This window comes from Triturus cristatus, chromosome 7 (genome assembly GCF_964204655.1).
Source record: "Triturus cristatus chromosome 7, aTriCri1.1, whole genome shotgun sequence".
In the NCBI taxonomy this organism is placed as follows: Eukaryota; Metazoa; Chordata; class Amphibia; order Caudata; family Salamandridae; genus Triturus; species Triturus cristatus.
Genome location: NC_140590.1, coordinates 1,843,928,164 through 1,844,000,252, shown reverse-complemented (window position 1 = coordinate 1,844,000,252; position 72,089 = coordinate 1,843,928,164). Strand labels below are relative to the sequence as shown.

The 72,089-nt window shown below is 44.2% G+C and overlaps 1 protein-coding gene across 1 annotated transcript; it reads left to right on the top strand.

The window, feature by feature from the left end:
• The first annotated feature begins 26,166 nt into the window (after positions 1 to 26,166).
• On the top strand, positions 26,167 to 35,989 carry LOC146813401 (olfactory receptor 1F1-like). The gene is made up of 2 exons (XM_085615418.1): positions 26,167 to 26,358; positions 35,030 to 35,989. Exons 1-2 carry the CDS (start codon positions 26,167 to 26,169, stop codon positions 35,987 to 35,989), a joined length of 1,152 nt encoding a protein of 383 aa, XP_085471544.1.
• The last annotated feature ends 36,100 nt before the right edge of the window (positions 35,990 to 72,089 follow it).

The window sequence follows — 72,089 nt, the reverse complement described above, 5'->3', positions numbered from 1 at the left end:
TCTGTTCGGCTCCCCTCATCGGCGGTCTCCTCGCTCTCAACGGCTTCCCAGTTGCTGCACCTGGACGTTAGGAGGAGTATTTGGTATGACTTCCAAAGCGGCGCCACGTTCAGTGAGGCCAAGGGCGGCCGTGCATCAGGCCGGGACACCGGTGAAGACGCGTTTGGCTGCTAATGCTGCTGGACTGTGTAACAAGGTACTGCAGGGCGCTGAAGGAGGCCAGAGGGGTACTCGCCCTCCCTCGGTTTCAGCGACGGTGGCAACGGAGGCGCAGGCTCGTACTTTGGGTGCTGGTACCGGGGGGCTGCATGAGACGGCTCCTGTTCAGGCTATCCCGGCGATGTTTAAACAGAAGGCTAAAGGGAAGAAATGCCTGGAGGAGTCTCCTGTTCGGATGACCCAGGGCAGCGCTTTGGAAATGCAGGTGTGTACTGATATTGTAATTACTCCAGAGAATGCAGTGAATGCAGGGGGCGAATACACAGTTGGAAAGTATGTGGTTATGCCTAATGCTGAGGTATTGGGGACTGTTGAATCCGTCGAATCTGATCCTGCATATCTGTCTCAGTCCAAGTGCATTCTGGGAGCCGAAGTTTTCTGTGAGACTATAAATGAACTGCTTGTTGGTCGCTCTAATAATGGCTCTGCTGTTACAGCCTTATCTGAGGGAGAGAAGGTACGTGTCTCTATTGCTCATGCGCCGGATGAAGATCAAGATCATTTAGAGCCTGAAGAACTACCAGATAAACTCTCTAATGCTGACGACTTTTTTTCCTTGTCTGACCATTCTTCAGCCGGAAGTATCGAGAAAGATTGGCCAGAGGGGTCGAATCCTGAGGGAGGTATAGAGGGTACGAGTCCAGCCGGGTCAGATATCTCACTTTCGTGGGATTATCAGAGCTCCCCTAATACACTGGTCCCCTCGGTCTCTCCACCAACTAGATCTGCTGGTGACGCTAAAGGTGATAATGGAGAGATAACGCTGGCTACAATTCACAATCTCATTGTTGCGCATAGAGCAGAAACCCAGGCTGAGAGTATCCGCACGCGGAACACTTCTAAGAAGCTGCAGAATTCTATACGGAAGGTGGTTAAGACGTGTGCGGATATGGCTAATAGAATCAATGAGGCCGAGAATCGGATATCTGCTCTGGAGGACGATCTCACTGCACAGAAACAAAGTGTAGCTGCTTTAAAAGCTCATAGGGACGACCTGCAGTGGAAATTGTCCGACTTAGAAAATTGCTCTAGGCGTAACAATCTCAGAATTCTGGGGGTCCCCGAAGGCAAGGAGGGTACGGATCCACGTCAATTTGTAGTTGAGCTGCTGGGGGAGGCCTTCCCCGGGCTCTCTCACTGGGACTGGCAGTCGGAGGTGCAGAGGGCTCATCGCTTCCCAGCTATACAGAGGAAGAAGGCAGACCAGACCACTACTCTTCCACGGGCAATACTTATTTCTTTAAATAATTTTCTGGCCCGGGAGGCCTTATATGACTTGGCCCGACCTAACAGGAAAGCCCACGCGAAGGATTGGGACTTTTTTGTAAGACCTGACTTTTGTCAATCTACTGTAGACCTTCGCTGGAGGCTTCGTCAGCTGATTCCTCTGTTCCAGGCGAAGGGAATGCAGGTCTTTCTCCAGAATCCGGCTAAGCTAAAGATAATCGCTAAAGGACGGACACAGATGTTCTTTGATGATTTATCTGCTAAAGAATTTCTGCAAACATATAAGCAGTAAAATTGTCATAGACCGCTAAAGGTGGATATGTAGAATCACCAGGATATTTTCAATACAAAATCCAGCCTTCATGCTGACTACTGATATGGATACCCTGGTGGAAAGAGCAATTAAGATAGTGTAATATGTTGCATGAGTGCCACAGTTAGAAAGCTAAGGACACCACCAGTGACATCCTGCGAAAGTCCCAAAAGCCTGTTGGAAAAAATAGTATGGGAAATTTTTGGTCCTATCCATGGTGATAGGACCAATTGTACATTGTAGCTCTGATTGACATATTTTCGCTTTGGCCAAGGGTAACATGATGTGGAAACTAAATCTGTAGCTAGTCTTTTGACTAAAGGTTCTCGCAGAGAAAGATTACTGGGAGCTTACTTACAGAGCATGGGCCTCAATTAATGTTAATCAAGATGGATAGATTTTTACTGGACAAAAGAAGGTCAGTGAAGGTCAGTGGGCTCATAGACATAGTCAACAGACCATTAAACAAGCAATTAAAGTAGCCAAAAGAAGTGGTGGTTCTTGGAGAGAAGGGGTGAGGTTAGTCATGTGGATGGTTACCCCACAGGTCACTACCGAAAAGTCTCCCCTTGCATTGCTGAGAAGCAGGTACACCACATACATTTGTGGAATGCAAGAAGCTTCTGTGTGATGCATTCAAGGTTGTTGAGCTGCCACGAATAGGTGTGGGGCATGCGGTGGTGGTGACCACATTGAACAACAGCTCCAGGGCTGTAGCTCTCAGGAGTGTTTCAGAGTGCTGTTAATGCCAAAGATGGACACATTTGGAAGATGAATCAAGAATCCTTGTTAAAGACATCTGTAACGCTCACATTATCCATACCACCTTCCAGCTTTGGAAGTCTACCTTTCTGTTCATTTACTCGATTGTTCATTTATGAGACATTGTTGCCTTTTTTATTGTTTGTTGTGAATTGTTGGGGGTTATGTGTGGTATCCTGTCTCACCTCCAGCAGGGGACCCCATCCCATCCACTGAAGGAGCTCTCAGCTGGTACTTGGGGTGGTAAGTGCTGTGGTTTGAAAGTGCCCAGGTGCCCTGGTGACTTTGGATGACGCGTTTAATGAAGCAGATCTTGGACCCTGCTTCGACTTTCTTGCGGTGTCTCCTTGGATTTCCATGAAAACACCTTTTGCACCGCATGGGAAATACCTTGAGAGACTTTGCACCGCTTTGAACCACTTTGCTCCAGCCCAAGGCCTTTTATACATCTGGGCCATGTGTGTGACTGCCACATGTGCAACAGACTGCGTACGTTTAGTGGTCACTTGGAGGTCGGCCGAATAAATGCCTCTTTCCGCATGACTCACGTGGGTATTTTTTTTTTTATTTTTTTATTTTTTGAAAAAGTTTTTATTGAACAGTAAAAAGGATACAAGCATGGGCCTACAACCACCGGGGCCGGCCGCTAAAATCAAAAAAGGATCACACAGTGTTAAAGTCATTAACCGGCCCATGGGGCCCAGCCCATTACAGAAGCTCCGGTTACACATAAGGGAATCAGGATACATACATTTAACATAAATAACAACTAAAAAAAAAATAAAAAAAAAAAAAAAAAAAAGGCGAGGCGTAGTGACATGAAGTGGGCGTCAGACTACAGCAGGGGGACTTCACATCCGACCACCAGATGGCGGTCAAGGGGAAGGAGGACTAAGAGGTCAGGGGGGGTTCACGGGTGAGCGAGGTCTACACTCGGATATTCCAAATACGCAAGGAACCATCATGGGTCAGGGGGACAAGGCAACCTCGGAAGTGTCCACCAGGGGGGGAGCGCAGATATTCCCCCGATACTCATTCCATTGCCCCCAGATTCTGCCCCATGCCCCCGGTTTACCACGAGCCACATACACAGTCTTCTCCCTGAACATGCACCAGTCCATGTTCTCCATCCATACAGACACGGTGGGAGGCCGCTGGGAACCCCAAAGCTGCGCTATATCTCTCTTGGCAATCATGTTCCCCAGGGCCGCCCACCGAGTCTGGGCCGCGTTATAATCATTGGGCTCCCACACATTCAGAACACAGCGACGCACCTCCGGCAACAGAGCAACCCCGGTGACTCGTCCCATAACCTCGTGCACCCGGCGCCAGTATTCCGCCACCTCGCGGCACTCCCATAGGATGTGGAGAAAGGTGGCACTAAGCCCACAGCCCCGCTTACAGAGCCCGTCGTCAGAAAATCCCATCGAAACCAAACGGGGACCCGTCACGTAAACCCGGTGGAGAATCTTAAGCTGGACCAGACGGAGACGGGCCGGGATGGCCACCTCCTTAGGGGACGACGGTGCGGATTGCCAGTCCTCGTCGTCCAACTCCACCCCATCTCCCGTCCATGCCTCCCGAAGACGCACCAAGAGGTCAGCCCGATTATTAATCAGTTTCTTATAAATTAGAGAAATAGTACTGTCGGGCACGTGACCATCGAGTATGCGGTCCTCGAGGGGCGAAGAAGCCGGGACCTTGGTCCCTTCCCCAAAGACAGAGAGCAGGGCATGCCGAACCTGGGCATAACGGAAGAACTCCCTTTCAGTAAGTTCGTATTCGCTCTGGAGCGCCGCGAAGGTTTTAACCGCGCCCTTAACCCATAAGTCTCCCACTCTGCTAATACCGATCGTGTCCCAGTGCTCAAAGCCTTTCGTTGTCCAGAGGCTACCCAATCGGTCGGAGGCGAATAAAGGAGTAGCACACGTTAAACGCTCACTCCAGCCCGTGGCTACATTAGCTGCCTTCCAGATCCTTACCGCAATCTTAGTAGGGCCCGTAAGGGTCCTTCCAGCCAAGCGGGAGTAAAGCGCCCTATTATAGTTACCGCCGGGAAGCAGAAATTTATCCATCTCATACGCCGGGTTCAGGCCGGGCGCATACGTGGCATGGTTAATGGCCGATAGTTGGGAGGCCCAATAGTACCTTCTAATGTCGGGAAGCGCGATGCCCCCGTCGTACCAGGGGAGAGTGAGCTTTGCCAGAGCGATACGCGCCCGCCCGTCCCACACCAGTCTCCTCTGCAGGCTCTCCACCTCCCGAAAGTAGGCAACCGGAATGACATCGAAGGAGTTCTGAAGTGCATAAAGGAATCTGGGAAGGGACATCATTTTAAACAGAGCTGCGCGACCAAGCGGGGACAAGGGCAGTTTACACCACCGAGCCGTATCCTCCCTCAAACGCCGAAGTGGAAGCAGGAGGTTCTGCTCATAGCGAACCGCCGGGTCCAACGAAATGTACACCCCCAGGTATTTAAAACCGGACAAAGATAGTTGGATCGGAAGCCGAGGCGGCAAGAGAGGAGGGCCACCAGAGATAGGATACACGCAAGATTTAGACCAGTTAATCGTCAGACCCGAATTTCTCCCAAAGGAAGTAAGGACATCAAAGAGAACATTAAGCGACTGCCGCGGCGAGGTGAGATACAAAAGAATGTCATCCGCATACAACGAGACCCGGTCCTCGAAGCCCGGGGCCCACCGGATCCCTCTGATCAAGGGCTCCCAGCGGAGCCAGGCAGCGAGCGGTTCCAAAGCGAGAGCAAAGAGCAGAGGGGACAACGGGCACCCCTGCCTCGTACCCCTACCGAGAGCGAAAGGCTGAGAGACCCGCCCATTGACGACCACCTGAGCCATTGGTCCAGCGTAAAGAAGCTTCACCCAGCCAAGAAATCCCTCCCCAAAGCCGAATTTGGTCAGGACAGCCCAGAGGAATGGCCACTCGATGGTATCAAAGGCCATCGTGGCATCTAAAGAAACCAGTACGGCTGGTTCGGAGAGGTACTCCGCCCTAGCGAGGGCGCCGTGGAGACGCCGCAGGTTAAGAGCGGTATTACGATGAGGGATGAAGCCGCATTGATCCGGATGGATCAGATCACAGATAACGCTCAGCAAGCGAGTGGCGAGGACTTTAGCCAGTATCTTAGGCTCGGCGTTTAATAGAGAAATAGGCCTGTAGGAGGCACAGTGGTCTCGTGGCTTACCATCCTTGGGGATCACGACTATAGTAGCCAGACGCTGGTCGGCGGGAAGGGAACCCGTTTCGAGGGACTCCTGGAACATACGACGGAGGAAAGGCGCGATTTTATCCGGGCGCAATTTATACAACTCAAAAGGCAGGCCGTTGGGACCCATAGCCTTGCCAGAGCGGAGGGAGCGAATCGCAGTTGCAATTTCGTCAACAGACAAGGGGGCGTCCAGCTGTTCACGGTCCTCGACGGACAAGCCGGGCAGAGCAATATCCCGCAGCAGAAGGCGAGAGTCTTCCTCATCCCTATCAGTCACCGGGGAGTACACAGCCCGGAGGTGGTCGGCAAAACACTCCACAATCTCACCAGGCTCAGTCACACACGCTCCATCCGAAACCCGAAGCTCCGGGACCACACGATTCACTCTCTCCTTCCTGTCCAGCCAAGCAATCAATTTACCCGCCTTGTCCCCGGCGTCATACAATCTACCCTGCTGCTCCCTATACATAGTCTTGGCAGCATCTGTAACAAGAGACCTGTATTCAAACTGCTTCAAGCTGAGGGCATGGAGCCCATCCGGAGTGACACCCGCCTCCAAGGCCGACTCCAGCCCCGATATGTCAGTCTCCAGCTTCACCACTGCCTCATTCTTGAGCTTCTTAGCCACAACTATCTGGGAGAGGGCTTGTCCGCGGAGCACGGTTTTAAAAGCTTCCCACAGGGACATTGCGGATGACACCGACCCCTCGTTTTCAAGGAAATATTGGTCAATCGACTTGACCAGGCTGTCGCGAGTCGTGGGGTCTCGCAGGTACCAAGGGTTAATGGGAGCGATCCGCCCTGCAGACCGCGACCCGGTGTCAAAGAGCAGCCACAGCGGGGAATGATCAGAGATACCCCACGCCAGGTGCCTAACCTCTCGAATCCGGGCAGTCTGGGCCGCGGGCATAAGAAAATAGTCTAATCTGGAAAGACTCCCATGCGCCCCAGAGTGAAAGGTGAACTGACATTGTGCCGGATGCATTAATCTCCAACTATCTACCAGACCAAAGGTCTCCAAGAGTCCGCCGAGCCATGCCTGGGCAGCGGGGAGGGCCCTGGGCGGGTGACGATCCAGGTCACCCGAAACCACTGAATTGAAGTCCCCGCCCATAAGCAAAAGACTGTCCGGAAGTTCAAGCAGCATTCGACCCAAGTCCGAGAAGGTGGAATTCTGGAGGCCCGGGGGAACGTAAACTGAGACCAAGGAAAGTGACTGCCCCTCCCATCTCCCAGTCAAAGCCACATAGCGCCCTCTATCATCCGGGACTACCCTGGTGATCTCTAACGGAAGTGAGGATCGCAGGAGAATGCCCACCCCTCTAGAACCAGTGGTGAAACAAGAATGGGCCACGAGGCGGTATCCCCCCCTGTTCATTGCATGACAAACATTACCAACCAGATGCGTCTCCTGTAAAAACACCACATCAGGAGCCAGACGACGCAAATACTGAAGCACAACACCCCGCTTGATACGGTCCCCCAACCCATTGACGTTCCATGACATCAATCTCAACCCGTCCCCCCCCATCCCCTCCAGTAGATCAAAGGTCCCCCAGCCAATAGCGCAGCACCCGAAACTGGACAGAAATCAGTACCTCGCCCTGAAAACAAAAAACACACATCAAAACAACCCCTCCCACCCCCCAACCCCCCCCCAACTCCAACTCCCCCCACCCTGCACCCCTGCGGGCCAAAAAACCACCCCAACTTGCAGTGTGCCTGTCGCCCTACAAACCCCATTCTACGAAAAGACCCCGAAGGAGGAAAGGGACCCGTCCCCGCCCGCCCCCCACACAGGTCATAGTGAGACAAAATGAACAAAAGAAGTAAAACCCAGCCGAACAGTGCAAAATGGCAAAGTCAAGGACCAAAAGTCACTCCAAAGGGGACCCGTCACCTTCGGTACCGGCAGAGGGCCCCGGCCGGTCACCCCTGTCCGGCAGCGAGTCCAGCCAGTCACTCACAGTCGCGGGAGAGTCAAAAAAGACAGTCCGATCCTCGTGTTCCACTCGGAGTTTTGCGGGATAGAGCATAGAGTACTTAAGGCCCAGGTCACGGAGACGACGCTTCACCCCCTGGAAACCCATCCGCTGTTTCTGGACAAGTTGGGTGAAGTCCGGATAAAAGTTAATTGACGAGTTCTCATGACGAACCGGGCCGTGGACCCGTGAGGCCTGCAGAATCGCATCTCGGTCTCTGTAGTGGAAAAGTTTGGCTACGATAGGCCTCGGGGGGGCCCCCGGCCGCGGCCGACCGCCCGGAACTCGATGGGCCTGCTCCACGGCAAAGAACTTGCTTAGGCCAGCGGGGGCCAGCTGTTGGAGGATGAGTTCCTCGACCAGGAGGTCAACCGGGCGGCTGTCGGAGGACTCCGGTACGCCTATGACACGGATGTTATTGCGTCGGGCTCGTCCCTCGAAGTCCTCCAGCCGCCGGGCCATCTGATCGTTGGCCATCTTGATGTCGCCAAGAGTGGTCCGCAGGTCCGACACATCCGCACCGAGGGTGGAAGTCCGCACATCGAGCGCTTGAACCCTCTCGTTGGTTTTAGAGAGATCCGCCCGAATTAATGTGACATCGATAGCCACCGTGTCGATTTTACGGGCCAAGGCCTCGTACTGCGTGGCGATGGTCTTCCTGATGCCGTTAATGGCGCCCATGATGTCCTGCAGGGACAGCTCCGGAGAGACGGACGTGCCACCACCGGCGTCATCTGGGGGGGCACCGGCCGCTCCAGGGGACCCTCTGCCATGAGTGTAGCGGTCCATGTTGTTCGCCTGGACCGGTCCCCCGCGGAGGGAAGCCTTAGTCTTACGCCCCTCGGGGCCCCCTTTGCCCCCCATGTGGGCCGCGCTCACCGAAGGGGACCGTCGATCAAGGGTCGAATGGGCACCGGCACCGCAGACGGGCGCCTCACCAGAGTCCGCAGTATAGCGGTGCGAGGGGACCAAAGGCAATGGGTACCCTAGTAGCAGGCGGAGACAAAGGCCTCACGCAGAGGCCAAGGAAACACCCAGCCACTCCAAGCGATTCCGCCGTCCAGCCCCTTTGAAGTCCAAAAGTGAAACCGAAAGTGTTGGAGCGGCCACTGGCACAGCTCTGCAGCCGCTGTTGTTCGATTACGCCCGGCTCCACAGTTCACCCTCGCACCGGGCACCGCCGTCGGGTGGGTCTCAAAAGTTCAGACCACGATAAATCAGGATTCCCAGGTCCGATTCGATTTCTGAAAGGAGATCCGTGTTCAGCCAGCCTTCATCTTCCAGCTTCCGTAAACCATATCAGGATAAAATCAGGATAAATTCCGAGGAGCAGCGAGGGTCCGGGGAGCCCTGTGCTCACGCGACCATCTTGGATGCGCGCTAGGCTCCTCCCCCTCACGTGGGTATTTTTGAACAACGGTTGGGTTTGCCAGCTCTGTAGAATTGGACTATTTGTAGCTATATTTTTCCGAATTGCACATTGTGTGCATTTTGCACAGAAGACGGATGTGCAAACTTATGAATTTGCGCACTTGTCATAAATCTATGTTTCATGAAAATTACGGGTAGAAAAATAACAGTACTGAAATATACAGTTATGCATCTGGCTAGACAAACACAGCAGCCTATGCTTTATGTTATATTGCTGAGGCCAGGGAAATCAAAAGAAAATGAGTTCGTGAATAGGGCTGGAAGGAAGAATGGTATAGATTATATAGTTTAAATGTGTGGGTCTGGCTAGAATCATTAGCTGTTCCCGAGAGCTCTTGTAGGCGCAATAAACATAAACAACTTAAAAAATAATAAATATTATACACTGAAAGGGTCTTTGGGTCGGCCATGTACAGACATTGGCTGGATTGAAGTGTCTGTCAAATTTGGCACAACCCACAGGAAAGCCACTGGAAAGTGAAATACCCCGTCGAGTGCAGAGAGACACAAGGTTTGCGCCTGTGTGAGTTACAATATCTGCCCGTCATGGTACACTCTGGAGGGTTTGTGCTGATGGTACATACATTCTCTCTCTTCCTTCAAATCATTTCCATACAACCTAGTCTGGCAATGGCGCATTCATCCACATAGGGAATCTGTGTCTCTTGGAAGTGAGTTCCCCCCCATTGCTGAGTGGGCGACACCACTGACTGTGAAACGCAGGGGTCCTGACGTCTGCGGCTGAAGTTAAATAAACACGTTAGGGTGAGCTCCATGTACGGTTGACTGAGCACTGTCAAATGAAGAGAAGATATTTTAAAAAACACGTAGGGAAGGACCCTACACAGTCTGGTTGCACGTATTGAATATGATACACCTAGGGTTAGATGTACAAACATTTACGCTGGGTTAGCGTCACAAAAGTAACGCTAACCAGAACAAGGTTGGGCTTGTCGCGGATGCATCACTTTAACTATGGGGGAAAAGTGGCGTACCAGCGGTACAAGTGGCTTGTAAATAGGTCCCAGTGCTTTTTTCCCAACTTACTTTCTGGTTTTGCAATGGAAGTACCCTAAAAGTAACGCAGAGCAGCAAAAAGCACTGCTTAAGGAGCGCCAAGGGGGGTTTCCATGGGTGGACATGACCTTTACCATGCAGCCACCCATGGCTTATGATTTAAAACCCTATCTACAAACTGTAGTGGGCAGGGCTAACGCCATTTGAAAGGAGGCATTAAAATGAGAAATGTTTTTATTTCCCCTTTCTTTTCTGACCTGGCATGCATGCTGCACCGTGCAGCACACATGCAAAGTAAGGAAAGTTTAAAAGTGTGTCTAAGCGTAGTATTTTGTACAGAAAGAGTACCCTTCCTGTACAAAACCTATGGTAGACTGACACACACACCCTAGCACAGTGGCGCAAAGGTGTGTGCCTGGCGCACGGCAGCTGAAATCTGCACTGGTGCCAGGGAGAGGGGGAGAGAGTCTTATCTCTGCAGATATGGCCCTTTCCTGCTCCCTACCTGTCACTCAACCAAGTGCAGCATTTTGGGCCGCAGCACTGTGTTCTGTGACTGATCCAAAAATCTGGCCCCTAGTGTCTGATACAATAATGCTTTTCTAGCGTTTCTTGCCTCACTGGTCTTGTTCGGGGTTGTCATCCATGCTCAGGAGATTGGGGGAAACATCATCTCCACCGTGCTCTCTCCACCAGTAATTCTCTCTCCGTTCGCTATACTGTGCCCCCCTTTTACCATTGTTTCTCCATGCACCAATGATTCACTGTACATTCACCATCCATACTCAATCACTATCCCTCATTCCCGCTCTGATATTCATCATTCCACAGCTGGTGGTAAAGTCACTATCTGCCCGTCCACCAATCTCCATCTATCCACCCACCATTCCTCTTCCACCGACCTTTCCTTATCCACCGACCATCCCTCATCCACACACAGTTCCTTGTCCACCCAATCAGTCATCCCTGCCCTTAGTCACTGCCCCATTCATCCATGCACTTACTAATGTTCCCATTCATCCATCCAGTCTTTGATTCATTTTTATATTTACACACTTATTAATCCACTCAACCACTGGTGAAATTGTGAATCAATGCAGTGTTGTTGAGAACCCGGACCCTTTAGCTTTGCTAATGCTTATTGAAATGGAAACTGACCTTCAGGATTTACTGTTCTAAACAGACTGAGAAGTCTTTAATGGCACAAAGGACACGGTGCTCCCTTAAATTGTCTGGGAGAAGCTGACCTACAATCATTTTACATAAAAGTCTGTGCTAGTGCTTAATTTGTGCAGGTGCTTGACAGTACTTGGCATCAGCACTTATTTCTAAACACCGGCACTTATTTATGATTGTCCACTACATGGTGGAACTCTGTGTGCTATTGATCAAACCTCATCAACAAAGCACTCGACATGTTAAAAAATACTGAAACCAGCGGCTCATCCTTGCAGCTTGAGGTGGCCTGGAATAGTCCAAACTGTGACCCTGTGTGATGGTCAGTCCATGGCAGGGCTGCCAGGGACAGTGGGCAGTGCCAGCCACGGTGGCCTCCTGAAAAGTACCTTGGGCCCTGGTCATTATATTTTTACAAGATAAGCAGTGGGCTCTGTTCAGCAGAAGGCATTGCAGACGTCCACCGAATCAGAGGTCAGTGATAGGAACTTTGGAAGTTAAATCCTGAGTCAAAGGTGAGTGAAGTAATTTTACAAACTTAGCTTCAATCTTTAATTTTCAGGATGGAATGTCAAATTTTATTGCATGCCCATATTGCAATGTGATCTGTGCAATATCCTTATTAGCTACAGTAAAAATCATTTCCAATGTGGCTAAATGAAAGATAGAACAGGTAATTCTTGGCACCAGAGTGCTGATCACCGTGGGATGTGAAAGCACAGTTGTGCCTTGGGGTCCTTTGGGAACCGCCCATCAGCAGGGAGTTAAGAGAAGCTTTACACCCAGAGGTCTGAGAGAGTGTTTATATATCACTCTCCAGCCTGCATGAAGGCACACTTCTGAAGACACTGGGTCAGTCCATAAGGCAAGTACCTTCTCACAGCTTCAGGCGACTCAAAAGGCCTTCCATGAGGGGGACACGCCCATGATGAATGTATTGTTGTCCAATAAAACCTGTATGCACCTTTGTCTAGGAAGTCTAAAAGGAGATTGTTGACTCCCACGTTTTTAGACATGTGCTACATAACATATAGAACAGTTTAATTGTTGTCCGTCTTTAGCATCAAATTTGTTAAATTTCAGAAATCTCTGTTGCTGTGATGCACGGCAGGCATGGCATCTGCTGACTTCCAAATTATAACATGGTGTAGACAATTTACTTTTGACCTAGAATTATAAAATGTTGCGGCGCTGCCAGGAATGGAAGGCAAAAGCACGTTGATGCTTGCCACTGTGTCCACGGTACTTGGGGGGCTGGGAGGGGGGCATGGGGACCGCGTCCACCAACTGGATGCAGGAAATGCATATATTTGTTTTAAAACTGAGGGCCACATTCATCAAGGTTTTGCGTCACCCTTGCCCTAAGGATGCAAGGGTGCCCGTTTCCCTAAGGATGCAAGGGTGCCAGTTCCCCTAAGGATGCAAAGATGCCAGTTTCCCTAAGAATGCAAGGGTGCCAGTTTCCCTAAAGATGCAAAGATGCCAGTTTCCCTAAGAATGCAAGGGTGTCAGTTCCCCTTAGGATGCAAGGGTGTCAGTTTCCCTAAGGATGCAAGGGTGTCAGTTTCCCTAAGGATGCAAGGGTGCCAGTTAGGATGCAAGGGTGCCAGTTTCCCTAAGGATGCAAGGGTGCCAGTTAGGATGCAAGGGTGCCAGTTTCCCTAAGGATGCAAGGGTGCCAGTTAGGATGCAAGGGTGCCAGTTTCCTTAAGGATGCAAGGGTGCCAGTTTCCTTAAGGATGCAAGGGTGCCAGTTTCCCTTAGGATGCAAGGGTGCCAGTTTCCCTTAGGATGCAAAGGTGCCAGTTTCCCTAAGGTTGCAAAGGTGCCAGTTTCCCTAAGGATGCAAGGGTGCCAGTTTCCCTAAGGTTGCAAAGGTGCCAGTTTCCCTAAGGATGCAAGGGTGCCAGTTTCCCTAAGGATGCCAGGGTGCACAGGGGCAACGCAAAACCTAGGTGAGATGTATCAAGCCACGCATGACCACCTTGCGTGGCCCTGCATGGCTTGAAAAGATCTGGAGCAACGCAAGGCTTTGCACCTCCCCTGCCTTGCGCTACTGTGCCCCAGGAAGGCATTCCATGGGTGGAGCTTGGGTATTTCCACGCCTCCACCCATGGATTTTGGTGCATTTTCTGATCTACCATTAGTGTTAGACCTGGCAATGCGTCAAAATGCTACACCTCGCCTGAGGCGTAACGAGTATTAATATATTTCTCCTATTTTTTTCCTCTTTCTACGATGCTGAATTCTGCAGCTCACACTGAAAGTGGAAAATGCTTCTGAGGAATATTTTTGTGCAGGAAGGCGCCCCTTCCTGAATAAAAAACAACCCTGCCTACAATGCAGGCACCCTTTTACCATGATGCAGGGGTGCCTACATTGGCGCTAGGCAGCCCAAAGTGTGCCAGTGCTAGGAAAGGGCAGTAATTTGCCCTATAATGTAAATACAGGACATGACTGCACTTTCCATTTCATGCAGCGCAGTGCAGCAAGGTGGCTTTCTGTGTTGCGCAGTGTGAAAGAATGATAAATATGGGCCTGTAGATTTTGATCCAAGTCCTTGGTTGCACTGGAAGCCTCTACAGCGCCACTGGTACATCCGTGCCCAGCCTTAAGACTAACCTAACACCTGCTCAGAGCTGCCAGCCCTCATCTGGGGCCAGACTCTGTCCAGCTGCTCTTGAACCAGACCACTGCGGTGGCGCCAGACTCTTGAAGCACCAAAGAGCAAATGAGGAGTCTTTTCTGCACACTTTACCTCGACCTCCTCTCCTCCCATGAGTGGAGTAAAACAGGGTGGGGATCAGGCATTGACCGTTCAGGAAGTGATATAAAACCTATGTGGAAGCAGCGACCACCACCCGGCCGCCCTAGTATCTGAGTGATATACATGGGACATCTTCCACGCAAAGGTAGGTGGTATCGCAGCAAATGTGGGACGAGTATTCAATGGCAGAGAGACAGAAAGAAAGACTCAGCTGTCCATAGCATCAGTCTATTTCAGAAGAACCTTTCCATGATTCTTAACAATTTACGTTTCGAAAATCACACACTGACCCCCGCCCCTCAAGAGCCAACGCTCTGTCGAAGTTTAAAGACATCCCAATATTTGGAGGATGCTGAGCATGTGGGATGGTGTGTTCCTTCCTGCAAGAGGACCAGCCTCATTTGAGCTCATAGAGAACACATTGCAGTAGCTAAACTGTCCAACATAAGTGAGCCGGCTGACGTCACTGAAGGGCTTCTATAAAGCTGTGGTAGAACTTTGCACCAGAGACACGGTTGAAAGCTTTTTCCTGAGTAGTGTCTTTATTTGGAGATAAGTATGAAACTGAATCAAAGTACACACACACACTCACTTGTTGGGATTCTGGCTGCCCTGATGAATGCAGTTGAAGAAGTCAATCTAAGCTTTGTGCCTTCAAGATCCATAACTCCACTTGGTGCCAGTGAAGCTCGGGAACTTCTCCCTCAACCAGACAGATGTGTGCAGAGGTACATGTGTGTGTCCTTCACTTACATGTGGGTTTATGGCTGATATTGTTGGATTTCACAGTTAATTCCATGCAATTGTTGAAGAGCATTGAGATGATTGCAATGGGCCCCGACAGGACCCATGAGTCCTATCCGGCTGCGGCAGTGTGAGCAGGATAGTGCGGGAGCCAGTCCTTCCCTCGCCCCTGGAAGTGAACTCACCCTCTTGTGCCAGGTTAAGAATGATAACAAAGACCCAGGCTAAAGGGAAAAGGGGGTGAGCATAGGCCGCGGTGGCTGACGCTGCAGCAACCCAGAATACCCATTCTGGGGTTCAGAAGGTAAAGGAGCACTCAACATGACGTTACATTTCGTTTTTATCTTGCCACCTTGGCTGTGCATTCCAAGACAGAGGTCAAAGGTCAGGCCAGTCTTCTGGTAAATTGCTGCCTGTCCCTTTAACACGGAGATCTGTATTTTCTTTCTCTTACTGCAAAGTGGGAGAAGTTTGTAAATGGGACTATGAGCAATCTTGCTGGACAGAAAAGAAAGGCTGCTGGATGGCGTTTTCCTCTAACAAACAACAACATTTAAATACCTATAGATGACTGTACAAATATTTCAAAATAAAAAAACAGTCAGGGAAGCACAAATGATGCATTTTTTGTCTAATTCTGAAGTCTCATGAACGAAAGAATTTAATAGGATGGAAACAAATCAAGGTGATTTGCAAATGACAAATACTCACTGAAACCCATTTACCACACATTACCGTTTGGCGCTGTGTAGTTTTATCAGTAAAACTGTGAGCCTGTGGAAATGTAGTGAAAATTTCAATGGAAATGTGCTGTCTGTAAATGAAAGTGTGCTACAACACCGTGCTTTAGTAATATATCTGTGACAGTGTGCTCCTAAATGCACAGCAGCTCTCCTGCTGAATGGTCATGGCTCATTTGCCATGTGTGTGGCATCTGCTTGGATTTTTCAGAATCCCTATGAGTTCACAGATGTAACATTGAGGGCTCCACCCCCGCTCTAAACCTTGTGTCAGCATTGCTGGGGGTGGGGGACGGAGAAAGAGAGACACATGGGCAGGTTGGTAGTTGGAAGATCCAGACTGGATCCCTGCGCACAGCGCCTCGAGTCAGACTTATGAGGTTCAGGGTCCACCTACAGGTGAGAAAACTCTAATTACAAGGAGGTCAACACTCAGAAGGGAAGGAGGAGGCACACATACCACAGACTGGGGCTTACCCAGCGCAAGCAGATGGTAAGCTGTAGCCAGCCCCAGTGAACCAAGAAACCAGTACAAGAGCCAAAGACAATGACCACTGAATGCCGGGAAGGAAGAGTACTGGATGGGAAATGCAAACTTGACAAAAGGGTCAAGGAAGGATAGCAAGGGACAACATGAGAGGGAACAAGGGAACTGAATGGGGGGAAACAATTAATGTGAAGTAATGAGTCAAGCTGGGCACAAACTAATCCGAGTATGGATGAGTCACAACAAACTCAAGACGAGTGAGTCCATCAGGGTCATACCTAAATGCCCCAACTGCTTTTACTGACCTGGAAGCGTGTCGAAACGTGTCTGCATGTGCTTGGCCTCTAGTGGCTCGGGCTGCAACTCTGCCTCTGGAAAATGTAGTCATACGTGCCAAACTCTGCCATTTCCATTGTCCTGTGTACAACATGTTACATATTTGACTTATCATGTATGGTGCCCCATCACCTGACACTATCTCTCAGAGGATTTAGAAAATCCTCTATTTTTCCACCAGATTTAACAGATGAGGATCGGTTAGATCCAATCCCAGATTCTGCTAGAGAGTCCTCCGCAATCACTGATTCAGTCAGTCAGTCAATTCACCTTTTGCCATAAAAGCACAAACATGTTTCGAGTGCAGATGCAATTAAAGCATACGTAAAAAACATTTCCAAACAATATAAAAACAAAGCGGGCAAAACTGACCACATAAAAGATTACGACATTTACATGCAGACAGTTGCCCTGTACCTCTTCCTCATGGACAATGAACATCTAATGTAATTATCTACCACCAGAAATGTATGCAATGAGTCCAATAGTTGCAGCAAAACTAGAGCTCACTTCTGTTGTCTAATATTGTCATCCTACAAAATCGCGGCCAAAAAAACTTTCAGGTGAGCGATACATAATGTGCAAAAAATCAATAAGTACACAGTGCTTTGCTTCGAAACATTGATACATGGGCGATTAGGAAGGTCTGACAACCAAGAGCCCTGCTAAGGAAACGCCACTAAAAATAAATGATATTAAATCATAATCAGGTAAGATAAAATCTATGCTCATGTTTAAAATAGTAGTAAATAAAACCCTGGACCTCATGATAATGTAATAAGCCCATAGTTATTACCTTACTGCAAATTCTGTGTCTCCCTCAAACAGGTCTTATGTCCTAAGTTATTAAATACATTTATAGCCAGATGTTTGCGCTAGCTGCTATACTTTCCGGGTTAGAGAAAAACTCTGGAATCCTCAGAGTATTAAAAACTGATTTCACATATGCTAGCAATGGTATGTCGGATGTATCATTTTGGGATAAATAATCTGCTATAATCTCCCTTGAAAAGCTTGCTTCTGGGGTACCCTAGGTCCTCAACCTTAGAAGCAAAGGGATACTTTAAATTGTACCTTTCAAGTTACCCACTCACATTCCTGAGTGACAGATGAAAGTGGATGGGATTGGTGAACAGCTAAGACACTACATAGGAATTTGTTTTGTCATGTGGCCCATAGGGACATTGTCATTTTTCACTAACTTATCATGAGTACGTTGCAGCCTGCCTGCTGCTTTGTACACGTTACTACACGTCTTTATTTTTGCAGTATTTTCTATGGCTGCTTTCACTTGAGAACTCCTCGCTGGGCTCACTCTCTGCATGGCCCTCTGATTTAATCTGATCATTATGTGCAAGCTCGAACAGCAATGCCCCTTGTTATTTTGTTCTGGCCAGACCTTAGCCCTGAGACAAAACATACCGATGCAGCTGTTGCTTGGACAGCGTACTTGGGTTTTTAGTGGGATGTACAAATAGGTGAAACGCACATGGAGAGGAACCTTTCCAGGTAGAGGAGCAGCTATGATGTAGATCTGCCATCTATAGGCTAAGGTATGGGGTCTGCTGACAACGCCCAGAGATCTTCTATTATATAATAATATTCCTTCTTAGCAAGGAGAGGGAGGTTAGGCACTATAGTCCTTTCTCCATTGTCTTTCCCTGATGACATCTCCCTTCATGATTTATGGACTAGCTCCTATGCTGAAAATATTTGTACTATGCATTTTCCTGCTTGTTGTGACACATATACTGCATGTTAGGGCACGTTAGTTAAAATAAATATTTATACCGTTTTGTGTCTCTGTCAGATCTTATTGTGGACAAGTACAAGAGAGTGAGCGAAAGGGCGTGTCTTGTTACCGTGATTCCTGAGAGATCTAGGAGTGTAGTATTCTGGGGTGTCTAATCATTTGCTTCTCTGTGAGTGAGTAGGAGAGCAAGCGAGACACTACAGCCCGTCAGTCCTGGGTTCGTGGGCACTAAGGTGGTTAGAAGACTCAGTCCCTGTACACCAAGGTCCCATTTCCTGTGCATCGTTCTGTATTTGTGCAGAATCCCTGCAACAGTTTTCCAACCTTTGCAAATGTTCGATACGTACATACTCTGAGACCCCAGCACCATAGCTCCTCATTGCAAAACACTTACTCTTATGGACATAAATAATCTCCTCCACCGATTTACGGCCCAGTCATCTTGCAAAGAAAAAGACAGAGTCAATTGATCTTTGGAGTTGATGTGCCGTTAATTTAAGCAAAAAATCCCAGTTTATTGTGGAATCAAAAGGGATGCCCCGGTAGGCAACATTTTGTACTTTAGTAATCTCAACACCTCCCATTTTAAAGGTCTTTGTTTTAGTATTTTTTGTCCCACATTTCTTAATGAATGATTTAGTTAGCTTGGTTTTAAAACCCGAATCATTCATAAAATTGCTGAAAGCATCTAAAAGAATTTGCTGCCTATTTGCAGTTCTTGTGCGTCTTCCACATATAAGATAAGAGGACCAGTACTGGCTGATTCCCCAACTGTGGCATGTCTTTTCCTTCTAAACACAGATGCCTTTACAAACCACTAATATAAACAAGCATTTACAATGCAATGGTCTCGGCAATATTATAGGTAGAGCTATTGGTATTGCTCATTATTTTTTTATCATTTTTGTATCCCTAAATAAATGGCATTGTCATTTCTATTGGCATTAGTTTTTTTTGTGCATATGTGATACCTATTGCATTAGCAGAGAGAGAGTGAGGTAGTGAGATAGAGAGAGAGTGAGGTATTGAAAGAGAGAGTGAGGTAGTGAGAGAGTGAGGTAGATAGAGAGTGAGGTAGTGAAAGAGTGAGTTAGTGAGTGAGGTATTTTCTGACGTAGTGAGATCGAGAAACAGTGAGTGATGTGAGATAGCGAAAGATTGAGGTAGTGAAAGAGAGAATGAGGTTGTAAGGGATGTTGTGAGGTATTAAGATAGAAACAGAGTGATGTAGTGAAGTAGTGAGATAGAGTGATGTAGTGAAAGAGTGAGTGTAGGTGGCCACACCACTTTTATCCATGGCCTCTTGTGCGCCCCCTAAAAATCTCTCCTCGAGATGCCACTGCAGAAAGTGTCTGGGGGTGGATGAAAGAGGCATGAGGTGGATTCAAGACTACGCGATGTGGGCAGTCCTTACTCCGAGCTTTGATAGCAACACTTGGGCACCTGCGGTTATTATTTTACAAATTAAGCACTAGAGTACGTCCCATGACGCAGTCTCTTGCGGCTCCCTCACTCGAGCACTGCACCGTGACCGCACGTTTTGTGCCATTGCACAATTTTACAATATTTACGTTCCCAGCGTTCGTCAGATATATGTCATTATGTGTAAGGAGTTAATCTGTTTTAATGACAAACGCATTTCTCGTGTGTTTTGCTATGTGCTGCAACTGCGACAGAAGTCATTATGTATGGTGATATTGCCCTTAGCCCCGCCCACTTGCCACACCTCTATTTTAGTGAGTACCTGCACTTATTTGTTCCCATTTAAAGCACTGGTGGTACGGTTCATAGGTTCATAGGGTGGTACAGGAGCATGCTAACTGAAAAACAAAACAGCACACGCCTTTAAAGCTCGTTGCACTCAGTGGTTTAAAAAACACTCATAGGTTCTAAGCTAACAATTACCATCTAACTAACTCAGACTTCTATCCTTCTGAGGACAATAACCTGAGTGCCATCAAATTGGGTAACATCAACATTTGTTATGTATAGCGCCTGGAAAGTGTAATATCAAGCACAGCGCACTATGTTAAAACGGGTTCGTATTGCGCTCAGCTCTTCTGGCATCAGTTTCCCCAGTGGCAGAGATTCTACAAGGGTCCGTTTTTACATCTCACCTCCTTTGGACAGCGAGGCCCTCACCACGCCCACTGAGGGACGCGTGCATTTTCCCAGTTGGGACCTCAGACTCTCCCCTGGGATCGGCGATTTCAGGCCCTCGGAGGCTCTTCGCTGTTCTCAAACCCTCATTGCCTGCTTATATCGGCGGACCCTCACCTTCCCATAAAATTGGAGTCCTCAGACCAGAAAACGGAAAGCGGCGAGAAACACTAGTGAGCGGGCGAGGGGGAGCTGAAGGAAGAGAACGAAGGAGAGATGGAAAGATCGGGATACGACGACAGCGTGAAAGGAGGGGGAAAGACAACTAGAGGGGCATGAAGAAAGTAAAGACATGAAAGGAAAGAAGGTAAAGGCATGAAAGGGAACGGCGAGAAGGAAGTGTCCTGGGGTGAGACTAGAGGGGGAAAGAAAAAGAGGTGAATGGAGGCAGGGCGAGGAGTGCGCGCTTGGACACTGAAGGACTGGTAATGAATGGCCAGAGGCGGAAAGTGAAGAGGCGGTCAAAAAAGGGACGGAGAGAGGTGAACAGGGATGGCAGGGCTGAACAAGGCAGAGCAAAAGGCAAGCACACCACTGCCTTTCTCCGAGGCAAAGCAGAAATGCCTCGGAGAAACGCAGCGGTGGTTTCAGATTCGGGGGCGTGTTTCTTTTTCTCTCCTCTTGCCATTGGCTGGAGGAGAGAAAAACACGCCTAAAAAAGGGCGTTGCTAAAAAGTGGAAAGAACAGCAAGAAACACGCCCCCGAATCTGAAAAAGACGGAGCCTATTTGGAGGGACGGCTCTCTCCTCCAATGGCTGGCCTCCGTTTAGGAAGCCAGCCAATGGAGGAGAAGCAAAAAGAGAGGCGGGCTAAATAGCCACTCTAGGAAACATTAAATCTCCGACTTCCGGTTCTGCCTTCGGCAGTCCTCGACCTAACAAGGAAACGTGGGGGGGCTATCACACAACCCTGCCAAACGTCCGGAGGGGATCTATTTTTGGGAGAAAGATCACCATTTAACCCTGAAGCGAATCCTAGCCAAAGTATCCCAGTGCATTTTGGGATAGTAGCTCTGTCAGAACTTTATCGATGCCCATGCTCTTCATAATATCCCAAAGTTTGGAACAGTGTAAACATTTGGACTGCATTACCCAGCATGCATTCTGTCGTTTTACATTTCTTTGTCCCAGTGCATTTCAGCCATGGTGGCCTTCATCCAAGGACAATCTATAAGTCATATTGAATACATTTCACTTTACCACAATAAGAAAATGATCACTATATATACGTGTTTCATCACGTGGATGGGTGGGGGTGCTCGTGGGTTGAATGGTGACAAAGGTTCTCTTATCGGTGTGAGCCGTGTGGGGGCCCTGGGGGGCGCCCGTGGCTGTGGAGCAGGTTTTCGATCTAAGCAAGCATCTTGGTGCCGCGTTTAAAGCTACCTGGAGCCTATCTTTTAATACGTGAATTGTTTAACCAAGAAGGGTTGATGTTGTGAAACAACAATACAATGAACTTCTGGGGAAAAAAAGGAGTTGCTTTATTATTTCTTCTGAAAAAACTCAAAATAACTGTTGAAACCCTATTTGGGGATTCAAGAGCCAGAGCCTAAGGGACACACCCCACTGAAGGGGGATGCAGCTAGGTTGATTCAATACACACTCACGTGCAGAGAGAGATACCTTGGAGCACGGCACACCTTTCACAAATTCTACACAGACCTATAGCTGTGCGCGCTCTATCAAGCTTCGTATAATTATTTGTGATCTCATCAGGGTTCAGGTCATGTGACATGACTCCCTAGAAAAAAATCAGGCTCAAGGGTCATCTGACGTAACTTCCTGTGATATCATTAAGGATAAAGGATGTGTGATGTCACTTCTGCTACCCCTGGAATTTTGCTAAATGAACGCCCATGTACTGGTCTATGATTTTCTATATATAACCAGTAAGCTGCCAATTTCTTCAAGATTGGTGTAATGATTTCCGGCTTCAAGTAATCAGGAACTGGTCCCTTGTGGACCAGAGACGTCATGTCAAGTTGGGGGCAAGTCCTTGCAGGAATTTCTTGATTCAGGACGCTGGATACTGATTCACCAGAAGACCAGATGCTTGGAATTTATTTGCTGGTTATATTTCTTTCGCATTTTTAATGAGCTTGAACACTCAGAATGAAATTTGCATACCAGGTAGGGGAACTGTGTCTAAAGTGATTAATAGCGGTTTATCTGTGCCTTCAAATATGCATTATATTTGGTACAATGTCTGTTAGTAGATTTACACAGCAATATGTGTCCACACACAGAACCTCTTTCAGGTCTTCTCATTAATGATTTATGAGTTTGCTATTATTTTAAATATTTCCCTTCGGGGTCTTCCTGCTTTGCTGATTGCTTATTGCCCTCTTCACCACTCATGTGTGCATTAATTATTGCATTTTGTTAATGCCTGGTCAGGTGTCAAGCGAGCAGCGGGCTTCTAAATCTATGAGAGCGGGGGATGCGTCTGAGGGCTTAGAGGCAGAAGATTTACAGTTTCAGCAGCAGACTTGAACCAAGATAAATCATCAGATTTACAGGAGTGTAATTTTGAATAATATGACCAATTATATTGAATGTATTTTTCACTTTGTTTCCTGTGGACGCCTGTGAGGTTGCCGTTCACCCGCTTGCTCCTTGTTCTCCTGTTGTTCCAGTGTCCGGCCTTTGCTCCGCCCCCCCCTGTTTGCACCGGAGGACCGGCCGGGCTTGGCTCCACCCCCCCTGTTTGCACCGGAGGACCGGCCGGGCTTGGCTCCGCCGGAGGACCACGATACCCAGGATCCCCTGGGCCAGGTCATCAGCACACCACGCACCAGGAGGCGCTTAAAGGTCAGCCCAGTCCCTCGCCCGCGAGGACGCGCGCAGGACGCGCCGGGAGAAGCCCGGGACAAAGGCGGGACCGTCTGTGGCCATCCGAGGCCGATGGAGGCCGGGCTGGGCCCTGTTATTTGATCCCGTGGGGCCACTATCTGTGCATCGTCCTTGTATCCATGGCTATCTGGTGCTAAGGTAATGTGAGGACGCTTGCTGTTGACTGCATCTTTTGTCCCTTGGTGGCCATACAACTGCGCAATTGGACACCTACACTTTGTGCTGTACAATGAGCAAATTGAAAGGCGTAGCTGGGACCCTGGATGCTTTTATCGTAAGGGCTGAGTCACTTTTGTCCCACGAAATCCATCTGACTGAAAGAAGGCTGTCTCTGGACCCTGCCACGCTACAATCACAATTATCTTTGGCCGGCCCTGCTAATGTCCACACAACATGTCCCCAAACATCAAATATGTCACCTAATACATCTATGGCAAGACCGGTCCTCGACCCTCTTAATACATCTCTATTATTTGAAGACTCCCCTAACACGCCCGTAAAGCCTGTTTTAGATGTGCCCCGTATTAATACCAGGGGCAATGCAGCTAAGGCCCTAGGGACTTCCAAACCAAAAGGCCAGCCCCATAAGAAAAAGCATACTGTTTTTGCAAAACCTAACCCTAAAAATGCCAAAGGCTGCCAAACAACTGGGAACACACATTTTGTGGCGGCTACCATCACAAACTCAGTTGCAACCCAGACAGTCGACAGCTTTGAAACTATGTGTTATGGGGTTAATACAGGTGCTGCGGGATGGAGCCACACAAATAGGGGTCGACATGGCAGCCATAGAGTCTACGCTGGTTTCTCTCAAGGACATGATAGTCAAAAACTTTGAACTGTTGTGGGGGAAATTCAATCAGTTAGATTGTATCACGGATAGCCTAAGAGGCGAGAGGCAGAATAAAGGACATGATGAAGAAGGACGAGGGAATAATATATCATCAGCGGTTAATTTGCCATTGCGCTTGCCTTTTCTGTGGATATTTTCCAAACAAAACTATCTTGGTTTTACTCGGGTTGACCAATGTAATGCGTTGAGGGATCTCTGAAGGCCCACCCTGGTATGGGGGATTATTGTTGTGTCGTCTGCATTTTGTAAGGTGGGGAGTCTCTCCTTACTCATCCTTGGGGCGACTGAGCTGGCTCCTTGGACGGCAGCCCCCAGATCTGCAGTATAAAAATTGAAAAGGAAGGAGGCCAAAACACAGCCCTTTTTGAGCCCGTTATTTGTGGTGACTCTTGATGTTACTGTGGTAGGGCTTGTTTTGACCTGATATAAAGATGTAGTTGCCTTCAGATGATTGACATACCTTATCCAGTCATTTTTTGCTATCCCATTCTCCTTTGTCATTCCATGGTTGTCAAGTTGGTTGAGGCACCTCCACAGCCTGAAATGGCTCTTTTCATTCAGCAAAGAAAACACTTTAAGCCATTCTGTTCTGATGTACTTTTAGTTTCTCCCCTATGCTTTCTTTTTATATGCTGATGTCAGAGCGGCAATGGAGCGCATGTCAAATGATTTGCCACCACTTTTCTTGGCTTCAATTGCCACGCAGAGGGCGTGCTTGCAGTAGATTAAATCCTTTGAATGGCAGGGCCCTTGAGATGTTGTTTCTGAACTAATTCTCTGGGTCTTGTATTGTGCCTTCCCCCACTTCTGTTGTAGGACTACGATTAGGGCTTCCTAGTCGCTTATTACTGAGGTTGGAGTCACTGACTTTATTCCGTTCTTTCTCTTTTCCACCCACTAAGACAAGTTTAGCTGACCATTTAATTCATTGGAGAACCTTATGTCGTTCTACTTCCATGGATACCCCTGTCACTTGGAGTGGAGTTGCTGTATGGACTACTAATTGCAAGATGCCAAGCAGGGGCCTGTGATCACTTTCGCCTCTGTCATCAAACTCAAAATCTGCCAGTCAGGTGGAAGTCGCTGCCTGTCGAGCAAAAATATATCAAGGCTATGCAGATGAGGCAGCTGCCAAGTATCAAGTATATAGGAATGAATGCTATGAATATGGAGAGAGGGTCGGGAGAGTTCTTGCTAATAGGCTACGCCAAAAAGAGGTCCATTCTAGGATAGTCCAGATTAAAGATATGGAGGGGAAATTTGTAGAAACTCCGTCTCTGATTCAAGATTCTTTTAAAAAGTATTATGAAACATTATATACGGCAGAGCCAGTTGTAAGACCCGAGAGTTATCTTGATGAAATGCCGTGTTTAGGGTTAGATGAGATGGATAAAGATGTACTGTCGGAAGGGGTCTCTTGGGAGGAGATTCAAACTGCTATGCTGTCGTTAGCCTCAGGGAAGGCGATGGGCCCTGATATGATCCCCTTAGAGTTTTATATTAAGTTTAGGAAGATTCTAGAGGAGATAATGACTTCAGTATTTCAAGGGGCGATTGATGGGGTTCCCCCAGCTTCTTGGTCTCAAACAGTAATAGTGGTTTTCAAAAAAAAGGGAAAGGATCCCTATGACCTTTCCTCATATCGACCAATCTCTTTAATTAATGCGGATAATAAAATCTACTCGAAATGTTTGGCAAGGAGATTAGGGGCAGTCATTACCCCACTAGTGTCATTACAGCAACACAGGTTTATTGCCGGGAGGGGGACTACGGACCATGTTAGACGACTCATTTCCGTATTTGATTGGGCCCAGGCGATGAGTGTTCCTGTAGGGGTGGCCCTGTTGGATGCCGAAAAGGCGTTCGACAGGGTCTCCTGGGAGTATCTATGGGCAGTTATGAGGTGGAAGTCATTTCCTAATGGCTTCATACGGGCAATACAGTCAATGTATTCCACCCAGGGCGCAAAATTACGGCTGGCGGGAGAGGAGTCACAGAGGTTTTTGATTAAGAGGGGCACCCGGCAGGGGTGCCCCTGTTCCCCACTTCTCTTTGCCTTATTTATAGATCCTCTTATCTCTAGACTAGAGGCTGATATGGAAATTAGACCTATAATGGCGCAGTCATACTCAGTCAAAGTCCTAGCATATGCCGACGACTTGGCAGTTGTGTCTACAGATATGAATAAGGCACTGCAGAGAATTGAGGTCATCACTAAGAAGTTTGGAGCAGTGTCTGGTTATAAATTAAATTTAGGGAAGACACAAGTGCTCCATACAGAGGTTGGATTATCATCCGAGATGGAGGTAGTTACAGAGGCAATGTATTTAGGCATAATTATCTCACCTCAAATTCAAAATATTCCAAAGATTAATGTGGAACCGATGCTCGCATCCTCGAACAAAACTTTGGCACGACTAAATCGGTTGCACCTGTCTTTATATGGAAGGGGCAATGTTCTGAAAATGTCGATTTTTCCGAAGTTCTTATATTTGTTTCGGGCTATTCCAATTCTTTTTCCTAAATCTATATTTACTAAAATAGAACAAATGTGTTCACGATTTCTGTGGGGTTACCGCCGATCTAGAAGAGTAATTAAATGGCTCTATTTGTCAAGGGAACGGGGAGGTTTGGCTCTTCCAAATTTCTATCTATATTACTGTGCCACGTTACTTCAATTTATGGGAGATCTGGTCTGTGGTAGGATGGCGGTTTTGGATCCCGCTTTCTCACCCTCAATATATGAATGGTGTCTGGGTGAATCGGCGCAAGGGTTACTTTTAAAAGTTTTGGAGCCAAGCTACTACAAAAAGACTAGGTTCAAAATTATCCAGGCAGCACATTAAGTTTGGAAGAGGCTGTGTAAGCAGTTCCATATCCCTAGCATTATATGGTATACCCCATTGGATTCGACTGCCATATTACTTGCTGTATTTCAGGACTCGATTATGCGGAGGTGGGCACAGCATGGCATTAAACTAATTGGGGACTTGGTGGAGCAGGGAGAGATTGTGTTGTTTTCAGCACTGCAAGGGAGATTTAGGGTCGGAAAGGCTGATTTTTTTAAATACCTGCAGTTGAGAAGTTTCCTGCAGGGTGCAGTTACGAGGGGTAGATGCCCGGTCCGACAGATTCGAATTTTGGATATAATGAAAGGGAATTCTAAAATAGGGCAAATATATATGGAACTTATGCTGACACAATCTGATGATATGGCTAGACAGGAAGCAATATGGGAGGAGAAATTGCTGGTAACTAACCTGGATTTACAGCTGGTAATGCAAATCGCTGGCTCTATTTTGCTCTCTGGTAGCCTTAAAAGTCAGTCATATATGGCTATGTTTAATTTGTACTATACACCTGCAAAGATCGCAAAATGGAAGACGGGGAGGGGGGATAAATGTTCAAGATGTGGTCTTCACGCGGCAGATTCGATCCATATGTTCTTTTCATGTCCCGCACTTCAGCCACTCTTGCTGGATATTGAGCGTTTTATGTTGCAATCTTTGGGAATTTCGATATTTATAACAGCAACTTTGGTTTTGTTTGGTATAGAATTTGATACAGATTCGGGTAGGCGAGCGGCACCTCATAGAGGTCTTAAGTTCATTTGTATGTCGGTTCTGAGGTTATGTATAACGTTTCAGTGGCTTGACTCGGAGCCCCCGTCTTTTGCTAACTGGAGGGCTAAGATTATCTCAATATATAATATGGAATCGGCATTGTATAAACTGAAAGGTATGTCAAAGAAAAAATTGGGGGCCTCGATATGGGAGCCGATAAGAAACTGGGTAAAGTAAAGATGTCTAGTTTATCTGTATTACTGCTATATTGTTTTCTCTCTCTTCCTTGTTCTTTTTTATTTGTTGTGTTTTTTGGAAATAATGTAATGTTGCCTCGCTGAATCGATAAAATAAAAAAAATAATAAAAAAAAAATAAAAAAAATCTGCCAGTCTGGTTGCTATCATCTCACTGACTAAAATATAGTTAATTGTAGACGTGTTCTTGCAAGTTGGTTTCGAGCGCCCGGAAGGAGAGCGTGTACCCTTTAGTGAGTGGGTCGAGCATAAGTTATCATTATGGAGGAAGGTGTGGAAAGGTATGGTCTTGGCCGTATGTCAGTGAAAATCTGTTATCTTATCCAGGCCCTTCATGTGGAAGTAGCCGGCTATAATAATAATAATCTGAAGAGATTCATATTTAATTAGTAGGTCACCAAGGGGCATATTAACAACGGCCAGCGATAATTATTGCTGGCCGTGCTTAGCACTAATTATATTAACGCAGGCTATCTCTGGTATTTATCGCCCTGGTAGCGCGTTATTAACAACGCGTTACTCCAGGGCGATAAAAATTCCAGAGATAGCGAGGTTATCGCCCTTTTGAAGGGAACATCGCTGATACAGGGTCGTATCAGCATAATCCACCCTCTATGTTAGGGATGGCTAAGTCAGGATTTTAGCAAACGTTAGGTTTTGGCGAAAATGGCAGTTTTCGCCAAAATCAAATATGTGCTAAAATCTGGTGGGCTGCCTTGTAAATATCGCGATGTAAACATCAGTGATATTTGCAAGGTAGTCCATCTTGGGTACGCCCAGTAACGCCCACTTTGCATCTCATTGGAGATGCAAAGTGAGGCGCTGGGAAAAGGGGTGCTAACATGCATGTTAGCACTCTCTTGTAAATGGGGCTGGTTTTATCTCCGCTTTTTTGGCTTTATAAGCCAAAAAAGGGGAGATAAAGCCCTTGTAAATATGCCCCCAAGTGTTCCTATTAGAGGTTCCAGAAAATCTTTCTTCCAAGTCTGTTGAGGGTTGATGTAACAGTTTATCAGCAGTAGACAGAGGGGTTGGGCGCTAAGCCTCGGACCCTTAATTAGTAGAACTTGTATCTTGAGTATTTTGGTGGATATTTCGGTTGCCACAAGTTTACAAGCATACTTTAGGTAAAGCGAGAGTCCTCCAGACGACCGGCCCAAGATGTTCCGTTTGGTGGCTGCTGCTTGAAATTCGTAATAGCATGCTTATGGAGTGGTGGTCATTGCCCACGTTTCCTGAAAGCACACTATATCTTTGTTGGTTAGATAATCCTGTACTGGCTTGTCCCTGGTGATTTTCATAATCCGTGCTATGTTCTAGGAGATTATTGAAAGTTGTTGATCTGAGGCTTTGCCCCATCCCCTCCCTAATATTTTGGCTCTGATTGTTGTTAGGGATATTCCATTGATGTTTTTGGTCTTCTTTAGAAGCAGGCTGACGTCGGCCTATATACGCAGCAAGTTGGTTATTGCTATAAGTGACTCTGATGTTAATTGGCTGCTACTGCAAACTCTGTTACAGTTAGTGTCCCTCAAGACTGAGGGGGCCCCCTTCTCCCTGTGGGTGGGAATAAGGACATTCGAATAATTCTTTGGTGAGGGGGCTGAGCATTTATACACCAATCGGCTAGCTCTTGCGATTATACCCAATACTGCGAGTTGAAGTCGCTGTTGGCATAATCTCACTAGGGTTGAATCATCGTGGGTGTCCCCATGCAGTTTAAGGACTCTTAAACACTCCAGATTGTCTGAGTGGATTTGTGCAAGAGATGTAATGTGTTTGAATAAAGTGGGGATGCTTGTTCAGAATATCGTGGGGTCCCCTGATGTAGTATATTGGAGTGAACATGACCTCATGGATGTATGGAGTTTCCTTGGAGGCTGATGCTTTTGCTGAGCCTCAGTCCTGGGCATGTGTGCTAGATTGGGAGCCTGGGCTTGGTGAAGCCCTTAGAATATTTCTGTGTTGTTGTGGGCCGGTAGCCCTTCCTATTGTGCTTGTCAGGCTCTCCTTTGTCAACAGGCTTGCCTGAGAATGTGCAAAGAACCCTTCCGAGCTTCTATGAGCCTTCGGCCCTTAAGTTGGTCATTGCCTCTACCTGAGTTCTGGCATCCATCGTTGCTGGGTTTATCACCGATACTTTTTGAGCCCAAGATCTGACTTTGGCCTAATGGGAGCCTAAGAGACTGCATCTTACTGTGGAGGGTCGAGGCTTCTGTCCCTTGAGGTTTTCCTTCTTTTACTGCCCCTAGTTTTTCCCCCTGATTGACAGTGAATATTGGGTAGAGTAGCCTTTCTTTGTTATTGTTTCTTGGAGTAGATCTATTTGAGGTGTATGGCAATATTGATCCTATTTTACTTTCGCCTTTTTTTGCAGTTTCTCAGCTTTTACCTGGTTCTCCTGGATACAGGGTCTCGGGCGGCTCCAGTCTAATTGGTGCTACTGAGTAATGGCTGATCCTTGTGGGCTTTTCCCTGGTGCTGGGCCCCAATTGAGCAGTTGGTGCTTCAAGCTGTGACACTTTGATCTGAGTATCCTGAAGACTTGCGCTTGCAGCAATCCTTGATTTTTGGGCTTAGGTGCAGACATCTTTGCCACTTGAGGCCTGAGATGGGTCAATTGGTGCTGTTAACCTAGTGGTTATTCTGGTGGATGCCGGTGAACCCTCCTGCCCCCTGGATATCGCTGCTATGTCTCCTAGGATATCCAGGTGCATTGCCCTCTTGTCGTTGATTAGTGCGAATAAGCAGCAGCAGGATTTTATAGCCATGTTTCTAAGGATATTATCTTCCATTACCTCCATCCTGTTGCTTAAGTGCAAGATGCTCTGTGCTGTTGATTGCAGAAGGTCTATTTGAACCTCCATTTTCATAGACTGCCATAACAGGGCTCTAGCACATGTATTTTGTGTCTTTCTTATAATTGTCAAGTTGGGGTCTTCCTTGTCGTTAGCCTCTTTCAATTTTTAACTCCAGATTTTGAAGGAAGGCGGCAGTGAGATCCCCTGCCTCTATGGAATCGCTCATCTGACTGATTACTGGTGAGGCAGACCTTGAGGTGGATGGCAGTAGTTACTGCTTTAAGTCTTCTTGGCCAAGCCCACAATGCCAGTGAATTTGCCCATTAATGAGTTGGGGTGCATCCTCTTTGTGTGGAGCCTCCCTGGCATTCCCTAAGATGTGTGCGTTCTGTATAGTTGGTAGTTCAGAGCCCCTCTCTTGCAAGGTGGTAATGGTGTTAAAATCGTTGAGCCCTTAGTTACTTATGGATGTGCCCAGTTTGGGCGCTCCCCACTCCCCAGGGCATGAATAGGATCTGTGCTTTTGATTGGAATTGCCGAAAAGGTCAGTGTTATCCATGCAAAAGCTTGAGCCAGCCCTTAAAGATAGTTCCTCTAGCCCTTCATTTGCCCTCTCTCTCAAAGTCTGGGATTGGTTTGACACTAACCGGTTTTTGGAAAAATTGATGCCAATTCTCCGGGACTTTCTCTAGTGGATGAGGTTGGACAGTTCTTATTGTAACCCTTTTGAGCATTGGCAGAGTGATTTCTTTTATGTTGGAGTCTGTTGCTGAGCAGTGGGTGCTCCTCTTTTTGGGCGTCATAGTACAGGAAGAAAGAGACGGTAGGGAGATTTAGATGTTGGTCAGGTGCTATTAAATAGTTTAATTGATGGGGAGGGCTCACCTTGGCTTATCAGATAGAATTCTCTTAAGTCTTCCAGAGTCTTCCCCCTGCCACCTGCTGTCTTTGTGTCTTTGTGGCCACCTCTTCGGGGTCCCAGTGCCTTCTACACACAGGAGACCCTTAGAGATAGAATCTGTCTCACGCTTCTGCTCCGCCAAACTGGTCAGGTTTAAATGTTAGATCTCCCAGTTGCCAGTGTCACTTCCTGCTGTGGAAGCAGCCTGTCTATAAGCTGGTAAAGCCAGTGGGGTCTGAGACTTTCAACTGGTCAGGCTGAGCGGTGCAGAGTGAGGGATCACCAGGACTCCACAAGCCACAACGCATAAAAAAAATGCATCAATTCAAACTATGTTGTCTAGTCCATAAGACCCTTAACGGTCAGGGGCCAAAATACCTAGCAAAAATGTTGACGGACTACCGCCCGGCTAGAACCCTCCGCTCCACCAGCAAGCATCTCCTAATTGTTCCTAAAGTCGGCACAGTTAGGAATGGCGATAGATCCTTCTCTAAAATTGCCCCAGAAACCTGGAACACTCTGCCTCTATACATCAGGCTGAAACCAAATCACCAGAAGTTCCGAAGAAACCTAAAAACCTGGCTTTCCTAGCTCTGACTGGCCACTCATCTGTCTCCCCTGAGTATCTGCTGGCGCTATGAGCCCTACGGGTGATTTACGCGCCTTACACATACCAAATACATACATGCATCCAACCAAGACCTATCTGGGTTGCTTCTGTGGAAGTCTCGGGATCCTCTCTCTGCGGCGGCTCGCGAAGGCTGCCGAGCTGGCTCCACTCGCCTCGGGCATTCACTTCGGTATGAGCCTTGATTGAGTCAGGAAGGGGACTGGAAAGATCCCTGGGTGACCGAAGGAGGTTTCAGTGGTGGACTGAGGAGGACGGCTAGGACCAAAACCGGAAACACCCCGCTGAGTCCTGTTGCAGTCGGACACAGGTTCCTGTGTCTTGTCCTCTATATGTTTGGGCCGCCACTGTCTCCTTGCTGCCCCTTGCAGCTCTGACACTGCACTGACTGCTCCTCTGTATGCTCCAGCCACTACCCCAGCCCCCAGCTGACGTCCCGCTGAGGAGGTTGAAAGCTCCCAGCTGTTGTTTTTTTCACAGTTAGTGGCTGCCACCACTCCACTCCAGGAGAGTCAGCAAGTGAGATGCTCTTCCAACGCAGTTCCAAAGCACTTCCGACTCATCTATTGCCAGTTTTATATGAAAATGTTGTATAAGATGGCAGGAAAACAGATGGATCCTAAAGGATACTAAAAAATACTTTTTTTGATATTAGCATGCATTAATTGATTGTAGGCGTTCCTGGTCTTTCTTAGCAGGTTTAACTGGGGGAGGAGGGGTGTTATCTCCATTTCCTTTCTGTTAGCCTGAGTTTTCGTCTTTCTTCAATCAGGGATCCGTTGAACGATGGATTTGTATCTTTATCACCTGTTTTCTTTTGAGTTTTAAAGGAGCTACGGTATCAATTATTTTTGTCACTTTAATGTTGAAGTGATCCATGAGTTTCTTCAGGTTCAGGCCTTAGTGTAACGAACCCAATGCTTCTGTTTGATAGAGTGCGCGACAGCATTCCTAACTATGAATGGAATTTTGAAAGTAAAGATGTGGTGATCTGACCAGTCGCAAGCAACAATAGAAATATTATCTACGGCATTTTCTTTGGAAATGATACAATCTAGAGTAGATCCTTTAGAGTGGGTTGGTAGCGCACAGGCTTGCACCAATGATTGGTCTGCTAGGAAATCTTTAATAATTTTGACCTGATTATTCTTAAGTTTGTTCCAGTGAGGATTAAATTCCCCTAGAAAATATCATTGAAGTGAGGTGAGGAATTGGCTGTAATAATTGCCATTCGCTGGTCAATGAATGAGACATTATTACCTGGAGGATGGTAGAACACGTGTAGTTTGTAGAGCTTGTTATCTGAAGATCTTAAAGAGAGACCAAGATACTCACATGTTTCCAGGGGTTTCTCGTGAACTTTAGAGATGGCGGTGTTCGATCTATGGATACAGGCCGCGCCTCCCCCATTTTGTTTAGCCTATCTAGTCTCACAATAGAAGTAATTATGTGGAACCAATATATCTACGCACAGGGAAGAAGTTTTGGTGAGCCACGATTACGTTAGGATAGCCACGTCAATATCCTGGCTCAAGATTAGGTCAGTTTGTGGCATGTTTCTTTGCAAAGCGACAGTTGAGTAGTAGGCAAGTTATCGATTTCGATGGGTTAGCCAAGTTAGTAACTTGTTTTTTGGGGATTAGAGATACCTTTTTCAGGTTGTTGAGGTTAGGCTTTCTGTGATTTGACTGTGTAGTTTTGTTTGTGATGATTTGGACTGCTTGAATTTTATGTTCATCTTCCTTTAGGGGGAGACTGGGTGTCGGTTCATAGGATAGCAGTAAGGTTTATATTTCAACGTCCAACATATGATTGCGTGGTAAGTAATACCGATTAGTCAGGGGGATCAGAGTAGTGTTTCGCTTGCTGTGTAGTGCGAGTACTGATTTATGAACATGATTGATTTAATTGAAAATTGAAAATTAAAATTAAGAATTTTAAATTTAAATGATGATTGAGTTGAATACAACAACAATCCTCCACTTTCAGGCTTTGTTTTCCTTTTCCAAAGACATAGAATATGGTTTTGCCTTGAGCCACCAGAAAAGCTTTCTTCACAGATTGTTTTTAACTTCAAGATAACACATTCAAATCAGCTTGTCCATTAAAGAGTATTCTAGTAGGGTTTTTGAAGCCTGTTCCTAATATGAAATGTAATCTTTCCTGAAGATAAAAAAACTATGTTCCTATTGAATACTAGTTCTATGTAGCATCACGAAGATGGCACGTCTCACGTAAAATCACAAATCCTGAGTTGTATTTACTTAAGCAAATATCTGCACTTAATAAAACAGCTGTTTGTGCTTTCTCCTTCCGTTAAATTCTTATAAATGACAAGTTGGTGCAAAGGTTATAAGAAAAGCAGCACTCTTTCTCACATGAAAATATGCTAGTGTTAGCATTGTAATATAACACTCTAGCTCCAAAGCTCATTTTTTATAGGTTGCATTGTTGCCTGTGCCTAGATTTCCCATGTGTTTTTTTCATTGCTACGTTCTTAGTGAAGACTAGTTCAGTATATGCCTTCAAGCGAGTCTGGTAGATTGGATTTCTTGATGTGAAGAAGTCAAGACAAGATGGAAATGGTCAATTCTATATATTGCTATACACTTCATATTAGTTCATGTCATGCCCGTTGGGGGTCTCAACATAGATTGTAGAATATATTTACCTAGACATAAAATAATGTGTGTCTGGTTGATTCCAACTCAAATATTGCAGTGAGTGTTTATTATATTCTGCAATTCAGCCTACCTATATGCATATATTGTATTACTGCATTTACTAAATGTATTTAAAATTTTCTATTTATCTATTTCTGTTTACAGAATATGGTAGCTGTAGCAATTCAGAGACAGGAAAACCAAACAACCGTGGCCGCATTTGTCTTAATTGGATTCTCAAGTTCTTCACAATTTCAAAAGTTATTTTTTGTAATGTTTTTACTTGTTTATATAGGTACTCTGCTTACAAATCTGGCCATTGTATTAGTAATATATTTAGATTCTCACCTACACTCACCAATGTATTTTTTCCTGATGAACTTGTCACTGATTGACATTTCTTTCACCTCAGTCACATCACCAAAGTTGTTAACAATCTTCCTAGCAGAGCACACCGGGATATCATTCAGTGGGTGTATGACCCAGTTATATTTTGTTTCATCATTCACAAGTGCTGAATTTTATCTACTTGCAGCCATGGCTTATGACCGCTATGTTGCAATCTGCAATCCACTGAGATACATGGTGACCATGGACCTAAAGGCCTGCGTCCTGTTGGGAGCCATTTCTTGGGCACTGGGTTTCCTTGACACTCTGCCATTTCTAGTCTTAGCGTGCAGGATCTCATTCTGTAATTCTAACACAATAAATCATTTCTTTTGTGATCTGAGAGCTCTTATTAAACTTTCATGTGATGACACAATGGTAATGGAAATTCTCATCTATGTCGAGGGAGTGTTTATTGGATTTGTCCCCTTTCTTTTAACTCTCACATCGTACATGTACATAATCTCCACAATAATAGCGATTCGCTCCCCCTCTGGAAGATGGAAGACCTTTTCCACCTGCGCTTCCCACCTTATCGTTGTCATTATATTCTATGTGACTGTCATGTGCACTTACATGGTGCCTACCATGTCGCATCAACAATCCCAAAACACAATGTTTTCTGTTCTATACACAACTTTTATTCCATTGTCTAATCCTTTAATCTATACACTAAGGAACAAAGATGTTAAAAGGGCACTAAAACATGTTATGGTTCAAAGGTGTGCCAGTCAATAACAGTATTATTATTAGCAGAATTGAAAAATGGAAATTGTGGGAAAAAACTGCTCCATTACAATATAGAAATTTTTAGGAACAATGAAAATTCACAAATAAAAAGATACACCAGAGTCCTGATTTAGAAGAGGGCGATTAAGGAAAATGTGCCATGGAAGCAGCAGACTTAATATCCAAACATAAGTAGTATATTGACTTATTTAGAGCTAAGCTGTTTAGTACAAATGTAGAAATGTAATACTGTAAAGCAATCTTGCAAAATCCAGGTCAGTCTAGAGTTTCATACCTTGGTGTCACAAGCAAGCTAATTTGGGGAACAACCTTTACAACTTAACTTTACAACGCACTACCTTTACAACGCATTTTTTACAACGCATAATCCATTACAACGCATGACATTACAACGCATGACACTACAACGCATTTTTAAAAACTACCTTTACAACGCATTCCATTACAACGCATACTACCATTACAACGCATACCATTACAACGCATAATATTACACTACACTATCCAACACTTACCCTACTGTTGCACCCCCTGGAGTTAGAATAGTAATTTTTACCCCTATACTATCCAACACTTACCCTACTGTTGCACCCCCTGGAGTTAGAATAGTAATTTTTACCCCTATACTATCCAACACTTACCCTACTGTTGCACCCCCTGGAGTTAGAATAGTAATTTTTACCCCTATACTATCCAACACTTACCCTACTGTTGCACCCCCTGGAGTTAGAATAGTAATTTTTACCCCTATACTATCCAACACTTGCCCTACTGTTGCACCCCCTGGAGTTAGAAAAGTAACTTTTACCCCTATACTATCTAATACTTACCTTAAATGCAATTTAATATTATGCGTTGTAATGGTATGCGTTGTAAAGGTAGTATGCGTTGTAATGGAAATGCGTTGTAAAGGTAGTTTTTAAAAATGCGTTGTAGTGTCATGCGTTGTAATGTCATGCGTTGTAATGGATTATGCGTTGTAAAAAATGCGTTGTAAGTGCATGCGTTGTAAAAGTGTGCGTTGTAACGTCATACATCCAGCTAATTTATGAGGATTTATCAATTTTACAATGATACTCTCCCCAGAGTGAATTTGACATTCATGAAAAGTAGTTATGTCAGTACTTCCAAATAGGCCAGTAGACCACACATACTACGAATAAAGTGGTTTGGACCTGAAAGACATCAATCTTTCAACCATTTTGCCATCATTGTTTCAACACATGGTTTTTCACCTAGGTAAAGCTTTGAAATCCACACTTGTGACACTCAAACTTACATATAAGTTTAAAGCGAAAACCAAACTTCTAAGTAGATTACAGAAAGACATTTTGCAAACTGTATGGCTGAGAATAGCCTGATCTATGAGATATAACCATTTTACAAATGTGTGCAAGTTAAGTTGTTGATAGTGTTTCACCACAGTAAGGATTGGTGGAATTTATCCAGGGACCCAACATCGTACCAGAGGGGTGTAAACACATGAGAGATATGATCCTGGTCCATTGGTTACGCAAGAACGCTCATGTGTTAGGAAAGAGTTTTAGAATAACCAACATACAGTTTCTACTGTATCAAGTTGCTTCAAGCCTGTAAAACATGGGGCTCTTCTAGCTCTGTCATTGAACTTAATCCAAGACATCTGAGAGTGTCCTTTTAAAATTCCTTCAACACTTTCTTTAGGGCTTCTTCTGGTTTATCGGAAAACAATATCAAGATCTCAGTTTTTCTTCAGCAGTCTTGATTTGTTCAGCTAACTTTCAGGACTGAGTTTCCTAGCCACATCTGTTCCGTATACTCAGAAAATGAGGTAACTTCTCATAAAACATGACAGTCCAGAATATCATTAACCTGAGACCCCGAAGACCTTTTTGCAGAACTGCACCAGGTCTTACATTTCTTTTTCCAGACATCAAGCCTAGGTTTTTGTAAGGATATCTGACATTGTGAATGACAAATCTGATGATGGGAAGTTCAAGCTGCATTGATAGAAGATATTTGCTTTGAAAATTGACAGTAATCTGAAATGATGCTATTTTTAACATTTCCTACCAAGGAATTGAAAACAGAAACATATTTTCCCACTGTCAGCAAATACATGCAGAAAACAACAATTGTTTGCTGCTTCAGAGAAGGCGGCTGATGTCAATGGTGGTGTGATAGGCGATGTTACCATTCATGCCACTGAAGAAGCATTTTTGGATGTTATCTTAGTTGCTAAATAGTAGAGATGGTTGCAACTATACTCACTAGCAATGCATAGTCTCATAATACATTATTATTGATTGAAAGACAGAAGTACCACTTTCAACAAGTATGCTCTCTCAATCAAGGTACCGCTCCAGCTACATGTCGGCTGCTAGCAAACTGGACAAAAAAGAGCTGCACTTTGACGTTGCAGTGATTTCATTGATCAGCTCATTGGTGATGTGCTTTCTCCTGTGGTGTTATAAATGATATAATTTATTACATCTGTGTGCATATGCGCTTGTCTTGGTGCATTTGTGAGTATTCATATATAGATAATAAAGACTACAACCGTGTGGAAAAGTCAAGAAAAGTATTCCTAGAGATTAAGGAACTGATTAATAATTATGCTTCATTTACGCATGCCAGGAATTCAGATTCCTGGCATATGTAAATGGAATTACTACCACAACAGGAGCCAGCGGGAGTTATCACATGACATTCCCAGCCGTATGCCTGGACACCTGTGCCTGGCTGTGCTTTCCAAGCATAAGACCACACACTTCTCACAAAAACACTGTTTTAGTAATTCAAACCCAGGCTCAACACCTTGGTAGCTATTTCAAAGAGTAGACAAGCTTAATTTGGGAAAATGTGTAAAGTGTTTAGCAGTAGCAAAATAGGCTACACACAACACAATAAAACCCCACACCGAATTAATTTTATTGGGAGAAAATGACACCAAAATGTCACCAATCTAATAAGGAGAAACAGAGATATACATTTTTAAATATTTAAGGCAAAACTACTAAGAAGAAGTAAAGCGCTAATTAGTAGTCACCGCTCATGGGTCACCGGGACTGAAGAGCGATTTCAGGCTGACTGCAATATAGTGTGTGTCGGATGCACCAAGCGGGCTGTCCAGTGAAAGATTTTACCTTCTGACTTAGTCTCTGAAATGGCAGTCATTATCATCCCGTGGGGCAAGATTGCAGGCTGTATCCAATGGAGTCCTCTAAAAAGCCAGATAACCGTTGACCAAGGTCTCACTCAAGCTGGTTTAGTCGGGAAAAGCTCAGAGTGCTAAATATTCAAGTTTCATGCTAGGCGGATTTGTTTTGAAGATTCGCCCTGTCGATATTTCAACCTTTAGAGTTATTTTTTTTATTTAGATTAAAATCCTCCAGCGAGGCAAGCATGAAGATGTACTCAACAAAGTTCTTCTGAAATCAGACACCTTTGCCGTGAGGTCCTACTGATGTTCTGGATGTCTTGAAAGTCTAAAAAAGTCCCAACTTTTCAGAGCTTCTAAAGCAGTTCCAGTTGGTTATTTCCAAGGCTCCCAGGGCAACAGGAAATGTCCTTAGGGGCCAGGGCTCATTCCAGTAGAGGCCACCAACAAGGTTCAATCCATTTCTCCTTGCTACTGGTCAGCTGGGCACTTCAGGAAAGAGGCCTCTTGAAGCTTGTTGTGTCCTGTACCCACACAGGAAGTCAACCATCTGACCCTTGGAGTCTACTTCTTAGTCCTGAGTCCAGGTTTGGAGCAGGTCCAGTGCTTCTAGTCTCCCTACAGGCCTCTAATATCCTTATTTCATTCCACAGGTCCAGGGAGAGTTCTGATGAGATGTGGGTGAGGTGGCACATTTGTAGGATTCATTAGCCTGTGGATGGGGGTTACTCCTGGACACTCCCTAACTAACAAGGAAAGAATTCCAAGGGGCAACCCTTCGCAGTTTTGCAGAATATATTGTTTGCCTTACTGCAAACTATGCCACAGTGCACCATTTCAAGTAAAACCCAAGGTTGTGTTTATGGACTTTAGCAGTTCCCTCTCCCCAGTTACACCAAACTGGTTCTGGGACCAGTTCCCTCCCACTAGGCAGGTGCCAAGCTGTCTACAGAGAGCCCAGAAAGCAAAAGGATTCTCTTACCCAGGTACCCCTTTGCACTTAACTATGAATGGACAGGCCTCACCTTAGTCCTTCTCAAGTAAATGATGTTCCTGAGCCTTCTCCAGCTGCTCTTCCTGAATGATATGTGTCACATACCTCACATCCAGGTCTACCTGCCAAAAGACTTAAGCCATTGTTTCCTGTCTGGGAGGAGGTTTCAAACCTTGATAAGGGGAAGTACAATAGGCTAGCTGCAGGCAGGCTAAAGCTAATTAGTCAACCATAGGTTCAAGCAGACAAAATCTAACTTTTTCAGTGTTACTATTCCTAAATATTTAATAAATTGCAGATTTTACAACTGAGTTTGATTTGTAATACGCAAACCAAACCAAATAGAGTAGAGTTATGATTTTGTTCTGAACTTTGCTTTTTCTCCTAGGATAGCTATATCCTCAAAGGACCCGATTGCGATGTACGGAGTTCGTCCGACATCGCTCGGAAAAATTGTTCTGTCGACGCCCTGTCATCGGTTTCAGCCCAGCTATTAGGATGCAACCGAACCCTGTTCGGTCGCATTCCAATTCTCAACTTTGCTATGAGAGCATGCATTCCGAACAGAATGCATGCTCTCATAGAAAAAAGCAGGGGTGCAGTTTGTCCCTGCACCCCGTGGCAGGCACCTAAAGGTGCTTGCCACCGGGTGAAGGGATCAACGGGGGCACCATAGGCCATGATTCAGCGGCCTTGCATCCATGGGGGCCCTGCTGGGGGCCTCCAAAGAAAGTTTCCCAATGCCTTTTTTGTGTCGGAAAGGCCAGTGCAGAAAGGCAGTGGGAAACTGCCATTGTAGTTCCTCGGCCGGAGAGAGCCGGCCGAGAGATTGCTGAAGGCCTTCCGAATGGCGGACGGGCTCTCTGAGTCCGTCATCAGCCATTCGGAACTTTTGATGGTAATAATTTCCGATCGACTCCATCTAAATGGGTCGTTCGAAATTATTACAAGCAGGAGATTACGATGCAGTAAGGATGGCTCCGACCCCTACCGCATCGTAATCGGACCCTGAGAGTGAAAATAGCTTTGGCGGGCTAGGCGCTGCAGGTACATAGCAACAGTATATTTTTGCGTGTGCCACCTTTAAATGCTACATAGCCTTCTTAGGGGGTAACTCATTTAATATCTAGTAGGGATATTTCTGCTCAAAAAGAGTTATTTAGGCAGGTTAGCCTACATGTGTAATAGATGCAGGGTTAAAAGTTGGAGGAGTCAGGCTACACAGGCAGTCCTGAAGTCATGTTTTCATTGTGTCTTTGTAAGCCTAGTCGATTGCACAGCATGTGCTGCCATCCACAGGTGACCTTTAACCTTTAACATGGCAATGGTGCATTTGGAGCACCATCAAACCACAACAAATGTGGCGACCATGCAAATAGAAAGTACTTTCTCGCATAGGTGAAGGTGTAAACCTTCACCCCTAATTTTATTTTATTTGTCATTAGTTTTTTTTAACTGAGATATGTGTGCAAAGAAGAGGGTATTCCCACTGTCAGTGCACACAGGCGATACTTACACTCATTTATCTCTTCAACCATGTCAGTCACGTTTTGGCCTAGTACTCAAAGAAGGTATTGGGAAGACAAGTTATGGTTGTACGTGTTAAGGTGCAACTCTGAGGTATTATTAATAAATGGGGAATTTGAACTGCTAGTTGTGATTGTTTTTTCTGTTATAATTGTTGGCATTTTCATCATGTACAATTCATTATGTGTTATTTTGTACAAATGCTTACATTCTTGTTGTGAATATTAAAACCTAAAAATCATGTATATGATGGTTTCTCTGTTGAAACTGCGCTTTAGAAGTTGTATTCACAAATCTATAATTTTAGAAAAAACGAAATGATATGTCCCTATTTATTTCAATGTGCTGTGCACAAAACACAATTTGCAAAATCTGTAGTGACTTTTACAACATATGAAAACTATCATGTAAATTGTAAATCAAGGTAAACATGTGGGTTTTTGCTATGAGAAATAAAAGGCCCCAATATACACATCTTGTATCCCAAGGACTCCCTTACCCACAAACACCTTTAGTCACATGTTGACTCTTCTGGAGGGATCAGGGAAATTTGAATGTGAGAGATCTGAGAGCACAAGACTCACTACAAGTCACACTTGTATGTTCAATAAGTAATACTGAAAACATTAACTCATTAATAAAACTGCCTCAAAACTCTAATGCTGTCCTTATGTGTCTAGCACAGCCTTCAGCTTGCTGAGAGCAAACAAGCACAGCAGAGAAGATGAAGCACAGACGAGAGAAGAGCATTTGTTGCTTTTAACATATGGAAATATCAAAGAGGAATCTTGTTGTCATCTTCCCATGCTGTTGTTAATGCAAAGCCACTGTAAAGGCAACACATTTTTTAAAATAAAGTCACAGCTTTTCAAATCAGAGGAACCATTTACATGTCTTATGGAGTAACTTTTGGACATTCGGTCCACATTTAAACAATATATTTATAAACAAATGTCATTTTAAAATAAATCACTTTGGTAAAAGATTGTGAATTCATTTAATTCAGTTGAAATGTAACAGATCTGTTATTCAATCATAAACTTATAACAAATATAGATGTACACATCCTTTAAGTTGATGTTTGACCAGGTAGTATTCTGATTTGAATAAAATATTACATTTATTCTCACTTATGATTGCATGATAGCTTGCATATGCTAATTTATGCTAACTCATACAAAGGGTGGCAGGCACTAATGTTAACATCCAAGCTTAGTGTTGGGAACAGTTATTTCTGCAAATTAGTTGAGATGTTGAGGACTCCACCTCTTAGAGTATGTTTAATGGTCAGGTGAATGCACTGACTAACTGACCCCCTGCTGTACATTATAAGGATATTGCAAGTCATCATGGAGTTCCATGAACATATAGGTGATCAGGGCTGAAGGCTATGTTCGTTTATAAGGTCATGGGACCTTGGGTAGGAATGCACGAGTGAATGCCACGATCAGTGCAGACAGCCAACTTATGGCAGAACGGCATTCTGCATCTACTAGATTATAAGCCATGTAGAAATGCATTCTTAAAATGGGTACAGGAGCAGGCTTCTTTCAATGGAACCAAATACACCTGTAGCAACATTTAGGTCCATATTTCCTAAGTGTTTGTGTCACCCTTGCATCGTGCCGGTGCCGCAGGGCAATGCAAAGACTTATTTGTGATTTACAATGCCTCGCAAGGCTTGATTTGTGTGGCTTTGCGTAACACAACGCAGCATCTTGCACTGTCTTGTGTTACATTTAACCCTGGGCGTAGTTTGCGAAGTAGCGCTACGCGTAGCTATGCAAAGTGCACTTTGCACAACGCGGGCTACGCGTAGTACTTCGCGAACTGCGTAGTACCCTGTTCACACTGTGCAAGATGCCGTTTTCAATGATTGCACAGTGCAGACAAGCATCCGGCACTGTGCAATCATTGAAAGCGGCATCTTGCACAGTGTGAGCTGTAGTTTTCTGCCGCTCGGGTAGATTTTTACTCGAGCGGCAGCTTTCTCAACGTGGACTGGTAGTTTCTAATCGCGAGCTGTCGTGAGCATACGCGACTACTCGCAATGAGAAACCTGAGCTTCCCGCGTTGAGAATCTCACTGGGAGGTTTATTTTCCACGCTCTCGATCGGCAACTTGATGTTGCTGATCACGAACGAGGGAAAAAAGTGTCGCCGGGATGTCATTTTGCTTGCTCGCGGTCGCCAACTTTACGTTGAGGACCGCGAGCAAACAAAAAATGACTGCTGCTACGCGTGTTTGCACTGTGCTACGTGCAATTCGCGTAGTGCGAAACTTTGCAAACTACGCGAGCGTAGCGTAGTGCTTTGCCCAGGCTTAGTTACATTTCTTAGTGGTAGGCAATCCATGGGTGGAGCATGGGCTTTCCAGTGCATCCGCGAAAGGATTTCACACCAATTTCTGATTTTCTAAGTTTTGTAAAGCTGGAATTGTGAAAAATCAGTATGCGTACCACAGTGAGGCATAACAAGGAGAAATATGTGAATTTATTTCTCCTCATTACTGCCTCTTTCTATGTGTAGTCCATTCTGCATCACTAATAGAAAGAGGAAAATGTCTCTTAGGATTGCTCATAATGCAGGCACCCTTGCCGTATGGTGCAAGGATGCCTTGGCTGGTTCCAGCCGCAAGCGCGGAAAAACTGGGAGAGAGCTGAAGAGCATCATTTCGTTGTAAACACAGCACTCTTTAATTCTCTCCCCTTCATGCAACGCAGCGCAATGCAGCAACTGGCCTTACTGCACTGCATTTTGTTAATTCTTAATAAATCTGCCACTTAATATTTACATATAACCATTGGCATAGATAGTTTGAGTCCTACAGACATCAGGCCTGATTCAGAAAGGCTTTTACAAGTATGTGTAGCATTGTTCGTCTAGTACATCCTAACACATCATTAAATGCAATTTACATAATTAAGGGCCACCTGTTCTACTTATTATGTACAGAAATATCTGCACACATAATCCAAAGATTTCGTTTTGAAATGAGAAATATCTACTGCAAAGTGGTAGGAAGAATGAAAAATGAAGGATGGATACTTGGTAGGGGCTTGCAAATCAGCAAAAGTGTATGTCAGTTGCAATTCACTAAGGTTTCACCCACATTTATTTCAGTAGCACTATACCCAGACATGTCCAAATCTACCCCAACAAAGACTTGGACTAAGACACACACCTCACTTGGCCACTCACATGTAGCACAAGGGAAGTAAATGGAAATCAATAGCAGCCGCTGATAACAAAACCAGCCCAAATACCTACACTTAAAAATAAAAGGAATAAACGATCATGTAATTAAATAGCTAGACAAACCAGAAAAAACAAATCCCCCCCAAAAAATAAAAAATCATATAAACAATGGTCATTTAACTGTAAAAATTTCAGACACTTATACACATCATATTATAAAAATGTACAGATATCAGATGTGAACACTAACAAAATTACAAATATTACTATTACGTGCATTGGGAATAAATATTTAAAACACATGGCATTCCACATCAAAGACTACACTACACACAATTGAAGATGCATCATTACATACACACACTCACACGCACACATCCACGCACACACATACACAAACACACATCCACTAGAGGTGGGCGGTATAATCCGCTCCACCGGCAGAGTTAACGTAGTTTGCCCACATATATATTTACTGTTACTGCATGGCGCATCGAGTTCACCCAAAATTGGATTACCACCGCTTGGAGGAGTTTACCGGCGCAGGGTCGCACACCCCTACTAAAACACTATGGGGCAGATTTACAAGCCCCTTGCGCCACTTTTGCGTCATTTTTAACATGGGCAACATGTATTAAACATATGAAGCAACCGTTCTTCTCAATGTAGTCTTTCTTTTGTTTTAGGCTTGTAGCAAGAATTAATTTTGTGAGTGGTTCCAGGAGAGCGATGCAGTGAGGACCATATAGCCCCTCCCAGCCTCTCAGGCACTCCCTCCAGCTGCGGTGGCTCCTCATTGGAGCTTCTGTTCTGAGAACTTCGAATGACGCCATCTAGCGGGGGCTAAAGCTGCATGGATGTGCGGTGACATCTGGGCCTCCGGGGGAAGCTGAGGAAGGCGAAGCAGGTACTGCTCTCCAGTGCAAGCTTTGCCAAGGCTGTAACATGGACTCATGGAACAGCATGCGCTGTGCGAGGGAGCAGTTTTTCAAAGAATGTTATTGATTATTTCCTTAAAATATAGAATACTGTTATTGACTCATACCAATATATTTTAAATTGTTCTACATGCTTTGAGAACACCTCATCTCTGTACAATATATAGAGTTTCTCTGTTAATGTTTTCCCATACCAAAAGAGGCTCCTCATGTCCTAATGAAATTATAAGAGTAAAAGCTACTAAAGTACCTACAGAAATTTAAAAAATCAAAAATCATATGTGTCAGAAACCTTTTGTAGGTCAGATGTGAAAAACTGCAGCACTGGGATGAACATTATTTTGCTCAAAGAATGAATGATTTTGTACAATATACCTGTATCATAGTACACTTCTGAAAGATAATTTTGCACGTGGAGAAACCTTTTATACATCATGGAAGGGTGTGCTCAGACTGCCCTGGATTGTATATTGTGTACACCATGCATTTGATCCAAGTGAAATAGTAAGAATTTACCCACACAGAGTCTCTCCTCTGTCATTGTCTACTTCAAAACTCCTCCTTTCAAATAAATTGTATATCCTGATTTCTGAAAGTGGATGTGGAATTTAGAGAAGTCTAGGAGGCTGACAGTAGCCCTTTAAGAGTATTTACTTCTGATAATATCTGTATGTTTCTGCCTTTTGCTTGGTTCAGCTCTTAGTTCGGTGATAACTTGATAGAATATGTGAAGGCATGAATTTAGGAGACTGGAAGCTCCGTTTAAATTCTGAAAATAATGTGATAATCTCTCCACCAAAGACCTTCCTAACCCCTTAATACTGATATCCATTAATGTCCATTGTCCTTCAATGGATGTGGGAACCACAAAGTTAAGATTTCATCAAAGAAAAGTGTCTCAAGACAATCCTACCTTTCCATGCGTGCAAGAAGCCTGCTCAGTAAAAATAAATTGTGTTTGAGATCCTTAATTTGATTATATTTTTGAAAATTGGATTGCAGAACCAATATATACCTTGGAGAAAGTGTAATGCTCCTTTAGACTAAGTTTACCCTACACATTGATGTCACAGCTTGGATCTAACAGACCTTGCATACAACACAATATGACTCATTAAATCAACATAGAATCTTTTTGTTATTGGCATGCAAAGTTTGGAAGAAAAAAGTACTCTGTTTCTGTATCATGCTGAGAAGAGGAGCTATTTTAATTTAAATCAATTCCATTCCTTCCCCTCAGTATCTCTGAGAATCTCTGGTACTCTAAACTAGGACAAACCCACCTGGATCAAATTAGTCTTATTGTGTTTATACGATTATTTGACAAAACATCACAGCAAATAGATTCAATAGCATTTTCCATTAATAGCGTGCTTTAAATATTCTGCTTTAAAGGTTTGAAAGTACGTCGCCATCTGTATGACACTGTTTAATTCATTGCAAAATAAATCTTTAAGATGTCTTAATGGTTCTTAGTGCCTCTACCTGCATAAGTCAGAATGCAGGCTAGGAGCAGACATATATTCAGGCATTTGGTTCATGGGGTTTGGGGACTGCAACAGTGGAAACGGAAGAGATCTGGGACACTAGACTACTACTGATAGACAGTTAAGTTAAGTTTGGACCACTACCAGATAGCAAAGCAGAGCCCTGCCTAGGATCTTTCATGGTTTCATGGCACACAGTTTTTGCCTGAGAACATGTCATGAGTTGCTCTTGTCTTTCGTACAAGTTCACACTTGTTTCCTACCCCTCATATTTTATGCTTTCCTCCATTTGGTCCCCCTCTGTTATTCTCAGTAGGTCTCTCTTACTCCCTGTTGCTATAAATGAGTGCCTTCTCTGTCACTTGCCTTCTACCTTCTAACCGGTGAGTTTGCAGAGGCATAGGCCATCAGCTGGAACTCAGGGCCCAAACTGACAAGGAAGTCTTGCAACGCATGTTATCAAGGAAGGGTGCTGTGCAGTGTTGCGTCAATGGGAGAGAGGAGAACCGCACCATCCCTACTATGATGTAGCACTGTTCTGTTCTTCTCCTACACTGGCTTACTTTAGGCAGTCATGCGCCAACGCAGGCCCTGTTGTGCCATAATGTCTGAGTTATCTGAAGCATGATTTTTGTACTGGAAGGGGTTTCTTACAGTATGAAAACTATGTTTTAAGGTTTTTCCCATTTTGTATGTGTGCTGTACAAAGCATCACAAGAAAAAGGGGGAAGTAAGTAGAAATGAAATCATTTCTGCTTAATATGTCTCCCTTGGGAAGGATCAGGATTTATGGTGCAAATCCCTTTCCACATTTCTTTGTAGATAGGAATTTCAATCAAACCCAAGGGTGGTTGCATGAGAACACCCAAGCACCACCCATGAAATACCCCCTTGCTGCAAAGTAATGCAAGGCAGTGCAACTTTGCTTTACTTTGGGTTAATTAGTGATTTAGAATGAAGTTTAAATGTGACCTGAACACTTTGCCTATGGTTTGCATTAAAAAAGCAATGTAAACTCAATGCATTGCCTTTGTAAATTTTGGACCCAGGTCTACTTAAGGCTTAGAAAAGCAGCATCCACTACTAAAACTGGTATCCTTACTAGCGTTGCTGAATTATGAATGTTCATCATTGCTGGTATCCTTTACTTACCTTTTGTCCTCTTTCTTCCTGACATCTGGTTCCATAAACCTGTCTCTGCAACATTGAGACGGAGTGCTATACCTCGCCTGAGATGATTCCCTTCCTGAAGAGTGAGATCCAGTTCAGCTTTTACCTCTCTCACACCTAAAATAGATGGTAGTTCCACCTTCCCCTCCTGTGTATGTGTTCAGGGACTTTCGGTGGATCTACTTATTTAGAACCTGACAGCTTCACCTGCTTTTGGGTGTTGGTCTATTGATGGCCCACTGTACTGAGGCCCAGGCAACTGCCTTGATTTGGAAACATCACGGACCCTTCTGCAGCATCACATGGTTTATTGGTCTCAGAAGATATCACTTTTGAGTCAGCCTTTGAAGCATCTGGACCGCATGAAATCCAATAACTATGCTCTACACAAACCAAGGAGAGAGCATCTTCAGGACAAATTCAATTTCAAATCTTATCTACATCTCCAAAAACAACGCACATCATTGGCTGTTTACCCTGTGTTGTTACCACTCCCTCTGGCTGCTTCACAGGGTTTTAACCTTCTTCTTGCCCAAAGAGCATCAACAGGGCTCAGAAATGTCTGCATTATGCAATGGTTGTGAAATGTTATGGAAATGTTGCATTAGGCAGTGTTGTGTACTGTTTGGAAGCTGGAGATTGATTCACACCGAAAACCATTATCACTGAGAAACATTCGCTGCTCGAAATATTCTCCTATGCCATTCTCACAGAATGACAAGGACAATATAGTGAAACATCCCTAGCTTTCTAGTTGAAAAAGCAGCTTTCATTTGCTATCACTCTGGGAAACTGCATACAAACCTAAGGGGCATTGAGATTGGAGAAAGTAAATACTTCACGCAATAGCAAAACATCATAATACTTGAATAAATCAAGATTCTTTTCTACTAACAAATTTCTGCTAAGAATTTTGCCAACCAGCTGAAGAACTCTTGAGTTGAAGGCCAGGCTGTTAGAGACCAGAGGTCTGCCAAAAATCAGCTCTAACCTTTCAATTGATAACCCGCAACTAGCCATGACCTATAGAGCAATTTCTTGACCAAAGATTTCAACAGCCAGTTCCAATCAGAAGCCCCATCCTCGCTTTGTTTGGAAACTATTGATCAGGTTTTGGCTGGCCTTGGCTGTCCTCAGTGAGGGTCTGTCTGGTGATTACTATGATTCCAGCATCCTCAGGTTCTGTAACGGATGTTTGAGCCATTGCGGCTGATAGGATAAACCATGCAGGAAATACAGAAATTAGCCACTTTCCTGACTTCTTGTTCAGACAAGTTCAAAAATGCACGCTGGACCAGTCTACTAAATCACTTAGTTGAACAATTGACCAACATCTCACAATGCTTCTTCACAAAATTTACAAAAACAGCCTATTTACAATTGTTTTGGCCATCCCAGCTGCTGGAAAATGCAAACTAAATATCTCAGGAGTTGAAAGAGACGTTTGAGAAAAATCTAGCTTCTGACAAGAAATCTGAAAAATCGAAAGGTAAGACTTTAAGAAAAGCATTTTCCTACCAAGCTCTAAGAAGATAGAAGCAATTACCCATTTATCTTAGAATTATCTGCAATCTGTTGGCTTTACAAAATAGACTAAAAAGAAATTAGTTAGAATGTAAGTAAGTATCTAAAACGGCTGAGTCACCTATATCAATAGTTTTTATTGGCACTTGTGTTTGCATCTTTTAATCATGAATGGGTCAGGATTTCAAATGCTTCATTATATGCTTTTCAAGTACCTTTAATAAGTGTGAGGGTCCTTTCTAACAGTTTTTGTTGAACTTCTGTATATGTGAAATTAGAAAACATTCCACTAGAAGGTATGTACAGTATCATTCTGCATACAGCATGGGGTAAACAAGCTTTAAAAACACTGGAAAATGAGTCTGGGATCCTCATGTGATCACACTGTAAATTCTAGTTAGGTCCAGAATTTTACAATTGACTAAAAGTCATGCAGAGTGGTCACTTTTTACAGTTTCCAATACACCCACAATTTCAAAACATGAGACATTTATAAATGCCAGTTATGTGAGCTATCCCCACCCCCTGATGAAGGCTCCTTCCCATAGTCAATCCCACTCTGGGCACCTGTGTGTGATATGGTATTTAACATGATGAACTTAGCTGCCAGTCACAGCAAATACTCTTGGAGATATGAATTGTGAAAAGTAACCTTAAGAATGTGTGGGAGGCACAAAGACATATAGAACAAATACCTTAAGAGGATTTAAGATGCTTAGCACCAGGGTCCGCTTTAGGGTGGAGTGGCAGGCTGTGTTTAAAGAAACATATGGTTTTAAAGGCACATGCTGTAGAGTTCCTTGTGTGTCTAGCAGCTAAAAATGAAATCTATGTCAGAGAGGGCCTATGAGGCGTTGAGAGGCACTGTTGTAGGGTGGTAGTGAGGGAATTTGTGGAAAAAGGGGTCACTAGAGAGAGACAAAAAAGATTGTCGCACCAGGCGCCACCAGCACTAAAGCAGGCACTGCTAGGCTCTCGAGATGTTCAATAAACACGCAGTTTCCTCTCCAATACCCCAAGGTACAAAATGCCAACATTTGCAAAGGCAGACAGTGGGGGAACTCAATAATGCAGGAATGTGAAAGGCCCTTTTATTTATTTTTCAATACTTACTTTGTTTGGTAAAACCTGTGCTATTTAAAAATGTTTGAAACCCACAGTCTTCAATTAGTGGTAACTGTGCTTTGTTCAAAAGCGTAAATAGTCTGTTATGACACTTCAATTTCCAGACACCTTTAATAAAAAGTACTTAACAAGCCCTTAGGTCTAATGGTTGAGTACCTGTTGGATCTCCTTTTTTATCCATGAAGTACAGGATTTGTAAAAATGCTGAGGCTCTAAACCATAAATAAAATAAAGAACTAAATAAAAAAAAAACACTAATGATGTGGCCGCTAATCCTGACACATGCACATCACGGAGTTACAATTTTCTTTTATTAATTTATGGAACGAAGTAAAAAAAAATGTCAATGAAGTAGTGTGAAAGAATTTTTATTTATTAAGGACCAGATGTACGATGTGATTTGGCCATGTACAATTCCTAAATAGCGAGGTGAAATTTATTTGCGACTCACTGTTGAGGAATTGCAAGTCACAATTAGGAAGAAGCATTCCTTTCCTAATTGAGTTCGCATTGCTATAAGTGAATGTTTTGTATCGGCAATTGCGGTCGCCAAACACTCACAAATTACCACCCTCTTCAAGAGGGTGGTAATGCAGTCGCAATTTGGAAGCAGTCCCCAGGGCACCCTTTCCACTTCTTGACTGTCTCTAAAGATATTTTTTAAGGGCCATGGCCTGCCCTTAAAAAATGAAACGAATACGTTTCATTTACAAACAAGAAAATGCATCCTTTAAAGAAAACGGGCTGCATTAAAAAAAAAATAGCTGCTTTATTAAAAAGCAGTACCTGACATGGTGGTCTGCTGAGCCCAGCAGGCCACCATCCTTGGGAGGGCTGGCATTCCCAATGGGCTCGCAAATTGCGAGAGGCTCATTAATATTAATGAGCTGCGCAATTTGCGACCCGATTGGGAATTGCAAAACAGTGTAATAACACTGTTGCACATTTCATTTAGCGCCTCGCAATTTGAAAGAAAGGGTCGTACATCTGGCCCAAAGTGCTGGAAGCAAACATGAAAAAAATAAGGTTGCTGGATAGTAAAGGGGTACGAGAGAATTGATCCCAGGTTTGGGTTTGTGTGGGATGAGAAGAAAATTACACAGATTAGAGAAAGCAGCATAGAATGCCAGTTGCAGAGAAACACGTGAGGAAGAAAGCTGGAATACACATGCATTCTCATGGAGTGCTTATGCAAATGAAAAAAGTAGTTCCCTAAAAGGGAGCAGTGGAAGATCACAAGTAAAGAGGATAGGGGCGTTCCAGGGGAGCAACTCACACACTATAGAAGGCAAGCAAATAATAAGCAAGCAAATGTGAGTGACAGTATGATCAACCAATGGTAAGCATGGGCAGCTTTAGGCATTCTGTAAGTTCTTGGTAGGCTGATAAGAGTTCTTTTTGCAACCACACAGCTTACACTGTCTGGTAGACCTTAGCTGTAAAAAGTTATTGAAATTCTTTGAAATCTCAATTTCGAATAACCTTTGTAGACAATTTTTTCGATTTTCTCAACTGGACTAAATTTGCCTTTTCTTTAAAGTGCAGTAGGCTACCAAGAAAGTTATATTTTTATGACAATCGCCAAAACCAGACATTTATAGAAATAGGGACAGATTTAACAAGTCTTTTTGTGGGTGCAAAGTCATAATAAGAGATGAAAATGGTTGCAATCTCTTGAACCACTGTTTACTTTCCAGTGCAAAACTCTTTTTTGACAGAAAAGTTGTCTAAAAGTAGTGCAAATTTCACTTTGTGCTGTGTCGCATTACCTTGCATCAAGGGGATCAATGGGATATACCTGTTGTGGTACATGGATGATCCTATTCTACCACCCATGGTTTTTGACTCAATGACATATCTACTAATATGTGTAGACAGTGCTTTGCAGCAAACAATATGCTTTCTTGAGGCAGGTGCAAAGTGGAGAAAATACATTTTTCCCTACATTTTTCAAACTTTTCTGAGTGCTGCTCTCTACAGCACACTTGCCAAGTGGGAAAAGCTATGAAGTTGTATGAGCATAGCATGTAGCTCTGGCAAACCCTCCATGGTCTTCAATGCCATTATTTTTTGTTTTCAAGCAAAACCCTCCCACTATTGGGGATGGTGTCTTGAAAAGAGAAAAACTGTTCGAAGCAAGCCTAAAAAACATGGTGACGAAGTCCAGTATCCTCAGAGGAGTTGCCAAAACAGCAACTCCACAGAGATCTTGTTCTACCTTGCTGGACCTTTACATTTGGCCAGCGCATCATCCAAGCATCAGAAGCCAAATCTTGGGCCAGTACACCCTGGTGATCTGGTGTGATGGCCATTAGGGCCTAAATCAATGTTGGTCAAAATGGGAGAAGCACAACATCAGATTGGATTATGTATATATGCATGCACGGGGCATTTGTATATAGACGTACATGAAGATAATAAGAGGGGTAAATCTGAGGATCAAACAAACCATTGAATGCTACGTACATTAGAGTCTTTGCCTCCATAATTTAAATAAACTTCCACTTTAAAAGTTTAGCTTCAGTTTCCCTCTGTAGAAAAAACACCACAACAAAATGTAAAAAATATGTTAAAACTCTTTTGCTGTATAAAATACAAAACTACAATTTAGGTATACGGGCGCACCCCAGCCTGATGAAAACATGGTGTGCTGTGCATGCTCAGTCCACCCCCTGTCACCCCTCCTCCCCAACAGCTAGAGCACTGCCTCAGCTCTTAAAATCTAGTAAATGTCAAATTGTACACATGATAATAAACAAAATGCATCATTTTTTGTAGTCCTGCGAAATCACTTCATCCCTTTACCTTCCTCAACAGCACCCCTTCTCCACTACACATGTTTGAGTCACTCTAAATTCACCCTTGCTCCTGTAGCCTGGCAATGCTCCTATGCCGCTTCTTCTGTGGACCTGGAAGACCTCTGCGTACATCCACACGTATGTCACATTGCAAGGTGATGTGTGCCGAGCTTGTGTTCACCGTTCCTCATTTAACTGAACCATAGATTTGTGATATGAAAGCAATTCTGAGGTGAGAAATTGCTTATAATATGTAGCTCACAGTTCTGTTGAATTTTGGTTTATGCAAGCTGGCAAATGGGCCTCTCTGCACACTACCAATTACTAGACCATCATCATCTCTTTCTCTTCAAAGGCTTTGGGAAACCTTCCTTTATCTTACCTTTCTTGTCAGTCCAAACTGGGGTCTAATATGTGTCAAGATCACCGGATGGGGGCTTGGAGAAGATAGGGCAGTGCTGTCTCTTTTCATTGCCGGAGATTGTGGAGCTCATGCCTCCAGATGAAGAGCAGCCACAACAGTGTTCTTCTCTTCAGCAAACTCAACACGCTGCTCTGCTCTAATTTCTGGAAGACCATGCATGAAAGACGGTGAGTCTTGTTGTTGATTATCCTGACTGGGAATGAGACAAATTGATTTGAGGCTCAGTGCTCTTTGCTTTTCTTAGGGGTGCGGTTCATTCAGAGGTGATCCTCTTCCTGCACAGAGGATGGTGCAGCAGGTATGTCACATTTCCACAAAATGGATGAGTGCTTGATAATGGCAACCTATTTCTTCTCCTGACTGACAAATTTCTTAGCAGGAACCCCCTACTTTAGGTCCATCTACTTTGCTTCTTGTATCGCTTAGCACTCAGCACAAGCACTTAGCAGAGGACTCTGGTGTTGTCTTACCCACAGGGCCAGTTGGACCCCTATGTGAAGTGGATGAGTCCTTATTGGAGGCAGAGAGCAGGCAAAAATCAAGTAATTAATAAATAGTTGATGTTCCTCTAGGACCCATATTTATGTTTATGTTCAGGGATTTATTGAGCGCACAGCTACTCAAAAAAGCATCCCAGTGCTTTGCGGTGATGCACACATGAAAGAAAATGGAAGCGGGCTGCTGAACATCAAACCATGTCTTCAGTTTTTTCCTAAAAAGTCCTTCCTTGTCTATCTGGTGCAGTTCCAGAGGAAGAATTTTCCAGCCCACCGTCCAAAAAAGGAGAACGAACGTCCACTTTTTTTAACAAGACGAACCCTTGTAATCATGGCCAAATGGTTATTGGTGGAACGCAAGGCTCTCATTTATAATAAGAGATCCTGGTGGATGAGTAGACAGGGCCCGAGTTATACTATGTTCTGTACATTAACAGAAAGGTCTTGAATAAAGTCCACTTGTTTACAGGAAGCCAGTGCAAGTTACACAGATGTTGGGTGGCATGCTCTATTCTAGGAAGACTGAGGGCATGCCTGGCGGTCTCATTCTGCACAGTCTGTAATTTCCTTTGGCTGAACGACATATAAAACATTGGCATAGTCCAGCCTAGACATGACCAGTGCCAGAATCATTGCAATCCAAATTTAAATGATCAAACTCACAACCCACTTTAACTCTACGGTGTCAGCCATCCTAGACCAAGTAGCCCCTCTGAAACTAAAAAGTATGAGCGACACCCCTTCGAGATCCTGGTTCAACAAGGACCTCAATACAGAAAGAAGAAAACTGTTGAAACACTCTGGTGTGTAAACCCTTCCTCAACTCACCTCCACCAACTCAGAGCTGAACTCAGAACATACAAAAATCACATCATCAATGAGAAAGCAACCTTTTTCCGCAATGCCCTTGCTAATGCAATAAATGGTCCAAAAAACCTTTTCAACATCATAAAAAAACAGACTTCTAAACCACCCGCTAAACCCCCGCGGGGCTCCAAAGAATGTTGTGATCAATTTGCCAAATTCTTTGATGAGAAAATCTCGATGATCGAGTCCTCCCTTGAACGCCAAACACAAGTGCCTTCCGCAATCTCCCTCCACCCCACAGATGCAAAAAACCCCATCTTTCTCTCCCCGGACTCCGGAGCAGGAAACCCCCTTCCTGAGTTTAAGGTAGGAAACAAACCTTAGGATCCCCCTCTTCCCAAAATTGCTGGACAGCATTCAACCCACTCTCAGTTATGGACATCTCCAAATTAATTGCGAATACAAAACCCTCCTCCCACTTCGCATACCCCCTGGTGAAAAATCTCTGTCACGTCATTTCAACCCTCAGGACGATGATTATAAACAGCTCCCTAAGCATGGGGGCCATGCCAGACTGCCTAAAACTAGGTCAAGTCTCTCCACTTTAAAAAAAAAACGGGCTTAGACCCTGAAGACCTCAACAACTCCAATCTCCAACCTGCCCTTCCTGGCCAAAATCCTCGAAAAATGTGTCTTACTCCAACTCAACCAGCACATTGACACCATTAATCTCTTGGTCGCACACTAATCAGGCTTTAGAAAGGGCTGCAGCACAGAAACAGCCCTACTAAATATAGCAGATGATATCCATAAATGTATGGATGCATGTCTCTGCTGCCTGCTCATCCTCCTAGACCTGTCTGCGGCTTTCGACATGGTGGACCAGAAACTTCTCAACACCCTTAAACAGCGGATCGGAGCAGACGGCATGGTGCTAAAATGGTTCACTTCTTTCTTTCACAACCGTTTTCAACAAATCTAAATAAACAATGCAACTTCTGATACCTCCACTATAGCCAGAGGTGACCCTCAGGGCTCAGTCCTCTCACCTACTCTATTCAATATCTACAAGGAGCCCCTCACTACCATACTTAATCAAGCCAACATCACCTACCACCTCTACGCAAATGACATCCAGCTCTACCTGGAAGTCTCCTCCCCAAAAAACATTTGATTGCTTAATGATACTCTAAAAAAATCCAAAACTGGCTATCACACAACCACTTAAAACTCAACCAAGACAAGATGGAAATCCTTCTCCTCTCAAACAACAGGCATACCCACCAGGCCCAAGTATGGCTTAAGCTTATGGACTCCCTAAACTTCGACCTAACCCCGGCCTGCTCCGCCAAGTCATTGGGTGTCTTACTGGACCCTAACCTGAACATGAGCTCACACATTAAGGCTACCGCAAGGAGTGCCCATTACACATTAAAACTACTCCACAAAATCAAGCCTTTCCTCCTTCCTAATAATCTCAAGACTGCAACGCCAGCCCTGGTTTAATCCAGACTAGATTACGGGAACACTACCCTCACAGGCTCAGCAAAATCTCACCTAGCCCCCATGTGAACCACTCTAAACGCAGCAGCAAGGATGGTCACTGGAGCTAAAAGGCGCGATCATATCTCCCCCTCCTTGAAAGAGCACAAATGGCTCCCTATTGAAGCTTGATGCCAGTTCAAAACTGCCTGCCTCACCCACAACGTCCTTCACACTGGTAAACCAGTCTACCTGACAGCAAAGCTCACCAAGGCAGGCCAGGCAAGAAACCTGAGGAGCACCAACAACCTACTTCTCATTCCCCCAAGGAGATGCAAACAAAAAGCCCTGGCTTGCTCCTTCTCAGGCAATGCCCCCAAAATCTGGAACTCCCTACCAGCAGATCTCAGAACTAACCCCTCCTTCGTGACCTTAAAAAAACCCTCAAGGATCTCCTCCTCGCTCGGCACCTTTAACCTTTGGCTCTATACTCCATTAACTACCATCTCTATTTTGATATGCCATTTGATATGTGTCTGTTCTTTCTTATTTCCTGTGTTACTTGTTGTAAAGCGCTCTGATAACCTTAGGTCATGCCAGCGCTATTTCAAAATCTCTAAATAAATCAATAAATAAAAGAATGAAACCGAAAGAAAATGCAAACATTTTTCATCATATGCCAGAAGCCAAAGCACACCCCAATGAGTTGATTTACTCGTGGAAAGACATATCTTTGTCAAATTTAAACTCCAGGTTTTCACCGTATCAACTTGAGTGTTGGGTGGGGAAGCCCCTTCTAGCCTATGCACTTCAAGAATGAGATAAATGCTGTGCCCCAACCTGGGAGCCTCAGTCTATTCGGTATTGCGCTTCAGGTAACCATAGGTCATCCAGCGAAGAACCACAGAGAGACAAGGTTGAATAGCATCCTGTTTGATTGGTAACCCCTTATCAAAGTAAAAGATAATATGTGTATCATCGGTGTGGGAGATTATTTGAATCCTAGAAGATTCCACCAAATTAGCAAGGGGAGACACATAGGGGCCGATTCACAGAACTAATCTGAGACAAAGTCCTAAACTTACTACTTTTGGTATTCACATAAGGCATTTAGAAGTAGTAAAGTTAGGATTTTGTCTTAAGTTAGTATTTTGTCTTAAGTTAGGATTTTGTTTTAAGACCAAAACTTAAGACAAACTTAAGTTTAACTTAAGTTTAACTTAAGACAAAATCCTAACTTAAGACAAAATCCTAACTTAAGACAAATCCTAACTTTACTACTACTAAATGCCGTCTGTGAATACCAAAAGTAGTAAGTTTAGGATTTTGTCTCAGATTAGTTCTGTGAATCGGCCCCACATAGATGTTAAACATTGTTGGGCTAAGGGCTGAGACCTGAGGAACCCCTACTGAGACACTTGATTGCCTGACGAGTAATGGGGCAACCAAACTCTGTGACTCTTGTCCTCCAGGAAGGATTTCATATACTTCCAGGCATTGTCCCTAATGCCAATCTCTTGAAAGCGGGCAAGCAACCTGGCATGTGGAACCGTGTCAAATTCTGTGTACAGTTCTAGCCTGTGTTGCCCTATAGAACGCAGGGGGTTCAGGCAAAATTCTAAGAAATTAATCACCTTCAATTACATTACTTTGACCCTGAGGTAAAATAAGTCAACGCCAGTCAACAGGGTAGGTCAACTGCCATATTTACAAGACCATAGGAAATTCTTGGATACATAGCCACCCATATTGATAGTACTAGGCAAGGCTCATCTATCTATTAGTAAGTGAATGCAGTTTATAAACTACACCAAGCAAAAAAGAAAGAGTATGTAAAATGTTTTAAAGTTCATCTGTAATTGCTCTAATGAAAGGAAAAATGCAGCATGAGTTTGACAGGAGGACATTAAAAGTCTCTTAAAATATTGCATTGACATGTTCTAGCTGGTATACTCGTCATTTTGAGCAGATAATCACTATGCCTTCCCACGATCCTCTCTCTTCACCTGAAGAGTGGGTAGTTTCTATGGATGTGCAAAATTTGTGTAATCTACTTTCATATAATTACATGAAATTTCAGCAAAAATACACAACATTATGTGAAATTCGAATCCTTCATTTTGTGTTAATTTTTTGCACATTTTAAAAAAGCACCGCTAACAACAATGGCACGGTCTGTTGTTCACATGTGTTTGTGACAAACTTTAACCACATTTCAATGGTTGGTAATTAAGTAAAGTGATGTAATTGCATCGTTTTAGGAAATTCACTAAATGATTTGAATTTGGCAAGGGTAATTTAAAATTCACCCCAGGGAAGTCGTTTCAGGCATGGATACGTTTGTGCACGTTGGTACTGCTACACATTAGGCTGGAAAGAGAGGCCGTCAGAGATCATTTAGCAAGAGTGTCCTAAGTGTAAAATGACGATGGACTACACATACAGCTTTTATATTCATTCTTCATAAGCCAACAGGTGAATTCAATTGCAGAGAGCTGAAAGTGGGACCACAGAATGTGGCAGAAAGATGATGCTGACTACTTTGGAAACTCACTAGTGTGAAAAATGATGGAGAAAGAAACAGGCCAAGCGGCTAAGAACAAGGTAAATGGGACAGTATGCTGCGAGAACAGCGGAAGAGGGAAAACCTAGGAAGTGAGAAAATATTTACACCAGGTCAGCTGAAGCAGAGAGACACAATCTCAGGTACAGTGATGATAAAACACTATAACCCTTATTGGGAGCGGTGTTGTTAATTGCGATTCGTGTGGTTACTGCTGTTACGGCACATATCACAGTAATTACTTTTGTGGTAAATATCAGCAAGTACAACTTGCCAATATTTAGTGAGGGGAAAATGCCTGGTAAGCTTTAAAGTCTGCATGTTATTCCCTCAAAACTCTTAAATGGATGGTATTTATCACATATGTGTGAGTGCATCTCACACCAATTACTATCGCCTCATAATGAGGACCTAAGACTTGGAGGAATTATGCTTCAAGCGTCCACACTATAGAAATGGAAGATGGGTGCCAGACTAGGGCAATTTGAGGATAAAGAAGACAGAGTCAGGCTTGCCACTTGCCTTTGGCCACCATTTTCTGCTTGTTCCAGAATGATCCAGTGACACTGCTTCTGTGTATGTTTTTCCCACGTGGCTTATTCTGCCCAGGTATTACCACTCACCAATAGAAGCTCAGCCCATTCCAGGACCTACTTAATGCAGGCTGCAGCGCGACTGCACAGCTGAACGCTGCTGGTACACGGAACGCAAGCCCGTCTCTGCCCGTCTGCTTCTGGACCACACCCAGCACCGTGACCACTGGCGCTACTGCCCTCGAAGATGCACCATTGACGAGCTCTACACACTCAACGAAGCAACAAACACTGCCACCACGTAGACACAGGGAAGGACGGCACACCTGATACCACTGCCACTTCACCTGCCACAGTTATAGTTAATGCAAGGAATTGAGAGAAATTAATCAGTATTGAGGTAGTTGAGATCCTATAACAGTGATTCTAAACAAGCCATTTCCTTAAAGGACAATAACGAATAAACAAAAATGTGCTTCAATTCAAATTATTTTATTAAAAACACTCTTGGTTGTGAACCAGACATTTAAAAACCAAATTATTAAAAGCATTTATCACAGTATTTCATTACTAATTACATCTCTTTACCTTTATCTGTAATATTGCATCTAAAGGTAAATTTTAAACACAGAAAGATTTTTTTTAAAACACAAAATACAAGTATTATATAAACAGAAAAACTGTCAAAAACTGTGGACGTGGCGTTTCGGCGAGATTTTAGTAGTTCCTTGCCTTCTTCAGGACAAACAAATTTTATTTCACTTTCTCTGGATAACAAAAAAAACACATAATGGCATTACATTAAAAACATATTCCATTTAAATTATCATACATTTGACGTATTCCCACTTAATATAGGGTGGACCAAGGTCTAAAGATATGTAATTGGTAATGAAATCACTGTGATAAATGCTTTTAATAATCTGGTTTTTCAATGAATATAAGACCCTGCTGTCCAACCCATGGTCTCAACATAATTTCCAATGCAGACGACACCCAGCTAATCCGTTCACTCACCGACGACCCCACCACCACCAGAACCAACATCCACAGATGTATGACAAGTGTTGCCAACTGGATGAAGAACTGCCTGCAAATGGACACAGACAAGATGGAAGAACTGATCTTCGGCAACAGCAGCAGCACATGGGATGACTCCTGGTGGCCCTCAGACCTAGGACCTGCACCCACTTCCTCCGGCCACTCCAGAAACCTCAGAACCACCATTGACAACAAGCTCACCATGAAATCATAGATCAACGCCATCTCCCCCGCCTGCTTCCTCACTCTACGCATGCTACGTTAGATATTCAAGTGGACACACCATGACAAATGCCCTCATCACCAGCTGACTGGATTACGACTCTCTATGTAGGAATCACCACACACCTCATACAGAGACTTCAGTCCATACAGAAAGCCTCAGTCAGGCTTATTCTTGGCCTTACCTGATGAACCCATATCACACCCAACCTTAGGTAGCTCCACTGGCTCCCTGTACAAAAGAGATGCCAATTCAAGATGCTGATGCATGCAGAGATGCAGACAAGGCTCTACACAACCAAGGACCCACCTACATTAATCACCACCTGAACTTCTATCAACCATCGAGAAGACTATGCTCCACCCCCTCTCACTTTCCTATACTCCCCGCATCCACGGAAGCAGAATTGGAGGACCCCACTTCTCCTAAATTGCAGCAAAGACCTGGAACAGCCTCCCCACATAACTCTGGACCATCACCTCACTTTAGGAATTCCAAATGGCCCTCAAGACGTGGCTGTTCGACTAAGCCTCCGGGACCTGCACGCACCTGGATACCCTATTGGGTGATTAGCTGTGCATTATTAATTGATTGATTAAGAGGCCAGGGTGGGTGTGACATAACGGCTTGAGCTGCAGACTTCGGAGCTGGGAGAACCAATTTGAGTTTAGGCATCAGCTCAACATCTTGTGATTCTGGGCAAATCACTTAATCTCCCCATGCCTACAATGAAGTGCTTGAGACCCTCACAGGTGATTTGCCTCGCTTTACAAATCCTGTATTTGATTTATTTCTTTATTTTATCCTGGAGTGACGGTTGAGACTAAGGACACAGAAGTACAATTTATTAGTGTGTGTGTGTGTCAAGGTAGAGCTACAGCATCACAATGAGGCACATGGGGTGCAGTGTGATATTCCTCTAGAACAGTGAGCAGAAAATACAAATGATGGCGGGCCATAGGGAAAAACCAGAGCTAGATCTGTGATCACGAGGAGCATCAACGACATGAACTCATTAAGCATGGTAATCGCAGGCATCCAAATAAAATCTTACAATAGGAAACATACTTTTTGAAATATCCCAAATTAATTAGATGAATATTAGTTTCACTTAGACTCATGCACTAGTGTTCACAATGACTCAAAAGGATTTGTACCCATTGTAACACTATCACCTATTAAGAGAGAACCACAAATTGTTACTCTTGAGTTTGTCTGGGTGTTTATCACTAGATTCTAGCCAATACTGCAAAAACAAAGGAAAAAGTAGTAACAATTTGGATAAGTTATTGTCCATTTTTTACGGTCATGTATCAGGAACCATAAACACTTGCCGGCTGTCACAAATGTCAGACATATGTGGAAATGACAGGCAAGGAGACAATCTTCCCAGCACTCGATGGCTGTCACCTTCCTATAGATGAGTTGTAAACACACCCATGCTTAGGCACAATCCCTATATTTAATAGTAAGCACTGATTGTTTTACACATGTGAACAAATCAAGCATTGCCACAATCAAATACCCAGAACAAATGGTAGACATGGGTCTACATGATAGGCTCATTGTCAGTCTTCCCTGAGCTTTGATGGACATCATCTTCTGTTGACATGTTGTGCTATGTATCAATTTTGGTTGCTCATCAAACTAACCAAAGTTTGAAAGTTATTGTTCTTTAATTTAGGAACATCTAGATCAGAATAACAAATAATACTAATTGGCAGCAACAAACAACAATTTTTTCATCAGTAAAATTCTGCAGCAGGAGCAGATGGCTGGATGTGTGACACCTCTGCTCCAGGGACCATGTCTCTGAAGAGTCACCATAGATGTAATGTGTCTGCTGAGTCAATATAAGCAGGTGAGTATGAGGGGAGCACAGGTCGCACCGAGAGAGAGGGAATTCTGCATCTCCAACTTCATTTTACTGATTTCTCATTGCCTCAAGACTCTAGGGTGAGCTGTGGTTTCCTTAAGCCTGCTAGGAATATATCTCCTCTCTTCTTCTGATGTAGAGTGAAGCCTGATTACCAGAAGTGGAGCTGGTTGCCACCTACTAAGGAAGGTGCTTGTGCTGCAAGTATTTGTAATCATTTGCGAACAGTGTGAATTTGCCTTGTGCTGAACGTGAATTAATGTAGGCAATCCTTCCCAGTGCTTTTTTTCAGATGGAGATCTGAGCAATTTAAGTCAAAATCTTATCTATTTTAGATGGTATTAAAAACATAAAGCAAGTGGACCAGTCTCTGACTATGGCAGTGCAGGTCCGACCCCCCTCAGCAGTTCTGGGGGGTGGGGGTGGCGGCAACCCACATGGATTCCATATTTTCTGCCACCACAGGTCTACAGTATGAAAAGTACAGTTGTTGGCGGGGAGGGAGATGTGGCCCAGAGGCTAAAACATCCTATTTTCAGTGGGAGAACCAGGGTTGAATCCAGTCTCCATGACATCCTGTGCCTCTGGGCTAATGACTGAGGCTTTTTGCTGCTAAAAGCTGGGTAGCTAGGCTGGTCTGGGTCTCTTGTAAAGTGATCTAATGTCCTTGGGCCCATTCCATGCTGTATAAACCTGCAAAAATTAAAAGTTTCCAACCCCTTTTCCTAGAGGAATGAAGCCACTCACAGGCAGATTTACTAAATGTTATTGCAGGTAGGTTGGTGTGTTTGGTGTTGTGGTAGGAGCAGAGAGAAAGGCAGTGCGTTATCTACTAAGATATGGTGCTGATGCTGTCATCCCCAGGGCTGGTGCACAAACAAGCTACCTAGTGCCACCCTCAAATACCTTTGCACCATACTGCAAAGGTGTTTGTGTGAGTTCTGGCATAGGTTTTGTACTGAAAGGGTACTCTTTAGAGAACAAAATAACAGATTAGACATAGTTTAAATATGTAAACATTGTATGTGTGCTGCACACTGCAGCACACATGCAAAGTTTGAAAAGTTTGTAGAAAAGGTCTACACCAGCCTCAAGAGGCATAATTTTTTTTGTGCTCAGCCCTGTCTTACAAATGTTAATAGATGGGACATTGCATCGAAAGCCATGGGTAGAAGCATGGATACACCCGAGTATCAGGGATAGTGAGGTCCCTTGAGACAAGGTAAAACCAAATAACACATAGCACTGTCTTGCTTTACTTTAAAGCTAATTTACAGTGCAAATTGTGCTGGAAAGTAAATCCGATTCTACACTTTGCGCAAGTTTATGGCACTTTTGTGTTAGGAAATCTGCCCCTCAGTTTGCTAATTTTTGGAATAGTGGACAATCTTCTACAGTTAAGCTATTCTTTATATCAGTTGGAATTTTTCGAGAGATGACTGTGAAGGTTCTACCGGCCTTAATTTTTACAGCCCTGCACAGCATCAGTGGGCAGTGAGACTATAGAGAGTCAGGAAATATCTGCTCACTTGGAGATCTCCCTGCAACTTTTGTTTGTCGTTGTCGTTTGTATGAGAGCCCTGTGTCACTTTTGTACCACGTAAAGTGGTACATGTGTGACATAGAGCTCTCATAAAGATTTATGAAGCCACATAAACCCAACCTGCGAAAATCATGAGTAAAGCAACACAGGGCAAATCACTGCACCGCCTTACTCTGCTCCTTCGAGCCATTCCATGAGCATTGTGGTGGTTTTTCCCATGCAACACCCATGAAATTTGCTGCTGCCCCAGATTTACAAAAACATGCAAACCTAGGGAAGCACCAAATCCGTAAGCCTCCAGAGGTGAAGTGTGATGAGGATAAATATGTTAATTTCTTCTCATTTTTCCTCTTTCCATGTGTGCTGCAGAAAGAGGAAAATGCCATGTGGGATTATTTTTGTGCGGGAAGGTGTCCCTTCCTGCACAGAAACAATCCTGCCTGCAATGCAGGCACCATGGTGCAAGGGTGCCTACACTGGTGCTAGGCTGCAATTGTGACCGCACAGAGGGAAAGGACAGGAATGCATCATATTGTTTAAATGTGGTACATTCCTGCCCTTTCACTCTGGCATAGGGCAGTGCCGTAAGTTGCCTTGTTGCACTGCCCTATGCCAAAATTCTGTAGATGAGGCCCTAAATGTCTAATAAGCAGGTATCTGCATCAATGTTTAATTTAACCTCGGATGTTTCCCAGCCAGAGACAAGATCATCTTTGCTGCCGGTTAACATGGACTACAGATGGAGTGTATTAAGCACTAGTCTGGGAGGGGGCTCACTGCCTCCATACTTGACCTCGTGTGATCTAGTCCTGGATGAGAAGCAGGGCTGATGGAGTACAGAAGGGACAAGGTGATTCCTCGTCCATAGATCGTCACAGACTCCATACTGACTATGAAGGTTTAAGTGAACCCCAATTCAAACTCTTGTCTCTCTCCAAGTCCCATTGTGTTGAACGTCTTGTCATCAGAACTAGAACAGTGCAATCCATAGAGAAGGCTAAAGAATACCCTACCATCACATCTATAACATTCCAGAAAACTGAATCCAATCTTAATGGAGGTGCGCTGCATTACAAATATCATACAACTCTGCTCCAGATGTGCAGCATCAAATATCATAAAACTGTGCTCCTTATGAACCAACTGTATGTCTGATTAACTGTATCACATTTATCATCAAAATGTGCTCCTTATGTACCATATCACATATATCATAAAACGGTGCTGCTTGTGTGCCGTTTCACTGTATTGCTAGATGCAATTATCCATTGTGAGATCGTGAATGACCATAGAGTCCATTTTGAATGTACAACATCATTTTGTGCTCTTGCCTGAATTTATTTTGTGCCTTCTTGCAGCTTCAGAGTGAGATGTTTTCATTTCTTCACAGCACAGAGCAAAACAGCCTTGTTTGGAACAGAACGTGTGGGATGTGTGTTTAAAAGCGCAAGAGAGGAATGTACTTCTCTGTCTCAGGCCAAGCACTGAAGCCTGTCCAGCTTTGGTGATTGGACTAGACACAGATGGCTAGGGTCAGCCTTGGATTCACAATAGATGGAGGGAGGGGGGATTTCCAGTAGTCTTTCTCTGTGTTAGTAAAAGGTATTAAAAGCGGAAAATCTTGGTGCTCAGCAGTGGCGGCTGTCACATAGAACAAGTGATATGGCGGGGGAAGGAGTGTGTGTAGGTAATGGGAGAGGGAATGAGGGGTGAGGGACTTTAATGATAAAACATTTTTTTTAAAGTTAAACTTACCTGCTGCTTGCTGCCTCCATCGTTGCCCCTCAGTGCTGGGTCTTCCTTGTCCTAGCAGACACTGGGACTACGTCACAGACTCCGTGTCCAATACCCGCACTGCAGAGCAGCGGGGGAATAGGCCTGAGAAGGCTGAGAAAACACACACTCAGGTCAGGGAGTCTGTGGGTTTTCTCTAACCCGGCTGTTAAATACAGCCAGGTTAGAGAAACCTAAGAGCACATGTGTGTTTAGCCGGCCTGAGACAGCTGGCCAAACACACTTCCGCACTTAGAGAGTGCACATAGCACTCCTCCTCTCCCCCTCCCTGCACACGCTGGCTGAGCTGCTGCTTCAAAATAAAACGATAATAAAATATAATTTTATTTTTTTGCTGCTGGCTCTGAGCTTGTGAGGCAACCCTCCTGGTGCTCAGACAGGAGCTCGCCTGGGAAGTGGACGCACTGTCACAGGGCATCTTCGGTATTCCCGATCTTGACTTCCGCCTGACCGTTAAGGGCCAAAATGTTGAAAGACACTCTTTCGGTGAAGTATTTCTATTACTTATTTTGTGTATATATGCCATAAGTTTCATTGCTCTGTGCATATATTTCATATGTTTTAATGTGGTGAATACATGCTCTTTATATTTGACTCCTTCATTTGACAGTGCTTAGTCCTTGAATTTGAGAGTGCCTATTGCTTGCATTGGACGTCCATTATTAGTGGCATGTGTTTTACCATTATTATCTGCTTGTGTTTATCCCTTGCATTTGCCAGTTGGATTACTTGTGAGTGGTTTATTATTACTTGCTTGTTCACATATATATACATTTGCATGTTGTTGTCCCTGTTTCATTTGACATCTGGGAAAGCTTTCCTTTTAGAGAGTGTTGTATTAATAAAACCCCAAGATTCATGCTGAGTTTCTTTTCCAAGTGTTCCTTCTTGCTTCATGAGTGCCTCATCTTGGGAGCACTGAATCTCTTTTATTTTGAAGTGCAAAGAAATACAATCACAAATATAATAAAAATGTGCTCCTTATGTACCTTATCAAATATATAATTAAACTCTGCTCCTCATGTATTGGGATACATCATAAAACTCTGCTCCTTGTGTGCCATACCACAAATATCATAAACCTGTGCTCTTTATGCACTGTATCACATATATGATAAATCTGTGCTCCTTATGCACTGTATCACATATATCATAAATCTGTGCTCCTTATGTACCATATCACAAATATCCTAAATCTATGAACTGTAGCACAAGTAACACAAACATCCACTTCAGGTGCGATAAACCACAAATATAATCATCTACTGTTGATGCACTGTATGACAGATATCATAAGCCTCCCATCACTCGCATTGCCCACTGTGACAAGGATTCAAAAACATTCTAACCCTCCTCGTCTGTTGTGCTGCATCCCAAGTACTAAACTCTACTGCAGACGTCTATTTCACAAATATCAAGCTTAATGTATCATCCAGGAGAAGAGTTTACAACAGTGCGTGATCTACATATATTCTATCAACTGTGCTGTTTCAAATAGGAATGTGGAAAGTTCATGCACAGCACCCTATGTAAAGGATAGACAACCTGTGTACAATAAAATGTTTAAAGATAGCCCAACTGAAAAGTTATTTTTTTGCATGCTTCCAATTCAGGGTAGTCACAGACAAAATATCAGAAGTTATGCTATGCTAGTCCACAAACAATCAAATGACTGGTGAGGGGTGCATGGTAACTGAAAATCCACACATTTCCGGTGAAAACTCTAAGTAAGGCTTCAAAAGAACTGGTTGAATGTATTAAACTGTATTAACTTTCGATTGAGGAAATCCAGGCTGCAGATTGTACTCTGTATTTAGAGTTTGCTACACCAATGAGACCTCCAGATATAGAAGGAAAACAAAGCTGAGATGGATTTTTCAATTCAACAATTCATTTATCCATTTATAGAGCGCATGGTTACAGCGCCAGGGTGTCCCCGAGCTAGAAGCAGACAAGAGAGTTTTATGCTTCTCGGGGTGGATACAAAACGATGCCAGAAGAGTTAAGAGCAATTTTTAGAGACATTTATTGGGAGATGGCCCAATTACATTTGAGAAACATTCTGTATTTCGAACAACAAGAGAGCATTGGACCATGTCATGAGTGGCTCCTCAGTATTATCTGTAAAGCCAAATGTTTTAGTGCATTGATTTGGTCATTAAGATGTAAAATGCCCCCATGTTATTCAGTATTTAATCTGTGAACAATACTCTTCTGATTAACCTTTTAAGTGCAGAGGACAACCTTTTCATGTCTACTGCAGTATCTGACTCAAAGAAAATGAAGAAGGTCTGAACCTGGGGGGGATTATGCAAGATGGTCAGACTGGGCACCTTTTATTCTCATCCCATTCCAGAACTGACAACCTCTTTGTTTCCTTTTCTTTAGGAAAAGAGCTACATATTCACCCCTTCAAGCACAATTCATCAGCACCTTCCATTCCACCCTTTCCTATGTGTATTTTACCCTCACTCCTTTCCCACACTTCATGTCATCCTCTCTTCCATTACCCTCTTCATCTCCTCAGCATGCCTTCAGGCCCAGTCGCACACATCCATCAACAGTCCCCGTGAACCAGTTCTTTCTTCCTCCCAGTTCAACCTTCCTTCCCCCAAGCCAAGACCCTCCTTTTCCCTGTATTCTTCTCCCCTTCCTCCTTCTCATGTAAGTAGGTGTATTAGATCATCTTCTTCAGATGTCATTTGGTTGGTATGCCTGTTTGAGCTCACATCAATTCATCCTTGCAATTTGTAAGACCCAAGCCATTGAATAAAGTCAAAGTGGAGCTCACAAAAAGTGGCAGTATCTACATTACTTGGGTGAATTTTAATCATAGACAGGCATTTATGACAGTCATTTGGGGCCTTAGTTTTAGAGTTAATGTTTAGCTCCCTCTCTCAATCATGAATCAGGAGCTGTGCCAGGTGTAATCTTGAAAAATTATACTGGCTCAACCAGTGTGAATCTCTAACCACTCTGACCATCTGCCAAAGGACTGCCAGGTCACAGCGACTGTTGTCTCATCCTATTTAAGGGGGGGGACGACTCTCACTCACTTTACCAGCCTACTTCCATCATGCGAGTCATGGCGGATGGCTGCAGGGAAAATGTAGAAGGGACCACCAGTGCAGGGGGAAAACTCTCTGCATCGAGGCCATTTTTTGTATTGAAGAAGAAAAATACTTTGCAGAGTTGACCATTTGAGTGTTCTCTCTGCAAATGTTAATGTCTGTTTAAGGAGCCTCCAAAGCCTAGGTGGACTGAGGGCAAGGCTTTGATGACCTTAATGACCACCTTAGAGTTTTGACTACGGCTTACCTGTGCGCCAGTGTGGTGTAAATCCTCTGCTTCGCTGGTCATGGGCATTACTATCATTAGAGCAGTAGGTGCCTTGGAACTGGGCCCAGCGTTGTAAGGGGTTCACTACACCCCCATTACAGCTGCCTTTTATTACACATTTGGGAATAGGTGAGACCATATTTAATGTTTGGATTTGTGCCCATGCACCCTTTCTGTACAGCTAGCATAGGCAGAGAGATAACTATTTATTTTGTACTTTTCTGTCTCATGGTGGCACCATCTCCTCAACATAAGTAATTGTCGCATCCCACAATGGGATTGTGGAAAGTCTTGTAAAGATGATGATGGAACTTCAAGGTTTAGTGGATGGTACTCTGTAGGATGGAAGAGGAAATTTCCTCCGCCACTCTGATGGACTGCCATCCAAATCCACCAAATGTATAGATGCGGTAGGCGCAGCTGTCACTTCAGTACATTGCAAGGAACTGCTGTCATGGAGTTTCCTTTCAATGTACAAACAATTGGTAGATGGCCACTTTTGGATTTAATGGACATTCACTGACCTTTTTAAGAGTTTTTATTTTTCATTAAATATCCACTCTAAATAGGGCAGGTGGAGTAGTATCCTTCCTCTGACAGCCCCCGTAGGGAAGTTAGAGAGAGTTTTCTGTTGATCGAGGCTAAGGGGTCCCCTGACACTAGAAACCTTGTGGTCCACCAATGTGTAAAGCAAGCAGGCAGACTGAGGGTATGGCATACAGGGTACCACGCTGTGTTTCCAACACAGTTTCCCATCTACCAAACTCCAAATCAGGCCTTATATATTCCTTTTGTGGAAAGCCTATCACCATTTATGTGGTCATATTGTACAGATTAAATGTTCAGACATGAAGATTGCCCATGCACAATGGTCTTGCCAGATAACATTTTATGAGGAGCTGCTCCTGCAATTTGGCGGAACAGACATTCTGCAGAGAGCAAATGGTAAGTCGAGCCATCATTGGTTAGATCTTTGGAGGCAGCTCCTCTGTTGTGTGACATCTACTTCAGACCATCTCTCTCTGGAGGGCGCTATCACTGCGCGCTGAATGTGCCTTGCTATAGTTTCATTAAAAGAAGAAGAAGATTGTCAGATGCACAGAATATGTAATTAGGAGTGATTATTACATTTATATAGGAATACTGAATATTCTGTACAATCAAAGGCCTGTAAAAGTGATTGCATCTATCAGGCAGTTTAAACTGAAATATGAAAGACCAATCTGTTAGTAAAAGTGTTCGCACTTTTAATATTTTTATGTGTGTTTTATAGAATAGAATATTCATAGTAGGATATTTGCAAACTAGCTAATCATAATATCACATTTGAAGAATACAAAAATCAATGGGACCATTTTTTCACACACCTCCTTTCAGTATTGACATTTGTCTGTTTGCATGTTCCAACTCCTAAGTTCTATCCCTGGAAATTAATGCAATTTCCAATAATTGCCTTTTTTATTTCTTCTAGCTAATCATCCGCATTGATTTAATCAGCATCCCTTCAGAAATGGAAGGAGATAATATGACATCTTGGACGGAATTTATTCTTGTTGGCTTTTCGGATCTTCCAGACGTGCGGGCCCCCCTCTTTGTTGTCTTTCTTCTCATTTACCTGGGAGCCTTTGCTGGGAATCTTCTAGTAATGACAGTCATTTACACTGACTCACATCTCCATACACCAATGTACTTCTTCCTCTCGAATCTTTCTTTTGTAGACATCTGCTACACTTCAATTACCTACCCAAAAATGCTGGCCAGCTTCTTTCTTTTTAACGTACGTATCACTCTCGGGCAGTGCCTGCAGCAGATCTACTTTTTCATAGCCATGATTGTGGTTGAGTTTTTTCTGCTGACCGTCATGTCTTTTGATCGCTATGTGGCCATCTGCAATCCTTTACATTATGCAATGACCATGAGTAAGCCGGTTTGTCTCCAATTGGCCACTGGATGTTGGATTCTTGGCTTCCTGGAGCCAATATTTCACACTGTCATCATATCAACATTTTCCTTTTGTAAGTCTCGTGAAATCAACCACTTCTTCTGTGACTATCCTGCCCTTCTGAA

Bases quoted from the DNA above. Each gene is read 5' to 3' on its own strand.
- LOC146813401 (XM_085615418.1), top strand. From the start codon at position 26,167: ATGGCGCAGTCATACTCAGTCAAAGTCCTAGCATATGCCGACGACTTG. The intron at 26,359-35,029 runs GTAGTTACAGAG...TTCTGTTTACAG, and splicing joins GATTATCATCCGAGATGGAG to AATATGGTAGCTGTAGCAAT.